This window comes from Drosophila pseudoobscura, chromosome X (assembly GCF_009870125.1).
Source record: "Drosophila pseudoobscura strain MV-25-SWS-2005 chromosome X, UCI_Dpse_MV25, whole genome shotgun sequence".
NCBI lineage: Eukaryota > Metazoa > Arthropoda > Insecta > Diptera > Drosophilidae > Drosophila > Drosophila pseudoobscura.
Genome location: NC_046683.1, coordinates 1,457,785 through 1,520,270, shown reverse-complemented (window position 1 = coordinate 1,520,270; position 62,486 = coordinate 1,457,785). Strand labels below are relative to the sequence as shown.

Below are 62,486 nucleotides of genomic sequence, written 5' to 3'. Positions count from 1 at the left end.
GCAGAAGATCCTCGCGCCTCCAACGATTGCCATTGCCTCGAAAGATACACCCCCCCTTCTCTTAGCGATACGAATATGTCCTTCAAACCGAACGATATTTTCCTCTGCCGAAGGCCAGGGCATCCCCTAGTCGTGCTTCCTTCGTTTCTTTCTCGGGCTTTGCTTTGCTTTGGGCATTTCCTTAGCCGGATTTGTTGCGGTCTGTGTGTTTTTTCGGGGCCCTGGCCTGGCTCTTATCCCAGTACGTATACGTATTGTTGAGGCTGCCACACGTTCCTGTGCTCCCCCCCCACCACCCATCCATCCCCTCCTGCCCTACGATGCGAGTATTGTATGTACATGAACCCAGTACGTTTTATTATTGCTTAAAATTTACGCTAAGAGCAATAAAATATTTTAATGGCCGCATAAAATGCTGCAGCATTTGTAAATAAAATCAGACCCGTGGGGCCACTGGGGTTCGAAATCTGGGCTCATGTCTTGTCTTGTCTTTGGAGCTCACCATTCCTCACCACCCCTCCGCCTGCCCCCTTTCACAGCGATTTTTATGGCTAGCCGAAGCAATTTTCCAAATGAGAATCGCCTGTAAAACGCGAGCGCGTCTCCAGGGCGTTTATAGACGCTTCAAATCGCATTTACTGCCGCTGCCGCTATTGCTGTTGCTGTTGCTGTATTTGATTGTTTGCTTTGTGTTGCAGCAACAATGGGATGTAATTAAAAAGTTTTCTCAAGAAATTCAATCAGGCAAACGCCTCATGCACCACCATTCCTGCTCCTGCTCCTGTTCCTCCTCCTGTTCCTCCTCCACGTCCTCCTCCGGGACACACCCACAATGTAAACAATGAAGCCAATTAAACGCTCATTAAGTGAGCAGCAAGCAGTCCCCTCACCCCTCACCAAGGAGCCTCTGCTCCAAGTATACAGAACAGCCGGCTTCGAGGAGCAGGGAGCCGCCTCCCCATCCCCATCCGCATCAGCATCAACGTCTCAAGTTAATTTTTAAAGCACGGTTCTGGGGCGCTCAGGTGGATAAAACAACAGGAGCAGCCGAGAAGAAGGATAAACGAGAAGCAAAAAAACTAAAAGAAAAGGTTCTACTTTCACAGAGTCGCAGCTCTTGATACCCTTGCATGCCCTTGCGTTCAGTACGAAGCGAATTTCGGTGGGTAATATACTATGCATAATCTCGTATGAAATCGATGGAAGATTTCACTGTATCCAGCCTACGAGCTGAAAGGGCGCCCGAGAGCCGTGTGGATCGTGAAATCGCTAACATTGAGCTGTTAACGGAAAGCAGCCACAGGCCGCCAACGAGGAGCCGTTGGCTGTTAACATACTGTTAAACTGGGTTGATTACAGAGCTGGTGCCCTGTTAGAACTGCTGCTGCTGCCTTAAAGAGATCCCTTGATATTCGGATGGATATATGTATCTGGGAAATACATGAGAAAGTGCATTGCAAGCTTCCAATACAAATCGTAGTAGCTCGTCTGGAAAGGGTGCTCAAAAAGGCAGCGAGCAGTAGAAGAAAAGGAAGTAACTAAAGGAGTAAAGGAGTAAAGGAAGATGGCAGTGCAGTGCAGTCACGAGTAAAACTTTCGGAGAAAAAGTTACTTTACTGGCATTCCTCCTCGTCGCGCAGAAGGCCTTCTCCTGCACAGGTCTCCCGTCGCCGTCCTCCCCGTTGCAAGATGCCGTTTTGCTGCTTAAACACAAATGAAGTTAATAAACAGCAAACACACACACACACACCGACACACACACAGACGCAGGCAGGACCCCAAAGAACCCCAAGAGACCCTTTGAGCCTAACCTAAGCCCCGATAGGGCACCGGAATCCACTAATTTGATTGGTTTGATTTGGATTCGATTTCAACAGCTTTGGGGTTCTTTTTCCATTTAAAATTTAAACCCAATATTTGTCCAAATTTCATGAAAGGTGAACGCGAAACTTGCCCATCAAGATGACACGTGATGGCCATATACTCGATAGTTGCACACATCGATAGACTATTAGATTATTCTAATTGATTCTAAATATGAAACACTCTTCAATATTAACCATATTCTTCAATGAACCATCTTTTAAAGGGAATCTGTGGGCATAGATTCGATTATTGATGTACCTTAAGCTCTCATAAGTCCTCCCATTTCCCTCGCATCCATCTTTGACAGATGTAGAGCCCAGCAAGCAGGCAAGCCATCAATATGTCAATCTTCCACTCGCACAGCAAATCCTCTTTCGAGCCTAAACGTGGGAGTACCCATCTCCCACCTACGAGCCCCCTCTTTGAGTGCGAGAGTATACAATATTTGATATTCCACCCGTTGTTCCACCCATTTCCCATTCCCCATTTGTTGTGCAGTGTGTCTGCCATTGGGGTTGCCATAAGCTTACTTACTTATCATAAGGAACAGTTGCAGTTAAATTTAAGTGACTCTACCCCTACATCGACATCGACATCCACATCCACATCGACTGACTCCCTCTGACAGACAGATTGACAGAGACAGAGACAGAAACAGAAAGAAAGACTGAAAGAAGTCAACGGCAACGCGTCGCGTCGTCTTAGCCACTTCCATGCGATTTTGTCAATTTCGTTTTACGCGCTGCGACTTTTAAATAAAAAGGATGCTTCCGTTCCGTTCTGTTCCGTTCTGTTCCGTCTGCTCGTCGCTCCTTATGCGCATTGATGCCAGAAATCCGTGCGATGTCTCCGCTCCGTCAAAATGTATCCTGGCACACACTGCCACACACACGCATTTGCCTGCCACGCCTGCCACATGTCATCGTCGCAAACGCCTTTTTGCACTTTTGTCAAAGCCCAGCCCTGGAAGGGAAGCTGGCGATGATGACGACTATCGCGATGATGATGAACAAGTCCTAGACAAAAGAAATGGCGGAAAATGCAACTTCGATTTCAATTGAGGCAAAGCCAAATGCTGCAACGTGTATGTGTGTGTGAGCGTACATCAAAGTCATCGACAAGTCGTCCTGGATGGGGTTCCTGCCACTGGATGCTTGCCACTTAGCTGCTTTACCTTTAACGGGCAAACAGCATTGGAGGAGACACCAGTGCAAATGGTTGCCGAATCGGGGAGGGAGGGGGAATGCTGATGGATGTACTATATGGATACTGTGTATGCTAATCACAGTGCTGGAAGGCAATGGCAATGGCAATGGCAGACAGTCGTTTCCCAGCGACACAAATGATCAAAGTAATGCTCTCTCCTTTTGAAAGGAGATCCCTTCAGGATGGAAGCCTTAAACTAAAAACAGATGATTTATATCTCCATTTGAAAGGTTCATTCTCTTTAGCTGGAGAATCGTCCATTATGTTTTGCTGATTGCTCTGAGTGCGCACTCAACAGGCGAATGCCCATTTTGTATCTCTTGAGACACACCTTCAGCTCTGCCTCTCTGCCTCTGCCCTGCCTCTGCCCTGCCTCTGTCTCCGCCTCTGTCTCTGTCTTCCCTCTTGGATAACTTTTTGGGTAAGTCTAGGGTAAAGTCTCCCGCTGAATGATTGCCATTTAGTTTGCCACTTGCGACTAATTCGAGAGAGAGATCGCTGAGAGCTGCAGACAGATTTCATTATTTATGCACTTGTGTGTTTGTGCCTCGCGAATCCGTTTGCCGTGGCGCCCCCTGGAGTGGAGGCTGGCTCCTCCCTCCTCCCTCCTGGGCTCCTTGCCTCCCTGCCTCCCGACAATTAACTTTGTTTTTCGCTTACATTTTCACGCCATTTTTCGGGGCAAATTTCTCATGCAATTTTCCTCCTGCTGAGCACTTTTTACGCTTTTATTTATTTCCGACTGCAGTCCGAAGTTGCAGTTGAAGCTGGGCTGAGGCGGAGGATGAGGCGGAGGAGGAGTCGAGTAAAGGCTGAATTGAGTTTGCTTTTTGTTTGTTGTTTGTTAGTCCTGTTCCTCGTCCAGGTCCACGTCCAGGTCTGGACTGCTGCTGGAGGCCGTCGCCTCGCACCTTTATGGACTTCTTCATCAACGCGCTTGAAACTTTTTGGCTCAAGAAACGAAGTTAGCGCCAAGTGAAAATGGCCAACATTTGATGGAAGCTCCGGAAGCGGAGCAGCGGCAGGAAACAGGAAACAGGAGAAGCAGGAGGCCAGTGGCAGGTGGCAGGTGGCACGGCCAGTGAGGTTTAATTGAGTTATTTGTGCAGTCTTTTGCCTCGAGACGGTAGGCAGCAATTAACCCTGGCACAGAGGACCTTCCACCGATCAAGAAACGCGAGTACAACAATTACTTCAATATATATTTACTGTTTTCATATACACCTTTATATATAGCACATATGTATGCGTAATCCCTTCGTAAGTGCAGCATTCGAAAGCGATCAACTGGCTCTTGGCCTAAAAGAAGACGCAAAAAATGCCATTATTCCCATTACTAGAATATCGAATCAGTGAGGAACTGCAGTACTGGGGCATCCACTGGGGCAGGAGCCTCAATGGAGGAGGTCTCAGTGCTGATTTGGCCACAATTCTGCCACAATTATCCGCGATAAGCATTTGCAATTATCGCGTGCCTCCCCCCAGGCTCATTAACGGGAGAGTATGAGGGGCATTCATTCGCCTGACCCGACCTTGACCCGCCATGCAGCCGCCCACTCAGACCGCAGCCCACAGCACACTGCAGCTCTGCAGCTCTGCAGCTGGACACTCGCTGGACCCCACTTCCCACCCGCTGTGCTGGCGTTGCATTTTCATTTTTCATTTTCATAAATCCCTCAACGACTGCCCCCCATTCACAGCTTGTTGCCGTGCTCCCTGCTCCCTGCTCCCTGCTCCCTGTCCCTGCCCCCTGGCCCCATTACCAATTAGTCCAAATGCCATCGCGCTGCCAAGGTCAATGGCCCATGGACTTGATGGTCAGGAGGACGGAGAATGGATGCTGACTGCTGAATGCTGGATGGGAAAATGGAAAAATGGAAAAATGGGAGTGGAAACGATACTACTTCATGGCCATTAGGCGTGCGCTGCGGCCCTAATTAATCATTGGCTGAGTGAGAGTTCTGGCCCCAAACAAAGCCAACAAAAAAAACTATTAGACACAAATGTGATTTTTTTCGTTGCTTTTCGCTTATCGCTTTCCCTTCGTTTCCGTTTCGCTTGCCCGCTTTCTCCTTGTCCCTTTTGCCCGCCGATGGCACAATGTCCGCTTCCGGCTAGCCAGGACCCGGAAAAGAGGACAGAAGACAGGAGACGGGCGACAGTAGACGGGAGACGGGAGACAAGAGACAGGAGACAGGAGAGAACAGCGCACACAAATTACTTAAAGATAGATAGAGAGTCCAGTCCGTCCGTCTGTCCGTCCGTAGGTCTGTCCGGATGAGGTGTGGGATGCGTGTGGTACCTTTCCTAAGAGCAGTGCCAGGGGTGGCCGGATAGGACTGTTCAACGACGCGTTATTTCCGTTTCCGCATTGAGTGATGAAGTTCCAGGGGTCCTGCCCTTCTGTCCTCCTGCCCTGCTGGCCCTTGGCCCTTGGCCCATGCCCCTCCCTCCATCCAATATTATTTTTTGTCTCCTCCCACGGATACCCTTTGCAGCGGGTACTAAGGTACATGGGCTCTACCCATGCGGAGGAGCAGCGCTAGGGTATCCTGAAGCTTCGGTGGTCCTGGAAGTGCGGCTGTTTCCTTGCTGTTCTCCTCTTCGCTTTGTTTCGCTTCGGTTGGGGTCTGGGGGCAAGTGATAAAATGTTTTATGTGCCCCAGTGTCTGATAACAATAAATAACGCCATCAGGACGAGAAGGACCCCAGAAGAGGGCAAGGCGGGGCAGGGCAGGGCAGGGCGCTCGATGGCGGGGCGCTGGCATGTAAACAAATTGGTGTTGAAGGCATTTAGCCCTTTGTTGCTGTCAAATGAAATTTGCGGCCCGTTTCGTTTGTTTAGGCCCTCTCGAAGATTTTTCCACGCTTCTCGTGGCCTTCCCTTTTGGGGCTTTGTCCTCCTCGGTTTTGATGAATTGTAATCAGCATCAAATAGGCCAGACAGAGGCAAGGAGATGCAGCCGGGGCCTGCTGATAGAAGGGTTTGTCATATTAATCATCTCGATGTTAAATCCTTGTCCAAGTTTATTTGTGTGCTTTTGGGTACACTCGATTCGATTCGATTCGATTAATTGGCAAAAATAAGTCGAAGCAACAAGCAACAGTTTGGATGGAAAAACGTCTGAGGATCATGATAAATGAGAATATTTGCCACGAATCACCTTGCCATGGATCGGAATGCTGAATATGCCTGCTCCTTGGATTCGATAGAATCGAGTTATTATATTATATTAGTTATATTAGTTAATAGAATACATCCAACTGCGTTTCTCTGCAGGATAATGCATTCTAGACCATCAATAATTTTAAAGAAAATCGTTTTAAATATGAATGGAGTTTATGTTTTATAAATATCGGATTATTCTATGTACATACATATATGTATGTACTATAAGTATATGTGGGTATTTATACCACATCCTTTCGATGCCATATCCTGTGCATAATTTACGCGGAAGAACAAACAAACAAATAATTGCATATTAATTTATTAGCATTCTCATTAGGGTCGCAATTAAATTGGTAGCTTTTTTGTTCTACTTTCAACTTAATAAACGCATAATTGAATAATTATAAACAGCAAAAAATGTTAATGTAAATTCCTGAATAATTCATAGAACTCTCCATCTCCCCTTATCTCTCCCTCTCTCCCTCTCTCTCTCTCTCTCTCTCTCTCTCTGCGCCACTCTCTGGAAGGGGTGCTCTGTAGCGAATTTAAATGTAAAATTATCTTCGAAAAAGTCGACCATCCATAATGCAATGCCATTCCTTGGTTCCATGGTTACGCCAATTGCCACACAGTATATAGATGTGCCAGCTCATACACCGAACATGTCGCAAACGAACTTCCGGATTAAGTCTCAGGGTCTTCGGCTCTGGCGTTTGACTACCGCCTCATAATCATGAGCCAGATAGCGCGTGCCCTCCTTTTGAACCGGGGTCCTCGGCATCGTCTTTTCTCCTGCATTTCAACGGCTTTGACCGGGTAAGTTTTCCTTCCCCCCCCTTCCCCTTTTCCATTGACTATTTATTCTTGGTTCTTCCTCTTTTATTTTTGTATTCCCTCCAGCTCTATTGGCCGAGACCCTTTTGGCCACAAGCTGCGATCGCCTCCTCTTACCACGAAAGGTAATGTTATTAAGCTATAATTTATTCATTTACTTTATCTAATTTTTCTTTTCATTTTAGCAACCATCATCGTTTACCAGCGGCATCACGCTTGTGGTCTTATGGTCTTTGGTTCATATAAAATACTGGGTTTTTCTGCGCGCTATATCTCTGCAATTGGGCTGCCGATCGGTTCGTGGCATGCCATTTCGTGATCAGAATTGTCCAGCAAATCAACTGCCATCAGAAAAAAGGAACAGAAAAGGATCCCTGCGATCTTGGGACAGTTGGTCCTTCACCGATCTGGCCCTAATTATCTGAGATATAGCCTACCGAAGATTGGCGTATAATTGAAATACTGGTTTCTTCTGAACGCTATATCTCTGCAATTGGGCGGCCGATCTGGGCGAGGCATGTCTTTCCGTGATCGGGAGAGTCCTGCCAAATGACTGAAGTCGGAATGAAGGACATCCATTTTTTCACGATTTTCGCAAAAAATCATGATGGTTACATCATTAAATTTGCCAAAAATCGGCCTCATTTTCGAAGTCGAGATTTTGACGCCGCTCGACAGTATGGAGCCTCACGATCCTGGGACAGTTGATCCTTCACCGATCTGGCCCTAATTGTCTGAGATATAGCTCTGCGAAGATTTGCATATCTTTGAAATACTGGTATTTTCTATACGCTATATCTCTTGCAGCCACTGGCTATCCTGCTGCGGGCCACAGCCACCATTCCACTGCTGTGTCGCTGAGTCGTCAAGGTGGCGTCCCGTCCGCTGCAGCAGCGACCAGAGATCGACATCAGCATCGATAAGCAATCAAAAGCTGGCCTACAGCTTTAAGACGCGTAAGTAAATCATTATATATGTAATTGTGGATACATTTTAAAATATATGTATGTATGTATGTATCTTCCTTCACAGAGGACGTATGTACCCTACGCTTTGCCACAAACCGAGGCGAATCCGATTTCCCCCCGCCAGACGAAGTCCTAGCAAAGTATCCCAGCCAGACAGAATCGTGTCCTGGTAGGACCGAGGAGCACCCTTTGCAAGATCGAACATAAGAAGCATCGTCATCCCTCGCCCTGGCCATCGACAACAAGGGCTTTGACCATACTACCATATAGATATATCTCGTTGTTGTTAGGTTTAAGGATATACGCGTCCCATATATTTAAACAGTAGACACAAATGTTTTCCACTTGTTTATCTATTTATACTAAGCTAAGTTATGATGAATAAAACTATTGAAAAATCATCCTTGCTCTTCTTTGAATGGGGGTAAGTATCCCGATTTCAAAAAGGCGTGGCACGCACAGATCGGTTCACAGTTAGCGGAGAAGACTAAATATTTTTGATTGCGAAAATGTCCTTGATCCTTGATAAGGACTCCATCAAATCAGGGACATTTTGTCGATCACAGGAAGCCGTCGCACGCCCAGATCGGTCCACAAATAACGGAGAAGACAGAACTGGCTTTAAAAATGTAGTTTAAGAAATAACAAAAAAAAGAGTCGCGTCAAATGGCTGGGATACCAGGCGAACAGAAATCAGCAGAAGGTAACTGCATTTTTTTTTTAATTTTCCTCCAAAAGTATGCAACTGTAGCAAATGCAAAAAAAGTGTTGCATACTTATGGGAATCCATAAATTAAAAAAATTCAGTTACCTTCTACTGATTTCTGTTCGCCTGGTATCCCAGCCATTTGACGCGACTCTTCTTTTTTTGTACGGTGGCGACCCCATCGGTGATTTCTTAAACTACATTTTCAAAGCCAGTTTTGTTTCTCCGTTATTTGAGGCCCGATCGGGACATGCGACGGCTTCCTGTGATTAGAAAAATGTCCTTGAACCTTTGCCAAGGACTCTAACAATCCCAACCATACATACATAGTTTTCTCGTCTATTTATAGGACGATCTGGGCGTGCAATGGCTTCCTGTAATCGACAAAATGTCCCTGATTTTATGGAGTCCTTACCTAGGAACAAGGATAAAGGATATCTGGTCAAGACATAAATATCTTGTTTTCTCTCTTATTTGGGGCCCGATCGAGGCGTGCCATGGCCCGCCGTGATTAGAAAAATCTCCTTGATCCTTTAGTAAGGACTCCAACAACCCCAACCATGCATATATAGTTTTCTCGGCTATTTGTGGCCCGATCTGGGCGTGCGACGGCTTCCTGTGATTAGGAAAATGTCCCTGATTTGATGGAGTCCTTATCAAGGATCAAGGACATTTTCCCAATCAAAAATATTTATTCCTCTCCGCTTACTGTGAACCGATCTGCGCGTGCCACGCCTTTCTGAAATCGGGATACTTTCCCCCATTCAAAGAAGAGCAAGGATGATTTTTCAATAGTTTTATTCATCATAACTTAGCTTAGTATAAATAGATAAACAAGTGGAAAACATTTGTGTCTACTGTTTAAATATATGGGACGCGTATATCCTTAAACCTAACAACAACGAGATATATCTATATGGTAGTAGCCCGCTTAGCTCTTCCCTTGGTCGTTATGGTCAAAGTCCTTGTTGTCGATGGCCAGGGCGTGGGATGACGATGGCTTCTTATGTTCGATCTTGCAAGGGGTGCTCCTCGGTCCTACCAGGACACGATTCTGTCTGGCTGGGATACTTTGCTAGGACTTCGTCTGGCGGGGGGAAATCGGATTCGCCTCGGTTTGTGGCAAAGCGTAGGGTACATACGTCCTCTGTGAAGGAAGATACATACATACATACATATATTTTAAAATGTATCCACAATTACATATATAATGATTTACTTACGCGTCTTAAAGCTGTAGGCCAGCATTTGATTGCTGATCGATGCTGATGTCGATCTCTGGTCGCTGCTGCAGCGGACGGGACGCCACCTTGACGACTCAGCGACACAGCAGTCGAATCGTGGCTGTGGCCCGCAGCAGGACAGCCAGTGGCTGCAAGAGAAATAGCGTATAGAAAAAACCAGTATTTCAAAGAAATGCAAATCTTCGCCTAGCTATATCTCAGACAATTAGAGCCAGATCGGTGAAGGGCCAACTCTTCTAGGATCGCGAGAATCCACACTGTCGATCGGTGCCTCGCCCAGATCGGCCGCCTAATTGCAGAGATATAGCGTGCAGAAGAAACCAGTATTTCAATTATACGCCAATCTTCGGTGGGCTATATCTCAGACAATTAGGGCCAGATCGGTGAAGGATCAACTGTCCCAGGATCGCGAGGATCCACACTGTCGATCGGTGCCTCGCCCAGATCGGCCGCCCTATTGCAGAGATATAGCTTGCAGAAGAAACCAGTATTTCAATTATACGCCAATCTTCGGTAGGCTATATCTCAGACAATTAGGGCCAGATCGGTGAAGGATCAACTGTCCCAGGATCGTGAGGCTCCATACTGTCGAGCGGCGTCAAAATCTCGACTTCGAAAATGAGGCCGATTTTTGGCTAATTTAATGATGGAACCATCATGATTTTTTGCGAAAATCGTGAAAAAATGGATATCCTTCATTCCGACTTCAGTCGATTGGCAGGACTCTCCCGATCACGGAAAGACATGCCTAGCCCAGATCGGCCGCCCAATTGCAGAGATATAGCGTGCAGAAGAAACCAGTATTTCAATTATACGCCAATCTTCGGTAGGGTATATCTCAGACAATTAGGGCCAGATCGGTGAAGGATCAACTGTCCCAGGATCGCAAGGATCCACACTGTCGATCGGTGCCTCGCCCAGATCGGCCGCCCTATTGCAGAGATATAGCTTGCAGAAGAAACCAGTATTTCAATTATACGCCAATCTTCGGTAGGCTATATCTCAGACAATTAGGGCCAGATCGGTGAAGGATCAACTGTCCCAGGATCGCGAGGATCCACACTATCGATCGGTGCCTCGCCCAGATCGGCCGCCTTATTGCAGAGATATAGCGTGCAGAAGAAACCAGTATTTCAATTATACGCCAATCTTCGGTAGGGTATATCTCAGACAATTAGGGCCAGATCGGTGAAGGATCAACTGTCCCAGGATCGCGAGGATCCACACTGTCGATCGGTGCCTCGCCCAGATCGGCCGCCCTATTGCACAGATATAGCGTGCAGAAGAAACCAGAATTTCAATTATACGCCAATCTTCGGTAGGGTATATCTCAGACAATTAGGGCCAGATCGGTGAAGGATCAACTGTCCCAGGATCGCGAGGATCCACACTGTCGATCGGTGCCTCGCCCAGATCGGCCGCCTTATTGCAGAGATATAGCGTGCAGAAGAAACCAGTATTTCAATTATACGCCAATCTTCGGTAGGCTATATCTCAGACAATTAGGGCCAGATCGGTGAAGGATCAACTGTCCCAGGATCGCGAGGATCCACACTGTCGATCGGTGCCTCGCCCAGATCGGCCGCCTTATTGCAGAGATATAGCGTGCAGAAGAAACCAGTATTTCAATTATACGCCAATCTTCGGTAGGGTATATCTCAGACAATTAGGGCCAGATCGGTGAAGGATCAACTGTCCCAGGATCGCGAGGATCCACACTGTCGATCGGTGCCTCGCCCAGATCGGCCGCCCTATTGCACAGATATAGCGTGCAGAAGAAACCAGTATTTCAATTATACGCCAATCTTCGGTAGGGTATATCTCAGACAATTAGGGCCAGATCGGTGAAGGATCAACTGTCCCAGGATCGCAAGGATCCACACTGTCGATCGGTGCCTCGCCCAGATCGGCCGCCATATTGCAGAGATATAGGGTGCAGAAGAAACCAGTATTTCAATTATACGCCAATCTTCGGTAGGGTATATCTCAGACAATTAATGCCAGATCGGTGAAGGATCAACTGTCCCAGGATCGCGAGGATCCACACTGTCGATCGGTGCCTCGCCCAGATCGGCCGCCCAATTGCAGAGATATAGCGTGCAGAAGAAACCAGTATTTCAATTATACGCCAATCTTCGGTGGGCTATATCTCAGACAATTAGGGCCAGATCGGTGAAGGATCAACTGTCCCAGGATCGCGAGGATCCACACTGTCGATCGGTGCCTCGCCCAGATCGGCCGCCTTATTGCAGAGATATAGCGTGCAGAAGAAACCAGTATTTCAATTATACGCCAATCTTCGGTGGGCTATATCTCAGACAATTAGGGCCAGATCGGTGAAGGATCAACTGTCCCAGGATCGTGAGGCTCCATACTGTCGAGCGGCGTCAAAATCTCGACTTCGAAAATGAGGCCGATTTTTGGCAAATTTAATGATGCAACCATCATGATTTTTTGCGAAAATCGTGAAAAAATGGATATCCTTCATTCCGACTTCAGTCGATTGGCAGGACTCTCCCGATCACGGAAAGACATGCCTAGCCCAGATCGGCCGCCCAATTGCAGAGATATAGCGTGCAGAAGAAACCAGTATTTCAATTATACGCCAATCTTCGGTAGGCTATATCTCAGACAATTAGGGCCAGATCGGTGAAGGATCAACTGTCCCAGGATCGTGAGGCTCCATACTGTCGAGCGGCGTCAAAATCTCGACTTCGAAAATGAGGCCGATTTTTGGCAAATTTAATGATGTAACCATCATGATTTTTTGCGAAAATCGTGAAAAAATGGATATCCTTCATTCCGACTTCAGTCGATTGGCAGGACTCTCCCGATCACGGAAAGACATGCCTCGCCCAGATCGGCCGCCCAATTGCAGAGATATAGCGTGCAGAAGAAACCAGTATTTCAATTATACGCCAATCTTCGGTAGGGTATATCTCAGACAATTAGGGCCAGATCGGTGAAGGATCAACTGTCCCAGGATCGCGAGGATCCACACTGTCGATCGGTGCCTCGCCCAGATCGGCCGCCTTATTGCAGAGATATAGCGTGCAGAAGAAACCAGTATTTCAATTATACGCCAATCTTCGGTGGGCTATATCTCAGACAATTAGGGCCAGATCGGTGAAGGATCAACTGTCCCAGGATCGTGAGGCTCCATACTGTCGAGCGGCGTCAAAATCTCGACTTCGAAAATGAGGCCGATTTTTGGCAAATTTAATGATGTAACCATCATGATTTTTTGCGAAAATCGTGAAAAAATGGATATCCTTCATTCCGACTTCAGTCGATTGGCAGGACTCTCCCGATCACGGAAAGACATGCCTCGCCCAGATCGGCCGCCCAATTGCAGAGATATAGCGTGCAGAAGAAACCAGTATTTCAATTATACGCCAATCTTCGGTAGGCTATATCTCAGACAATTAGGGCCAGATCGGTGAAGGATCAACTGTCCCAGGATCGCGAGGATCCACACTGTCGATCGGTGCCTCGCCCAGATCGGCCGCCTTATTGCAGAGATATAGCGTGCAGAAGAAACCAGTATTTCAATTATACGCCAATCTTCGGTGGGCTATATCTCAGACAATTAGGGCCAGATCGGTGAAGGATCAACTGTCCCAGGATCGCGAGGATCCACACTGTCGGCCAACTCTTCTAGAAGCGCGAGGATTGCAGAGATATAGCGTGCAGAAGAAACCAGTATTTCAATTATACGCCAATCTTCGGTGGGCTATATCTCAGACAATTAGGGCCAGATCGGTGAAGGATCAACTGTCCCAGGATCGTGAGGCTCCATACTGTCGAGCGGCGTCAAAATCTCGACTTCGAAAATGAGGCCGATTTTTGGCAAATTTAATGATGTAACCATCATGATTTTTTGCGAAAATCGTGAAAAAATGGATATCCTTCATTCCGACTTCAGTCGATTGGCAGGACTCTCCCGATCACGGAAAGACATGCCTAGCCCAGATCGGCCGCCCAATTGCAGAGATATAGCGTGCAGAAGAAACCAGTATTTCAATTATACGCCAATCTTCGGTAGGCTATATCTCAGACAATTAGGGCCAGATCGGTGAAGGATCAACTGTCCCAGGATCGCGAGGATCCACACTGTCGATCGGTGCCTCGCCCAGATCGGCCGCCTTATTGCAGAGATATAGCGTGCAGAAGAAACCAGTATTTCAATTATACGCCAATCTTCGGTGGGCTATATCTCAGACAATTAGGGCCAGATCGGTGAAGGATCAACTGTCCCAGGATCGCGAGGATCCACACTGTCGGCCAACTCTTCTAGAAGCGCGAGGATTGCAGAGATATAGCGTGCAGAAGAAACCAGTATTTCAATTATACGCCAATCTTCGGTGGGCTATATCTCAGACAATTAGGGCCAGATCGGTGAAGGATCAACTGTCCCAGGATCGTGAGGCTCCATACTGTCGAGCGGCGTCAAAATCTCGACTTCGAAAATGAGGCCGATTTTTGGCAAATTTAATGATGTAACCATCATGATTTTTTGCGAAAATCGTGAAAAAATGGATATCCTTCATTCCGACTTCAGTCGATTGGCAGGACTCTCCCGATCACGGAAAGACATGCCTCGCCCAGATCGGCCGCCCAATTGCAGAGATATAGCGTGCAGAAGAAACCAGTATTTCAATTATACGCCAATCTTCGGTAGGCTATATCTCAGACAATTAGGGCCAGATCGGTGAAGGATCAACTGTCCCAGGATCGCGAGGATCCACACTGTCGATCGGTGCCTCGCCCAGATCGGCCGCCTTATTGCAGAGATATAGCGTGCAGAAGAAACCAGTATTTCAATTATACGCCAATCTTCGGTGGGCTATATCTCAGACAATTAGGGCCAGATCGGTGAAGGATCAACTGTCCCAGGATCGTGAGGCTCCATACTGTCGAGCGGCGTCAAAATCTCGACTTCGAAAATGAGGCCGATTTTTGGCAAATTTAATGATGTAACCATCATGATTTTTTGCGAAAATCGTGAAAAAATGGATATCCTTCATTCCGACTTCAGTCGATTGGCAGGACTCTCCCGATCACGGAAAGACATGCCTCGCCCAGATCGGCCGCCCAATTGCAGAGATATAGCGTGCAGAAGAAACCAGTATTTCAATTATACGCCAATCTTCGGTAGGCTATATCTCAGACAATTAGGGCCAGATCGGTGAAGGATCAACTGTCCCAGGATCGCGAGGATCCACACTATCGATCGGTGCCTCGCCCAGATCGGCCGCCTTATTGCAGAGATATAGCGTGCAGAAGAAACCAGTATTTCAATTATACGCCAATCTTCGGTGGGCTATATCTCAGACAATTAGGGCCAGATCGGTGAAGGATCAACTGTCCCAGGATCGTGAGGCTCCATACTGTCGAGCGGCGTCAAAATCTCGACTTCGAAAATGAGGCCGATTTTTGGCAAATTTAATGATGTAACCATCATGATTTTTTGCGAAAATCGTGAAAAAATGGATATCCTTCATTCCGACTTCAGTCGATTGGCAGGACTCTCCCGATCACGGAAAGACATGCCTCGCCCAGATCGGCCGCCCAATTGCAGAGATATAGCGTGCAGAAGAAACCAGTATTTCAATTATACGCCAATCTTCGGTAGGCTATATCTCAGACAATTAGGGCCAGATCGGTGAAGGATCAACTGTCCCAGGATCGCGAGGATCCACACTGTCGATCGGTGCCTCGCCCAGATCGGCCGCCTTATTGCAGAGATATAGCGTGCAGAAGAAACCAGTATTTCAATTATACGCCAATCTTCGGTGGGCTATATCTCAGACAATTAGGGCCAGATCGGTGAAGGATCAACTGTCCCAGGATCGCGAGGATCCACACTGTCGGCCAACTCTTCTAGAAGCGCGAGGATTGCAGAGATATAGCGTGCAGAAGAAACCAGTATTTCAATTATACGCCAATCTTCGGTGGGCTATATCTCAGACAATTAGGGCCAGATCGGTGAAGGATCAACTGTCCCAGGATCGCGAGGATCCACACTGTCGATCGGTGCCTCGCCCAGATCGGCCGCCTTATTGCAGAGATATAGCGTGCAGAAGAAACCAGTATTTCAATTATACGCCAATCTTCGGTGGGCTATATCTCAGACAATTAGGGCCAGATCGGTGAAGGATCAACTGTCCCAGGATCGTGAGGCTCCATACTGTCGAGCGGCGTCAAAATCTCGACTTCGAAAATGAGGCCGATTTTTGGCAAATTTAATGATGTAACCATCATGATTTTTTGCGAAAATCGTGAAAAAATGGATATCCTTCATTCCGACTTCAGTCGATTGGCAGGACTCTCCCGATCACGGAAAGACATGCCTAGCCCAGATCGGCCGCCCAATTGCAGAGATATAGCGTGCAGAAGAAACCAGTATTTCAATTATACGCCAATCTTCGGTAGGCTATATCTCAGACAATTAGGGCCAGATCGGTGAAGGATCAACTGTCCCAGGATCGTGAGGCTCCATACTGTCGAGCGGCGTCAAAATCTCGACTTCGAAAATGAGGCCGATTTTTGGCAAATTTAATGATGTAACCATCATGATTTTTTGCGAAAATCGTGAAAAAATGGATATCCTTCATTCCGACTTCAGTCGATTGGCAGGACTCTCCCGATCACGGAAAGACATGCCTCGCCCAGATCGGCCGCCCAATTGCAGAGATATAGCGTGCAGAAGAAACCAGTATTTCAATTATACGCCAATCTTCGGTAGGGTATATCTCAGACAATTAGGGCCAGATCGGTGAAGGATCAACTGTCCCAGGATCGCGAGGATCCACACTGTCGATCGGTGCCTCGCCCAGATCGGCCGCCTTATTGCAGAGATATAGCGTGCAGAAGAAACCAGTATTTCAATTATACGCCAATCTTCGGTAGGGTATATCTCAGACAATTAGGGCCAGATCGGTGAAGGATCAACTGTCCCAGGATCGCGAGGATCCACACTGTCGATCGGTGCCTCGCCCAGATCGGCCGCCTTATTGCAGAGATATAGCGTGCAGAAGAAACCAGTATTTCAATTATACGCCAATCTTCGGTGGGCTATATCTCAGACAATTAGGGCCAGATCGGTGAAGGATCAACTGTCCCAGGATCGTGAGGCTCCATACTGTCGAGCGGCGTCAAAATCTCGACTTCGAAAATGAGGCCGATTTTTGGCAAATTTAATGATGTAACCATCATGATTTTTTGCGAAAATCGTGAAAAAATGGATATCCTTCATTCCGACTTCAGTCGATTGGCAGGACTCTCCCGATCACGGAAAGACATGCCTCGCCCAGATCGGCCGCCCAATTGCAGAGATATAGCGTGCAGAAGAAACCAGTATTTCAATTATACGCCAATCTTCGGTAGGCTATATCTCAGACAATTAGGGCCAGATCGGTGAAGGATCAACTGTCCCAGGATCGCGAGGATCCACACTGTCGATCGGTGCCTCGCCCAGATCGGCCGCCTTATTGCAGAGATATAGCTTGCAGAAGAAACCAGTATTTCAATTATACGCCAATCTTCGGTAGGGTATATCTCAGACAATTAGGGCCAGATCGGTGAAGGATCAACTGTCCCAGGATCGCGAGGATCCACACTGTCGATCGGTGCCTCGCCCAGATCGGCCGCCTTATTGCAGAGATATAGCGTGCAGAAGAAACCAGTATTTCAATTATACGCCAATCTTCGGTGGGCTATATCTCAGACAATTAGGGCCAGATCGGTGAAGGATCAACTGTCCCAGGATCGTGAGGCTCCATACTGTCGAGCGGCGTCAAAATCTCGACTTCGAAAATGAGGCCGATTTTTGGCAAATTTAATGATGTAACCATCATGATTTTTTGCGAAAATCGTGAAAAAATGGATATCCTTCATTCCGACTTCAGTCGATTGGCAGGACTCTCCCGATCACGGAAAGACATGCCTCGCCCAGATCGGCCGCCCAATTGCAGAGATATAGCGTGCAGAAGAAACCAGTATTTCAATTATACGCCAATCTTCGGTAGGGTATATCTCAGACAATTAGGGCCAGATCGGTGAAGGATCAACTGTCCCAGGATCGCGAGGATCCACACTGTCGATCGGTGCCTCGCCCAGATCGGCCGCCTTATTGCAGAGATATAGCGTGCAGAAGAAACCAGTATTTCAATTATACGCCAATCTTCGGTGGGCTATATCTCAGACAATTAGGGCCAGATCGGTGAAGGATCAACTGTCCCAGGATCGCGAGGATCCACACTGTCGGCCAACTCTTCTAGAAGCGCGAGGATTGCAGAGATATAGCGTGCAGAAGAAACCAGTATTTCAATTATACGCCAATCTTCGGTGGGCTATATCTCAGACAATTAGGGCCAGATCGGTGAAGGATCAACTGTCCCAGGATCGTGAGGCTCCATACTGTCGAGCGGCGTCAAAATCTCGACTTCGAAAATGAGCCCGATTTTTGGCAAATTTAATGATGTAACCATCATGATTTTTTGCGAAAATCGTGAAAAAATGGATATCCTTCATTCCGACTTCAGTCGATTGGCAGGACTCTCCCGATCACGGAAAGACATGCCTCGCCCAGATCGGCCGCCCAATTGCAGAGATATAGCGTGCAGAAGAAACCAGTATTTCAATTATACGCCAATCTTCGGTAGGGTATATCTCAGACAATTAGGGCCAGATCGGTGAAGGATCAACTGTCCCAGGATCGCGAGGATCCACACTGTCGATCGGTGCCTCGCCCAGATCGGCCGCCTTATTGCAGAGATATAGCGTGCAGAAGAAACCAGTATTTCAATTATACGCCAATCTTCGGTGGGCTATATCTCAGACAATTAGGGCCAGATCGGTGAAGGATCAACTGTCCCAGGATCGCGAGGATCCACACTGTCGATCGGTGCCTCGCCCAGATCGGCCGCCCTATTGCAGAGATATAGCTTGCAGAAGAAACCAGTATTTCAATTATACGCCAATCTTCGGTAGGCTATATCTCAGACAATTAGGGCCAGATCGGTGAAGGATCAACTGTCCCAGGATCGCGAGGATCCACACTGTCGATCGGTGCCTCGCCCAGATCGGCCGCCCTATTGCAGAGATATAGCGTGCAGAAGAAACCAGTATTTCAATTATACGCCAATCTTCGGTGGGCTATATCTCAGACAATTAGGGCCAGATCGGTGAAGGATCAACTGTCCCAGGATCGCGAGGATCCACACTGTCGGCCAACACTTCTAGAAGCGCGAGGATTGCAGAGATATAGCGTGCAGAAGAAACCAGTATTTCAATTATACGCCAATCTTCGGTAGGCTATATCTCAGACAATTAGGGCCAGATCGGTGAAGGGCCAACTCTTCTAGAAGCGCGAGGATCCACACTGTCGATCGGTGCCTCGCCCAGAGCGGCCGCCCTATTGCAGAGATATAGCTTGCAGAAGAAACCAGTATTTCAATTATACGCCAATCTTCGGTGGGCTATATCTCAGACAATTAGGGCCAGATCGGTGAAGGATCAACTGTCCCAGGATCGTGAGGCTCCATACTGTCGAGCGGCGTCAAAATCTCGACTTCGAAAATGAGGCCGATTTTTGGCAAATTTAATGATGTAACCATCATGATTTTTTGCGAAAATCGTGAAAAAATGGATATCCTTCATTCCGACTTCAGTCGATTGGCAGGACTCTCCCGATCACGGAAAGACATGCCTCGCCCAGATCGGCCGCCCAATTGCAGAGATATAGCGTGCAGAAGAAACCAGTATTTCAATTATACGCCAATCTTCGGTGGGCTATATCTCAGACAATTAGGGCCAGATCGGTGAAGGATCAACTGTCCCAGGATCGCGAGGATCCACACTGTCGGCCAACTCTTTTAGAAGCGCGAGGATTGCAGAGATATAGCGTGCAGAAGAAACCAGTATTTCAATTATACGCCAATCTTCGGTAGGCTATATCTCAGACAATTAGGGCCAGATCGGTGAAGGGCCAACTCTTCTAGAAGCGTGAGGATCCACACTGTCGATCGGTGCCTCGCCCAGAGCGGCCGCCCTATTGCAGAGATATAGCTTGCAGAAGAAACCAGTATTTCAATTATACGCCAATCTTCGGTGGGCTATATCTCAGACAATTAGGGCCAGATCGGTGAAGGATCAACTGTCCCAGGATCGTGAGGCTCCATACTGTCGAGCGGCGTCAAAATCTCGACTTCGAAAATGAGGCCGATTTTTGGCAAATTTAATGATGTAACCATCATGATTTTTTGCGAAAATCGTGAAAAAATGGATATCCTTCATTCCGACTTCAGTCGATTGGCAGGACTCTCCCGATCACGGAAAGACATGCCTCGCCCAGATCGGCCGCCCAATTGCAGAGATATAGCGTGCAGAAGAAACCAGTATTTCAATTATACGCCAATCTTCGGTAGGCTATATCTCAGACAATTAGGGCCAGATCGGTGAAGGATCAACTGTCCCAGGATCGCGAGGATCCACACTGTCGATCGGTGCCTCGCCCAGATCGGCCGCCTTATTGCAGAGATATAGCGTGCAGAAGAAACCAGTATTTCAATTATACGCCAATCTTCGGTGGGCTATATCTCAGACAATTAGGGCCAGATCGGTGAAGGATCAACTGTCCCAGGATCGCGAGGATCCACACTGTCGATCGGTGCCTCGCCCAGATCGGCCGCCCTATTGCAGAGATATAGCTTGCAGAAGAAACCAGTATTTCAATTATACGCCAATCTTCGGTGGGCTATATCTCAGACAATTAGGGCCAGATCGGTGAAGGATCAACTGTCCCAGGATCGTGAGGCTCCATACTGTCGAGCGGCGTCAAAATCTCGACTTCGAAAATGAGGCCGATTTTTGGCAAATTTAATGATGTAACCATCATGATTTTTTGCGAAAATCGTGAAAAAATGGATATCCTTCATTCCGACTTCAGTCGATTGGCAGGACTCTCCCGATCACGGAAAGACATGCCTAGCCCAGATCGGCCGCCATATTGCAGAGATATAGGGTGCAGAAGAAACCAGTATTTCAATTATACGCCAATCTTCGGTAGGCTATATCTCAGACAATTAGGGCCAGATCGGTGAAGGATCAACTGTCCCAGGATCGCGAGGATCCACACTGTCGATCGGTGCCTCGCCCAGATCGGCCGCCCTATTGCAGAGATATAGCGTGCAGAAGAAACCAGTATTTCAATTATACGCCAATCTTCGGTAGGCTATATCTCAGACAATTAGGGCCAGATCGGTGAAGGATCAACTGTCCCAGGATCGCGAGGATCCACACTGTCGATCGGTGCCTCGCCCAGATCGGCCGCCCTATTGCAGAGATATAGCGTGCAGAAGAAACCAGTATTTCAATTATACGCCAATCTTCGGTGGGCTATATCTCAGACAATTAGGGCCAGATCGGTGAAGGGCCAACTCTTCTAGAAGCGCGAGGATTGCAGAGATATAGCGTGCAGAAGAAACCAGTATTTCAATTATACGCCAATCTTCGGTAGGCTATATCTCAGACAATTAGGGCCAGATCGGTGAAGGGCCAACTCTTCTAGAAGCGCGAGGATCCACACTGTCGATCGGTGCCTCGCCCAGAGCGGCCGCCCTATTGCAGAGATATAGCTTGCAGATGAAACCAGTATTTCAATTATACGCCAATCTTCGGTGGGCTATATCTCAGACAATTAGGGCCAGATCGGTGAAGGATCAACTGTCCCAGGATCGTGAGGCTCCATACTGTCGAGCGGCGTCAAAATCTCGACTTCGAAAATGAGGCCGATTTTTGGCAAATTTAATGATGTAACCATCATGATTTTTTGCGAAAATCGTGAAAAAATGGATATCCTTCATTCCGACTTCAGTCGATTGGCAGGACTCTCCCGATCACGGAAAGACATGCCTCGCCCAGATCGGCCGCCCAATTGCAGAGATATAGCGTGCAGAAGAAACCAGTATTTCAATTATACGCCAATCTTCGGTAGGCTATATCTCAGACAATTAGGGCCAGATCGGTGAAGGATCAACTGTCCCAGGATCGTGAGGCTCCATACTGTCGAGCGGCGTCAAAATCTCGACTTCGAAAATGAGGCCGATTTTTGGCAAATTTAATGATGTAACCATCATGATTTTTTGCGAAAATCGTGAAAAAATGGATATCCTTCATTCCGACTTCAGTCGATTGGCAGGACTCTCCCGATCACGGAAAGACATGCCTCGCCCAGATCGGCCGCCCAATTGCAGAGATATAGCGTGCAGAAGAAACCAGTATTTCAATTATACGCCAATCTTCGGTAGGCTATATCTCAGACAATTAGGGCCAGATCGGTGAAGGATCAACTGTCCCAGGATCGCGAGGATCCACACTGTCGATCGGTGCCTCGCCCAGATCGGCCGCCTTATTGCAGAGATATAGCGTGCAGAAGAAACCAGTATTTCAATTATACGCCAATCTTCGGTGGGCTATATCTCAGACAATTAGGGCCAGATCGGTGAAGGATCAACTGTCCCAGGATCGCGAGGATCCACACTGTCGATCGGTGCCTCGCCCAGATCGGCCGCCCTATTGCAGAGATATAGCTTGCAGAAGAAACCAGTATTTAAATTATACGCCAATCTTCGGTAGGCTATATCTCAGACAATTAGGGCCAGATCGGTGAAGGATCAACTGTCCCAGGATCGCGAGGATCCACACTGTCGATCGGTGCCTCGCCCAGATCGGCCGCCTTTTTGCAGAGATATAGCGTGCAGAAGAAACCAGTATTTCAATTATACGCCAATCTTCGGTGGGCTATATCTCAGACAATTAGGGCCAGATCGGTGAAGGATCAACTGTCCCAGGATCGCGAGGATCCACACTGTCGATCGGTGCCTCGCCCAGATCGGCCGCCCTATTGCAGAGATATAGCTTGCAGAAGAAACCAGTATTTCAATTATACGCCAATCTTCGGTAGGCTATATCTCAGACAATTAGGGCCAGATCGGTGAAGGATCAACTGTCCCAGGATAGCGAGGATCCACACTGTCGATCGGTGCCTCGCCCAGATCGGCCGCCTTATTGCAGAGATATAGCGTGCAGAAGAAACCAGTATTTCAATTATACGCCAATCTTCGGTGGGCTATATCTCAGACAATTAGGGCCAGATCGGTGAAGGATCAACTGTCCCAGGATCGCGAGGATCCACACTGTCGGCCAACTCTTCTAGAAGCGCGAGGATTGCAGAGATATAGCGTGCAGAAGAAACCAGTATTTCAATTATACGCCAATCTTCGGTAGGCTATATCTCAGACAATTAGGGCCAGATCGGTGAAGGGCCAACTCTTCTAGAAGCGCGAGGATCCACACTGTCGATCGGTGCCTCGCCCAGAGCGGCCGCCCTATTGCAGAGATATAGCTTGCAGAAGAAACCAGTATTTCAATTATACGCCAATCTTCGGTGGGCTATATCTCAGACAATTAGGGCCAGATCGGTGAAGGATCAACTGTCCCAGGATCGTGAGGCTCCATACTGTCGAGCGGCGTCAAAATCTCGACTTCGAAAATGAGGCCGATTTTTGGCAAATTTAATGATGTAACCATCATGATTTTTTGCGAAAATCGTGAAAAAATGGATATCCTTCATTCCGACTTCAGTCGATTGGCAGGACTCTCCCGATCACGGAAAGACATGCCTCGCCCAGATCGGCCGCCCAATTGCAGAGATATAGCGTGCAGAAGAAACCAGTATTTCAATTATACGCCAATCTTCGGTAGGGTATATCTCAGACAATTAGGGCCAGATCGGTGAAGGATCAACTGTCCCAGGATCGCGAGGATCCACACTGTCGATCGGTGCCTCGCCCAGATCGGCCGCCTTATTGCAGAGATATAGCGTGCAGAAGAAACCAGTATTTCAATTATACGCCAATCTTCGGTGGGCTATATCTCAGACAATTAGGGCCAGATCGGTGAAGGATCAACTGTCCCAGGATCGTGAGGCTCCATACTGTCGAGCGGCGTCAAAATCTCGACTTCGAAAATGAGGCCGATTTTTGGCAAATTTAATGATGTAACCATCATGATTTTTTGCGAAAATCGTGAAAAAATGGATATCCTTCATTCCGACTTCAGTCGATTGGCAGGACTCTCCCGATCACGGAAAGACATGCCTCGCCCAGATCGGCCGCCCAATTGCAGAGATATAGCGTGCAGAAGAAACCAGTATTTCAATTATACGCCAATCTTCGGTAGGGTATATCTCAGACAATTAGGGCCAGATCGGTGAAGGATCAACTGTCCCAGGATCGCGAGGATCCACACTGTCGATCGGTGCCTCGCCCAGATCGGCCGCCTTATTGCAGAGATATAGCGTGCAGAAGAAACCAGTATTTCAATTATACGCCAATCTTCGGTGGGCTATATCTCAGACAATTAGGGCCAGATCGGTGAAGGATCAACTGTCCCAGGATCGTGAGGCTCCATACTGTCGAGCGGCGTCAAAATCTCGACTTCGAAAATGAGGCCGATTTTTGGCAAATTTAATGATGTAACCATCATGATTTTTTGCGAAAATCGTGAAAAAATGGATATCCTTCATTCCGACTTCAGTCGATTGGCAGGACTCTCCCGATCACGGAAAGACATGCCTCGCCCAGATCGGCCGCCCAATTGCAGAGATATAGCGTGCAGAAGAAACCAGTATTTCAATTATACGCCAATCTTCGGTAGGCTATATCTCAGACAATTAGGGCCAGATCGGTGAAGGATCAACTGTCCCAGGATCGCGAGGATCCACACTATCGATCGGTGCCTCGCCCAGATCGGCCGCCTTATTGCAGAGATATAGCGTGCAGAAGAAACCAGTATTTCAATTATACGCCAATCTTCGGTGGGCTATATCTCAGACAATTAGGGCCAGATCGGTGAAGGATCAACTGTCCCAGGATCGCGAGGATCCACACTGTCGATCGGTGCCTCGCCCAGATCGGCCGCCTTATTGCAGAGATATAGCGTGCAGAAGAAACCAGTATTTCAATTATACGCCAATCTTCGGTAGGCTATATCTCAGACAATTAGGGCCAGATCGGTGAAGGATCAACTGTCCCAGGATCGCGAGGATCCACACTGTCGATCGGTGCCTCGCCCAGATCGGCCGCCTTATTGCAGAGATATAGCGTGCAGAAGAAACCAGTATTTCAATTATACGCCAATCTTCGGTAGGCTATATCTCAGACAATTAGGGCCAGATCGGTGAAGGATCAACTGTCCCAGGATCGCGAGGATCCACACTGTCGATCGGTGCCTCGCCCAGATCGGCCGCCCTATTGCAGAGATATAGCTTGCAGAAGAAACCAGTATTTCAATTATACGCCAATCTTCGGTAGGCTATATCTCAGACAATTAGGGCCAGATCGGTGAAGGATCAACTGTCCCAGGATCGCGAGGATCCACACTGTCGATCGGTGCCTCGCCCAGATCGGCCGCCTTATTGCAGAGATATAGCTTGCAGAAGAAACCAGTATTTCAATTATACGCCAATCTTCGGTAGGCTATATCTCAGACAATTAGGGCCAGATCGGTGAAGGATCAACTGTCCCAGGATCGCGAGGATCCACACTGTCGATCGGTGCCTCGCCCAGATCGGCCGCCTTATTGCAGAGATATAGCGTGCAGAAGAAACCAGTATTTCAATTATACGCCAATCTTCGGTAGGCTATATCTCAGACAATTAGGGCCAGATCGGTGAAGGATCAACTGTCCCAGGATCGCGAGGATCCACACTGTCGATCGGTGCCTCGCCCAGATCGGCCGCCCTATTGCAGAGATATAGCTTGCAGAAGAAACCAGTATTTCAATTATACGCCAATCTTCGGTGGGCTATATCTCAGACAATTAGGGCCAGATCGGTGAAGGATCAACTGTCCCAGGATCGCGAGGATCCACACTGTCGATCGGTGCCTCGCCCAGATCGGCCGCCCTTTTGCAGAGATATAGCTTGCAGAAGAAACCAGTATTTCAATTATACGCCAATCTTCGGTGGGCTATATCTCAGACAATTAGGGCCAGATCGGTGAAGAATCAACTGTCCCAGGATCGTGAGGCTTCATACTGTCGAGCGGCGTCAAAATCTCGACTTCGAAAATGAGGCCGATTTTTGGCAAATTTAATGATGTAACCATCATGATTTTTTGCGAAAATCGTGAAAAAATGGATGTCCTTTTTTCTGATGGCAGTCGATTTGCAGGACAATCCTGATCACGAAAAGACATGCCACGCCCAGATCGACCGCTGCTTAGCCGAGATATAGCGTATAGAAAAAGCCAGTATTTCGAAGAACTTGTGGCCAATAAGGTCTCGGCCAGAACCAAAACCAGATACCGAAAGACGGTATCGGTAATGTATGCACCTGCGAAGCACATACGTCGCACGTCGTAAAAAGTGCAAATGAATAATGTACCGACTGCTGGATGGATCGTGGATGTAGTATGCAACCGGTTCAGGAAGAGGGGGTCTGTATTGGTATGTGCAAAAGTTCTCCCTGGGCGTACTTTCATGGAGACATCTGATTGTAGGAGGGTGGATAAACTTGTAAGAGTAATCCAAACATACCGCAAGAAAATTCGAAGTTCTATGTACATACATATATATATATATATACATATATATGGAATGTGGAAGATTTTTGCCAGCTACACACACATATAACTTGAAACACACCAGAAAATTACACACTCCTGCACAAAAATTGTTAATTATAAGCCACAATCCCACGTCAGCCCCGTCGCCTTCTTTATGGCTTCGATATGCGGCTGTATTCGGATCAGCAGTACCTGCATGTTTTTCTTATTTAAGGCAAATAAATATTTTCCTGTCTCTCCGCCATCCAAAAGAGGTAGCGTCATTCCACGAATAATTCGGTTATGCAAGGCCCCACATGCAGACGCCTTTTTGGCAATGTGAGAAATGTGAGAAGTGGGCAAATGTGGAAGACGAGCGGGAAACGGGCAACGGGAAACGGGAAACCAGAAACGGGGGAGTGGCGAGTCCTGAACGCTGAACGCAGAACGCTGAACGAACCCTTTTAATTATGTTGATTTTTCGCTGATTTAATTTTTACCTGCGTTCGTTAAGTTCCCAGCAGCAGCAGCACAAACCAAATGGAATTTAATTTAATCCTTTGCCCGAAAGCCCCTTTTGGAAAAACATTTCACTTTTTTGTTCAAATTGACCAGGAAAAGCGCGGCGGCAAAGGCAACAAAAAATACATCGAAAGGAGAACGGAGGGGAACGCAGAGAAAAGGCAAATTATAAAAGCGCTTTGGCAAACGAATTTTCACCAAAATCCCTACCGTTCCGTTCTGCTGCGGAATAGAAGAGGGGAAAAAATACTTCAAAAGCGTCTATTGAAAGGCATAGACAGAGGGGGACAGGGAGGGGTGCAGCCAGACTCTTTTGGGGCACGTTTTGGTTAATGTTACAGCAGTTTTTGGTTTAATTACTTTTTGGCTTTCGACCCCATCCCCGCCTTTCGACTGCACTTTTGCCGCGTAACGCCACTTTCCCCGAACAGCTTAATTAAATATCCGTTCGCTTGCAAGGCAACCCTCTCGGTTTTTTTCAGGGTTCCCTCAGAAGCAGTTCAATAATTGCATCAGGGCTCCATCAGAAGCGCTAATTCGGTGGCATTATGTGGCTTTCAAAGGATTCGGGGGTAATTATCCGATTAACAGGAGGTGGCTACCGGAATGGGCTGCAGCTTCTATTGATGGAAGGAAGCATTTATGGCTATAAATAGCTGGATGACGGGTCTGCTAACAGCCCACGTTAACAGCCTGTTACAGCTCCCGGTGCTGTTAACAGCAACAGTTCTGTACTTATTGTATGTAGTATTTGTGGGTGCATGCTTATTGCATCCCGCATCCTTGAGCTTGAGATCTTCTCTCACATTTACTACTTTCACTTTATTCATAGGTACACACTCCTTCATAATATTAGAGGTATTGCACAATATACATACTCGTACTCGTAAAACTTGCGCCTGGCTAACAGAATCCTGTTTGAGGGTCGTTCGACGGCGGCATTGGCATAGCTGCATATTATCGTATTAAGTATCGAAATAAATAGGTCTTTTGCTGGTCCGAACTCTTATGGTCTAACAGAATACCCGAACAGAAACGGAAACAGAAATGTAGAACAACTATCACTGGATCCGCGTCCGATCTTATCACAAATAAAATTAAAAACACATCTCTAACTAAGCAAAAAAAAAAACACTACTCGTATTAAACACATAATTGCAGTGCAGTGCGGAAGAGTAAAATCAATCAAGTGGTTGTTTCCTCGTAGCCGCAGTGGATGTAGCCGGTGGCCAGGGAGCCGCCGACAGCCGGCGATTTGCTGGGCAGGCCATCGTCCTCCTGCAGCCCGTTCGAGGACGTTTTCTCGCTGCTGTCGAGGACTTTCTCGAACACCGTCTCAAAGCGGCAGCGGTTGACGGAGAAGCGGCTGATGCCCACGGACATGTCCCGCAGGGCGGCGAACAGCTCGGAGAGCAGCGGCAGTGGCAGTCCACTGGCCGCACTGCTGGAGGTGTCCCCGCCCGAACGGACCTTCACCAGGAAGCGCAGGCTGTGGGCGTAGTGCTGCAGGTCGCAGGCACCCGGTAGCCGCTCCGGCAGCATCTTGGCCAGCAGTGCCTGCTGGGCGGGTGGGCAGAAGCAGCTGATGCCGTAGTAGCCCCCATGCTCGGCCTTGAGCCGCGCGGGACTGCTGCTGGCCACGACCTGGCCCGCCTTGAGCACCGCCACGCGCTGGCACAGATGCTCGATCTCGGAGACCGAGTGGGAGGTCAGGACGATGGCGCGGCGGGCGGCCAGCAGCTGCTCGATGGTCGAGTAGACGAACTCCCGCGTCACCGGATCCAAGTCGCTGGTGGGCTCGTCCATGAGGACGGTGGGCGTGTGGCCGCAGCAGGTGGCGGCCACCGTCAGCTTCCGCCGATTGCCGCCGCTCAGGTTCCGCACCTGGACATCCCGGTACGAGCGCAGCTCGTAGGTGTTCAGGACCCTCGCGAGCAAAAGATCCAGATGGCGGATGCCCCGCAGGCGGCCGTAGAAGAGGATGCATTCGCGTACGGTTAGCAGGGGATCCAGCGGATTGCTCTGCGGGCAGTAGGAGATCCCCGGCTGATCGAAGTGGATGTGCCCCACATTGGGCTCCAGCTGTCCGGTAAGCACCTTGAAGATGGTCGACTTGCCGGCCCCGTTCTTGCCCAGGAGCCCGAAGCACTCGCCCCGCTTCACCCCGAAGTTCACCTGACGGACGGCGTAGCGTCCACGGTTGTACGCCACCCAAAGATTCTCGGCGCGCAAGGCCTCGCCGGCTTCCACGCAGCTCTTGAAGATGCTCTGCAGGCTAACGATCTTCAGCTGCTGGAGCTTCTGCAGTTCGCGGCGGTAGTGCCAGTCGAGGAGGCGCTCCAGGCGCTTCCACAGCCGCTGCAGCAGATGGCACTCGATGAGGACGTTCAGCACGAGTCCCGAGAGGCCCACCAGGGCCAGGGCGATGAAGTGGCGCTGCAGCAGGTCGCTGGCCAGCGGATGCTTGTACGAGTCGATGTCGTACCGCCTGAAGATCAGGGCAACCATGTAGTTCTTGCACAGCTCCAGGAGACCATCGCCCAAGGCGTGCTGGGGAAAGACGAGGAAGGCCTCATTCAGGCCATGCCGCCAGCTGTCCCACGCAGAGCCCTCTCCCACGACGCCCAGGATGAGGATGATCCCCATGGTGATCAATGGGATGATGATGTTCGCACAGAAGATCGATACAATGGCAATGCTCGAGTCGCTGAAGAGCTTCTCGGCCACATGGACAGCGGGAATGCATGCAAAACTAGAGACAAGATAAAGATTAGATACGATGTAGTTGGTAGATGGTAGACGACCTACCTAAACATCAATGAGAGTCCAATGATGCCAATCAGCTGCTGTCTGGCCACAAACACGGGCATGCTGAAGACCAGAACGATGCCCAGGCAAACCACCAGGGCCAGCACCATGATGAAGTAGTCCCAGATGAAGGCCACCAGCCAGTAGGTAACCGCCGAGACGCCGCACAGACGCTGCTGCAGCTTCTCGCCGCTGATGCGCTCGTTCACGAGATAGACGGCATTGGCGGCCACCACCAGGCCAAAGGCGATCAGCAGAATGAACACCATGCAGGAGTCGCCCGCCTGCCGCAGCAGGGAGCTGGTGCTTAGCTCTGCGAAGCCCAGCTTCCACGGCTCGTTGCGGGTGAGTATCCCGTACTCCGAGTCGTTTAGGCTGGTGCGCAGCAGCTCAGAGTTCAGGTCGTTCAGCCAGGCCATCATCGCGTGGTAGCCCTTGTTGTTGTACCACACAGTGGCCCCCGACCCGTTCACGGCGTAGCCGCCATAGCGTCGCTCCCGGTACTCATCGAGGGTTGTCAGCACCCAGTCGTAGGCCAGCGAGGAGTCGCTGAACTCCCGGCACTCGGAGAAGTTTCCGTTCCCATCATTGACATCGCAGGAGGATCTCAGACCCGGATAGAGCTGCTCGGTGAATGGCGTGAGCCTCTCGCCGCTGAGCAGCTGTACGCTGTGCGGATACAGGGCCCTGGTGAGCGGCAGGACCGTGTCGAAGTCATCCTCCAGACGATAGCTGACGAACCACATGGCGCACAGCTCGAACACCGCAGGCAGCAGGAGCACGTACAGCAGCAGTCGGTAGTTGCGGGCCAGATGCCGCAGTCGCTTGCCAAACAGCAGCCGCATCTGGACACATGACGAGGGCGGATCCTCGGACACATCCGCTGGGCCAGCCACAATGCCTCCTCCGCCTCCGCCTCCTTCCGCAGCTGCTGCTGCTGATGCTCCTCCCCGTGGCTGCTCCTCGCTGCGATTGAGCTGCTCGAACTCCTGCTCCAGACTGCTGCTCGACGATAGCTCCAGTTCGGCGATGGCCCCCAGCGACTCCTGCTGCTGCAGCAGCTCCAGAAACTGCACGGCTGCGGGGGTGAGATTCTCCGCATAGCTGGCGCTGATGGTCAGGCTGTGGGGCTCATTCTCGGTGGCAGGCAGCACCTGGCTGTTGGTCAGCAGCTGCTTGCCCCTGGCCGCAATGTGAGCGGCCACTGGGGCATCGGCGCAGCGCATCTTCACGCTGTAGTTGGCAGTGCAGAGATGTTGCAATGAGTCGCGACTGTGCTGGGCAATGATGCGACCCTGTAGGCACCAGGAGGAGGAGGAGGAAAAGGATTAGAGGGTTGGGTGGGTCTCATTGGGAGATTGGGTGGGATCACACTCACATTCCGCATAATGACCAGCGAATCACTCAGGTACTTGGCTTCGTCCAGGAAGTGGGTGGCAAAGATCACCGCACGGCCCTGGCGCAGCTGTTCGATCAGATTCCAGATGTCCTTGCGCGCCTTGGCATCGACCCCGTTGCAGGGTTCGTCCAGGATGACGACACTGGGCGAGGCAATGAACGCAATGGCCACACAGAGACGCCGCCTATAGCCACCCGACAGCTGCCACGAGGGATAGTCCTCGTGCTGGCCAAAGTTGAGGCTCTTCAGAGTGCGACTTACCTCCGTCTCCAACTCCACCTCGGCAGAGCCATCAGAGGGCATCTTTATGTGGGCGTACAACTGCAGATGCTCGCGGGCCGTCAGCTTGGGTATGAGGATGTTGTCCTGCCAGCAGACGCCCACATTGTGCTCGCCGGCACGGAGCAGCACCTTGCCGCCCGTCGGTCGGATCTGGCCGGTGAGCAGCTTGATGAGAGTGCTCTTGCCAGCCCCATTGCGGCCGAGCAGGCAGCTCACTTGGTTGCGGGCGAAATCCAGATTCAGATTGGACACGGCGCACTGGCTGCCATAGAGCTTGGTGACATTCAGCAGCGAGGCACCCAGCTTGTCGTCCAAATGGGAGCTCATTGCCCGCACGAAGCTGTACTCAGCTGAAAAAGGAATATTCCGAGAATAAAATAGAAGCCGATCCGATCCTCTACTGTAACTTACTTTTCTTCCACCTCTGATAGGCATAGCCAATGGCGGCATAGAGCATAAAGTCGAGCAGAAACATCAGCAGAGCCATTGCGCACTCGCTCCTCGCTGGACCCAGGTGGATCAAGTGGCCCCACGTGAGGCCCTGCTGCTGGAGCTCCATGCGCATCAGTTCGCCCCAGCCCTTGGCGAAGGCCGTCGTGAAGGAGAGGTCCACCAGGAAGCTCTCGAATAGACTTAGCTTCGCATCGAACATCAGCACAATGATGAAGGGGCACAGGCTGATGAAGAACAGCAGGGATGTGGCCACGGCACCAATGTTGGCCGAGGTGAAGAAGTTCGAGCACATGTAACAGAAGGAGACGAGACAGGCGCCAAAGCTCAGACAGTAGAACATCATGAAGAACCAGTTGGTGTACGACAGGATGCCACCACTGTAGAGCACCAGGCTGACGATTGCAAAGATCAGGCACAGCTCCATGAGGCTCATCAAGGCCCAGGCGACCAGCTCCGAATGGGCCCTGAGACCCATCGAACGCATCAACTAATAAAAAGAAGAGAGTGTGTCAGCATAAGAATACCAGAGTATATAAGGCAGAGTCCCTCACCATACTATTCCTGCTCTCTCGCATCCAAATCCGCTCCCTTACACAGATCGCCACGGCCACTACCAAGCCCAGGCAGTAGGCCAGCTGCACGGCCTGGGACAGGTAGAGGCCTCGCTTGAACTCGTCATTCACGAACGAAGGATAGGGGAACTGTTTCGTGTAGAACTGCATGTTGTCCACCTCGAATTTGGGCTTCTTGCTGCCCCCGCCGGCGCCCCCGAGGCCGCTCAGGAGATCCAGCAGGCCTTGACGCTTGGATCGGGTAAGAACATCACCATCCCCACTTCCATCGCCATCCCCATCTCCCCCTTGTACATCATCCAGGGAGAGGAGAAACTCTGGGTTAAATGTTGTGGTTTCCAGGTCCATTCTAGAGGGTGCTGCGGTGGTGGTCTCAGGGTCCTGGATCGGTGCAGTGTTGGCCTCAGTGGAGGTGTTCTCGATACTCAGGTCAAAGTCAACATCATCATCGTCGTCGTCGTCGTCGTCGTTCACAGCCTTGATGCTGAACAAACTGCCCGGCGACCTGGTTGCCGGCTCCTCCTCCATGAATCCCGCCTCGTCACGCTTGTGCTTGACGATGCCCAGGTCCACCATTTGCTTGAGCTGCACGAACCCCCGATGGTACTTCATGTCGATGACCATGCTGTCGGCGGGCCCGGGAAACCAGAAGCGGTTCCTATTCTCGAACGTCGGCTGGGTGTTGTCCGTGTCCATGTGGAGGCGGTAGACCACCTCCTTGGTGCCGACGCTCTCGAAATTGAGGGCTGCCAGGAACATGCGCTTCTGGTTGAGTTCGTAGGCCTGCTGCTGCAGCTCCTCCACGCTATCCACAGCCACAAAGCGGTCCGCAGACACGCACTCCATCAGATCCGAGACGGTGGTGATGATGTCGTAGATGAGCTGATTCGTGCGAATGAACTGGAACACCCGCTCGATCGCCACGATGTCAAAGTCATCGCCCACCACGCTCTTCACCAGCGGGGAGCGAGCCAGCTTTAGGAGATTATCGAAGGCCAGCTGGAAGGTGGCATTCGTGTGGAGTTTGGTGAGGATCGTACCGGCGGCCTGCGAGAGCTGTTTCAGTTTGTCCAGCTCCTCGAAGGTGGCGTTGCTCTGGAGGGAGGGAACACACAAATTGGGAACATGCCATGTGGATGGACTCGCTGTGTTTACTCACAAACTTCACTACACTCTCCGTGAGGGTATTCGATGGGGTGTACAGTATCTTTCCCTGGATGATCGGCTTGATGGTGTTCCACGTGAGCTTGCCCTGGTTCGTGGAGGTCACGTCGAGGTAGAGGCGCTTGCAGTATTTGGCTGTAAGTCAGAAGAAGAAACCAAAAAATATAATCTCAAGGGAATAGAGTCTTCCCGCCGCTCACTTGGCTTCCAGTCTGTTCCACTGCTCTGCCTTCTGCTTTTGCTTCTGTCTCTGCTCCTCCTCCTCCTCCTCCCTTGATACTCACTTGGCATGGCATCCAGCTCCACATCGTTGACCTCGCTAAAGTCCTCCGAATAGAGGATGTCGTTGACCAAAGGAATGCTCTCCGTGCTGGGAAATGGATGCCCGCACAGCAGCGTCCCAAGCTTCACAAAAGTCTCGCGATCTGCAACGAAATAGCAGTTTGGATTCCTGGATTAAGGATTCGAGGATTCAGGGGTTCATTCCTTGCCACATACTAGAAAACAAATGCTTTACGTCAAAGCTGTAGTTCATCATGCGCTCGATCTCCGGCACCAAGGATATGATTTCTGTGATATTCGCTAAAAGAAGAAAGTAAATCAATAAACTAGCAAGAGATCAGGCCCACTCCACTCCACTCACTGCGTATAATTTCAAGATGATCGCTGGTGATCAGTGCCGTCACCGCGGATACAAAATTCGCCTTCTCCGCCAGCTCCACGACGGCCGTGTGCAGCTTGTCATCCGTCACAAAGGCATTCACCACATCGATCACAGAGTGGAGTCTACAAAGATCAGGATAGGAGAATGGAGCACATGAATCATGGCGCTGACTTACGGCGCTCCCTTCCATCTGGAGTACTCCTCGTAGGGCTCCGATGGCAGGCACTTATTCTCGATGCTGCATATGTAGGAGAAGGCACTGGGCACCATCTGGTTCTTGGTGGGCAGCAGTCTGGTCGGATATTGGCAGGCGGCTATCTCCTCGGAGCCATATTTCATGCGGATCAAATACAGCAGCATGAAGATCAGCACGGGCCAGAGGAGGAGCGTCAGGGAGAGGACCTTCTGGCGCCATCGCACCAGGAGATCCTTGCGCAGCAGCGCTCGGATCTCCCGCGTGTTAAAATACATCCTCATTACCGCCTAGTGCTCTCGCTCTCGCTCTCCAAATCTCTTTGCGCTTCTCACTACTGTTGTGGTCTCTCTGGGTGCTCAGAAACCGTCCAATCATCGATGCATTTTTGCCTGCAGGGAAGGAGAAGTTGATTAAAGGGTTGCTAATGGATTTACCAAAAGGTGTGAAGTGTGCGAATTGCGGGGGAGATGTATGTGGTTTTTTGGTATGCCCTGGCCCAGCAGGGAGGGTAGTACCAAAGACTATGCACAACTGCCAAGATTTTGCATCTCCTTCTGTGCTTCGTCTCTTCGTCAATGCTTTGAGCAGCCTAGTCGGTCCCCAGAATCCAACCACCCAGTCGGTGGCAAGAAACTAGAAACGGTATACATTGCTTGGGCATGATGGAGTTACATGATACAGCCCAAAAGACAATTGAAGTACCGGTACCCTGAAATGGAATTTGTTCCGTTCCTGATATCCAATATCTCTTGGTATTCTAAGGTTTGGTCTGGTAATACCTGTTCATCTGTCAGTCTAAAGGTGGATAGGAAAGCATTTACGCTGATTCTGTTAAGCTGTGGAAAGGGCATTCGAAGCATCGATCGACTCCCAGCCACTTCCTCTGCCTGCAACTCTGACTGGCATATGCCATGATGTACGAGTATGCACACACTTCCTATCGCATAATTAGCTGGTGTTTGCCTACCGCGTTTGCTCGTTGGTTTCCTTTGTGTGGTATACTCTCCGATTGTATCTCCGAAACGGTTTTAGTTTCGATTTGCACATTGCTAATTCAGGCAGGCCGTTAATTCCGCTGTGGTTCGCCTTCGAATTGCACTTCCCCCTCCATCCATCCAATCCACCCAAAGAGCGATGGTGGAAGCGATGACAATTATTTTAAAGCGCACGCTTTCTGTAATTTAAATTAAATTATTGCCTGAGTCACTGACCGATCGATCAGCTGCCAATGCACAATTATATAGATAACCACAGAGTTGAATCTTTGCAGGTATCTCTTGGCCTTCCATGTCTTGCACTCCCCATACCCACAGAGCTATCACAGAGCTGAAGCTATCCATTAGATTTAACAGCCGCCCTCTCAGAGGGGGAGCCAGAGGAGGAGAAGCCACACAGAGATGAGCCGCATCTACATATTACCCAGACAGCCAGACAGACATTCGGCGGCGCGATTTATGGCTGGAACCTCGCGAAACCAGTTACAAATCAAATAATGCTCGTCTATAACGTATACTATACACCATACTGGATATATAAAATAATAATAAAGAAGCAAAACCCACCCAAACTCTTGTTCTGTTCTCTGGGTTGCATATTTCGTATGCAAAGCTTGTGACTTGTGACTTTTGCGTACCCCCAATGTGGCATCTATTGGGTTGGGGTTTGGGGTTTGGGACTGACTGGCGGCTGCAGGTTCATGTTCAGGTTCAGCTTCAGGTAGTACTCGTCATCCACCTGTACGGACAGACGGGTTCGATTAGGTCTACGATCGAAAGTGAGAAAATCCCAGGCGACTGGCACAACACACACAAAAGAACATTAGGCCACAGCCAATGCTCGACAGAGTGAACCATTTGTAGATCCTTCTCGGGTATGATGTAGGCATACATCGGATCATGCCAGTCGGTCGATTAATCACTAGGAAAAAGGTTGATCACTTTTTACACTTATATAAAAATGTACGTATGTATGCCTGAAGGATGGCAGTGCCAGCAGCATTGCAAGCTCGAACCGAAGAAGGGTCGCAATGTGATACATTTCATGAGATAAAAACTAATGAGGAATCAGTTTAAAGATTTAGGCAAATTTGAAATCTAGAACTGGGGGTCTATAATGGCTCATTTACTGCCTCGAATTTGCGCTATCGATTGATCACTGTAGAATCCACTGCCCCAGAAACCATTGTCTCTGTTTGGATGTGGGAATGGGGGTTCGGGTTCTCTGTTTCCGAAACAATACGAGTATTTCCCATAAGAGCAAAAACCCAAAAACACCGAAACATCGAAACACCAACCAAGTTGTTTGCTATTGGAACCAGTTCCCCATACCCATTTCCAGTCCCAGTTTTAGTTTTAGTTTCAGTTTTAGTTTTGAGATTTCTATTCCAGTTTCAATTGCAGTTGCAGTTGCAATTGCAATTGCAGTTGCAGTTGCAGCTTTGCTGATTAGCCAACGAGCAGCATAATGTTGCACTCTCGAGAGCCAATGTCACCATCGATCGACCGATGGGGGGGGGATGGGACCGATGGGATTATCTAACCGATTGACCGGTCTGCCGGCTAATGCTCTACTTTTCCACTGGCTCTGATCTCTGGCGATCTCTGACTGCGGGAGATCTACGCTGCGATTATTACAAGGTAATTATATATGCAACGTAGTACAACTACAGCCGAGAGTTTATGAATTACAGTGCCCCACCCCCACACACTACCTATAATACGTGTGTACTAAGTATTTACTACGACTAACTAGCCGTTGGTGGGGATGTAGCTAAGAGCTTTCGATCTTATTCTAATTGGAAGCAGTTTTGGGGACACGAGTCGAACATTAACCCGCCGCCCCCTCGTCGTACCCCGAAGTCGTATTTGAAACCAGACTTTGGACCACTTCCAACGCTTTAGACTAATTAAAATCACAGCGAAAATCAGCAGCAGAAAGTGTGCTGTGATGCAGTCAGTCGCTAAACAGGATTTTGATGGTGATTTGAAAGTAATCTTCTCTGCTGTACCCCTGCTGTACCCCTGCTGTACCCTGTGTGTGGTGTGTGCTGTGCGCTGTGTGCTGTGCGGTGTGTGTGTTGTGCAACCAAAACTTGTTTAAATCACGTTTAGAGCTGAAATTCCCAGAACCCAAACGCATCTAATCGAAAGGGAAGACGCTGCTCAACGTAGAGATCAGATCCCTTGCTTTCGAGTCGTCTGATTAGAGCCCCTCAAGCTGCACTGACAGGCTGCACTCATAAATAGATGGAGAGGCCACCATGGACGCCACCTTCTGTCAGTCGCATTCCCAGACAATCAGAATCAACCTCACTAAATCATCTACTAGCTACTAATACTCGTTGAGGTAGTATTATCTACTGGAGCAGCAGTAAGATATCTCATAAGCATATGTCGGCGGAGGGGACTTTGCTTCTGACAGTTATACGATGTGGATGTGGATGTGAGCCAGACGCCATTTATCATCTAATCGAATGAGCGACCTTGACCATGAGAGTCTCTTCTGAAGAGCGAAATCCAAAGCCAGCAATTCTAGCAAAACAATTTAAATATTAAATAAAAACCAGAAACTAGTTTGTGCCTGTCTATCCATCAGACGGATGGATGGCGGATGGCGGAATGCCTATCCCTGGAACTCCATTCCACTCCTCTCCGCCATAATCGTGGTGTCGTGTAATGAATTTTGTTTTGATGATTATCCCAATTATCCCAATTTACAGAGCTCTCTCCCGCTCTCCTGTCTTCTATCTATCTATCTATCAATCTATCTATCTATCTATCTATAGAAATTGTAATCAATTGTATTGTAGTAGTACCGAGTATCGCTCGACAAAAGTCGCGTGTGGCTTCAGTGACGCGTTTAGAAACGCACGCGTTTTTTCCCGCTTCTTCTGGTTGTTTGGTCTTGTCATTGGCGTACGATTATTCCCAGTGCTACCCATGTACATATGTACATATATCCCAGCATATACGAGGAGTATGTCTATTCGGTGGTGGTGCCACAATTCTTAAGTTATGGTAATCGCAACTCGGTGGAGTAGGATAGGTTTTGAGCTAGAATACGATACATCCTTGGCCAGATCTCAGGATCAATTGAAATGTCATATTAATGGTAAAAATTTAAGTGAAAACACCTCTTCCTCTCTCGGTGCTTAACGGCATATATGTATGTACAAATATTTAAATCGAAGTGCAACTATTTACAGGGTTCTTCTTCTCTAGTTCTCTAGTTCTCTAGTTCCCTGGTTCCCTAGTTTCCTAGCTTCTGCTGGTAGTGTGTCTGGGTTGGCCATGGATCGATCGCACGATCAGCGTGAGTTGGCAAGAACCGCAGAGCGTAGAGTTGGCTATAACGTATTTATACACGTACATACTCGTACGTATGTCGCATATATTTTATTTATACACTTTCAAGCTCTAGAGCAGCCGGTGGCGGCGACGGCGGCGGTTGTTGGCTGCATAGGAAATGCTTCTGACTCTTATTTATTTTGTATTATTTTATTTTTTTTTTACTTTTTGCTGCTGCTGGAGAAGGCTTTAAAAGCAGCGCCAGCAGCTATCAAGGTCATTGCTTACATGTGCACAAACTGGCGATGCAATTAAAGTCTGGATACGCCGTCGTTTAGTGTCTGACTAAGTGAGTGTCTCTCCGTCGCTCCGTCTGTCTGGCTGTCTGTCAGTCTGACTGTGATAACCAGTCTCTGATTATTGCTGCTGCTGTTACTGCTGCTGCTTCTCAAGGGCCTTTGAAGTCGTCCGACTATGCAAAAAGAATATGTTAATGTGGCAAGAATATTGCCAAACCAGAAGCGATGGAATAGCAGTACGTGTGATAAAAGATACACACAGTATTTGAAGATCCCTAACAAAGTAAGATCTCTAAGATCTTCGTTGCAAATATTAGTAGCTTTTGTAAGTTTTAAACTTTAGATTCAATGTCGGAAACCTTCTAGTTTTGCCGGATTTCTGACTCGGAATAACACTTCGAACGTGTTAATTACTTGGATATGCACGTTAGCGATTTCTCATGCGTTTGATGGGTGGCGAGGGGAGCCAATACACTGCCAGACAACGGGGTACAACAGCAGCAGAAGCACTCCGTCTCAAGGTAAATATTTAGTGTACTTGACATCATCAAAGACAAGTGGGTGGACGTCGAAAGGACCTTTTGATCACCAACAACAAATATACTAAAGTAGACCCTTTTCAGCAAACTCTGAGCTCGGCTCTCGGATCCCTGATCAGGGTATCCACAATTCGTGCTTCGCACGTGGTGTTTTGTGTTTTCACTTTCGTTGGTTTATTGCCGATTTTGCCACCTTCTTTTGCTCGTTTGGCGATTGGCTTGGCTTGGCTTGGTTTGGCTTGGCGGTGCTTTACGAGCGCGCACTACACCACATATTTTCTTTGGCTTGCTTTGTTTTGTTTTGTTTTCTGGTGTGGGGGGCGGCGGCCCAAAAGGCAGATGAGCAACAGCAACGTGCCAAGAAAACCCGATCCAGAAACAGGCACAGAAAACCAAAAGAAACGACGATGGACGGGGGACGGGGGACGGTGGACCGTGGACCCCGGACAAGAAATCAAACTGAATAACAAGTTGAAAGCAATAGCGATTGAAAACAGCTGTCGGCTGTCGGTACCGAACGGTTTGGGTTTGGGTTTGGGCCTCAATCTCTCTCGCTCGCGCTCTCGCTCTCGCTCTTAAAGACCAAAAGTTTTCAAACCAGGCCTCAGCGCATTTGTGTACTCTTTTTCCACGCAGACAGATGGGAAGGGTAGTGTGACTAAACTGAGGACTACACACACATATGTATGTCCGTCCATATATGTATACACAGGGAAGCCCATGAGCCACTCGAGGGATTAAGCAATGGGCAGTGGGTCCTTATGTCCAGCTAGATCGAGGGACTGCATACGTGCTTCGCGTCCTGCGGCAGCGCACCTCGGTCACCATGTCAAGCTCTTGACAAGCCTTCTGAAGTATAACTTCTTCTGAATCAGATTGCAAGGGACAAAAGGGATCGATCCCTTGCAATTCGAAGGGCATACACATTTCGCCCATGGCTAAGCAGAATCTCTATGCACTTTTCTGTTTTCTGTTGTTTTTCTTGGAGTATTTTTTTGTTTTTGGGTTTTGGGAGCTGATGTTGCAACCCATTGAATGAATGGGAAATACAGACGTGAAAAATACTTACTATGCGGCAGTTGAAGCTCGAAATTGGTGGACTACCTTCCCACTGGATGTTGTTATTGGTTCTTGGTTGCCACAGATGCCACAGGTGCAACACAAGCAAAACACACACGAAACACACACACACAAAGAAACACACACACTTTTGTTGCCACACACTCCACTGCACTCCACTACACTCTAGGTTTTCTTCGAGTTTTCTTCTGAGTTTTGGTTCTGAGATCAGTAATTCTTCTTCTGTGGCTGCGACTGTGGCTCTGGCTGGGGCTGGGGCTGGGGCTGCGGCTGGGGGAGGGAGTGCAAGGGCATCTCCCTTTGGATTCGCTACGCACTTGCAGGAACACAAAAAAATAGAAACAGAAATATTGTTTGTAAAGCTACTACCAATACTCAATCAATCGCTTCAATCTAAAGCTCGACCGTCCGCCTCCAGTTCAGTTCAACAATTGAGCTTGACGAAACGCGCGTACCGGGAATTATTTAATTCCGCAGCAGCGGGCCCGACGCTCGTCGTTCGAAGCTCTCCGATCGACGCGTCGCGACGGTGGGGCTGCTGCTGCTGCTGCTGCTGCTTCGTCTCTCCAAAACTTTAAACTTCGGCTGTGTGTAGGTGTGGGTGTGTGTTGTTTTTGTTTTTGTTGTGCTCTCAACAACAGACAGAGCAACAGGCTGCCCACAGGTCGCTCCCTTCTGCTGCTGCTCTTAACTGTTCTTTCTCCGATCTGCGATTGCGTGACGGAAGCGAGACTCGGATTTCGATATGTACATATGTACATACATATATGTATGTATTTCTATAATTAATATCTCTATAGATTTTGGGGGCTGCTTTAATTGCTAGTTCTGATCGGCTGCTGCAGATCCCTGTACTTATTTCCAATGAAATGCCGAAAAATGTGAACCCTTTTTCCGACCCAAAATGCGGGAGAGAGAGTGAGAGAGAGAGAGAGAGGTCTCCAATGAAGGCTAATTTCGGTGGCCAGTGGGCCGTGTAATATCTGTACTTTGTACCTGGGGATCGGACTGGAGCTAATTTCCATTTACATATGCCAATATGCTAATGGATTCGGCCAGTCGGGGGGAGCTGCTGACTGTACAGATTTTGCGGAAATCTGCAAGGAATCTGCATTATAGTACATGGATAATGGGGCCACCATTTGTTGGAGCTTTGAAGAAAGAAAAAAATCACCTTAAAACATAAAAATTAGCCAAAGCCGTTTCCAACTGTTTTCTCAGGAAGAACTCCCTTGGAATGCGTCAAGTACTTCGGTTATCAGATACGGGGGCACGTGTACTATGGCAAAACAGATCTCCATCTCTAATCGAATCCACTGTTTAGGCAATCGATTCTACCGAATGATATATATTTCCCCTGCAAACAGCTGTATGCTAATTGTGCTAGAGCCAGCCAGCCAGGCAACCCTATGATTCCCAATAATTTCTGCAATTGTCGAGTGCAGTGGCACCCGAAGAAAAACCAAAACCATTTCCCATTTCCCATTTGCTTAGGCAGAACATCGACGTGGGCCAGGCCTTAAGCATCCATCGCACCCCCCAAGAACCCCTTGGCGGACTATACGAACCAAAACCAGAACCAGAACCAGAACCGTTCTCACATCCCCATTCGAAAACGAAAAACCAAATACAAAATACAAAATAATAAAAATAAAAATGTCCAAAAGTTGCGCTTGGTTGCGTATCAGTTGGGCATAATGGCCAAAGTCATTATTGCCAGGCCGTCGCTACCGCTGCCGCTGCCGCCGTGGATCGTAAAAAACTAAATGCTCAAAAATAGTAAAAATTAAAATTAAAAAACCAAATTATGAAATTGTTTATCAGAACAAAGAGCAGCACACACATATCAACCACGAGTAGAGATGGCAATCGCTTAAGTACGAGCCCCAACTAAAGGCAATTAAACAAAAAAAGAACATGAATCACCGCCGAAACAAAGAACTTCTATCAGAACCAATTCAGAGGTACATAGAAATATTTATATACGTCTCTTTTTCAACCTATCTTAAAGATATCTTAAGAAGAGGAAGGACACAGGCCAGGACATATGGGCATTTCCGCCAAAAGGTCTCCTATGAGAAAAAACATTAAGCTGTGTATCTGAGATAAATCCCAGAAAAAATCCCGGCTAATGGTAGATTTGTTTACTTTTTTTAACACGGAATGAGGCAACGTATGTCAAATGCCATAAGTCAGCGGACTTAAACGAAACAAGCAGAAAGGTTTTTGTATTTAATAGCATGGATAATTAACGCTCAATACTTAATATATTATCACAAAAAATTGAATATCCGATTCGCGTGGGGTCATTTTTAGCTTAAATCTTTAAAACCGTTCAAACATTTCGTCGTACGAATAACGCATCGCCATAATGGAAAAGCCCACATTGCCTATGCTCTCAGCATCGTCCTTAAAGCTCGTTGGTTCCTTACTTTTAAGCTTAATCCCCGCTATGTTACTTATACATACATACTATATGCATGCCAGATATCTGTTTTATAATCCTTGGTTCTATGCACTCTTTTCATGATATATATAAAGACTTGTTTATAAATCTCCCGAAATCATTCCGGGTTCATCTGTGGGGGCGACCCCATCATTCGGACTCCAATAAAATTGAATCTTTTTATTATAGGCTACTCTGGAATGAATATACACTTAAACAGGAAATCGTATAATGCTTCCCTTTGGAACAGAGTCTCAGCTCAGACGCGGGACGGGACACCACCCACTCGAGACACGCACATCGATCGAGAACTTTATTTGCCTTAAAAAGGGGCAAAAGTCGCTTTCAGAAATTGACACAACAATAGTCATCATATATGTATGTACGAGTAATTATTTCCCTACTCCCTATTTTCTCCATCTAGAATATACATATATGTACATATAAGTGCAGATCTATAAGCATAGACTGCGCCGAAAATAATTCTTATAGAATTAGAATACTAATACTATAAATAAACCGTCCTCCATCCTTAGTCAATCGTCAAGAGGGGTCACGTAGATAGCCCAGGTTTGTTTGTTGTTTGTTGGAGACGCATAAACTCCATAAACAATTCCTATTAGATCCACTAGAATCCACTGTTCCTTCCATGAACCATTGAGGGTCCTATGCTCGGAGTATAGTTCCCTCTACCATGTTATACCTACCACTAATTCCCTTCCTCTTCTCAGATTACATTAATTATGCCTACATACCTTTTTCGTAATTAGTAATTGTTTTTGCGTTAAGATCCAATTTTCCTTTTTTCTAAGATAGATATATTTCCTGCATGACTTCGTGATCGGTTCGATTAGCACGTCGCGCGTCATGCGGCAGCGCATCGTATTGAACAAACGAAAGTTAACCAATCTCAAGGGTTAAAGTTGGCTTAGTGAGCATTAGGACTCTGCACATATACACATATGTCACCAAAGGATTTATCATAGATTGGTTCTTCACTTGCTTAGAATTTATCATCTTAATCCATCTATGATTCATTTCCTACATTTCCTATCACTATATGTGTTGCACCTTTAACTTCAAGAATAGCCACACGTTCCAGAGACCTTTCCAAAGGTCAATCGTTTTCTTGGCTTGTATTCTGTGTTCTTTATTCATTGAATTGTAAGGCAACCGACCTATCACAGGAATATAACTAAATATGGCCGTATATCCAGTCTCATTTGTCGGGGAGGGATGGAGAGTGGGCTTGGTGCTGGTGCTGGTGCTGGTTCGCTGTTAGCCACGTTTCTGGAAGCTGCTTGGAGCTGGGATCGAAAGTCAGGAGACAACAAAATGTTCAATAAGTAATTGCAAAAGACGTTAACAGGTTCGCGATAGAACGGAACGGAACGGCCTGGACCGGAGGGGAACGGGCTGCAGGCAGCAGCGTAATCACATTGTCGCAGCTGTCAATAGAATATATACTATATCTATACATTTTATATACATATATCTCGTTGTAAGTCTTTATATTGTTAGTATTTGCCAAGTTATTCAAACACAAACATACACATACAGTCCACAGTCGGCACACGGTGGGTAACGGGTAACGGGTAGCGGGAGGGAGGGCTGAGTGGATGAGTGCCACTTAAGTGGCATTTATAAGACGACGATTTGCAATAGACAAGTCATGATTACAGTTATCGCCACAACCGGTTCTCCATCGAAATTCTAATCATTTTATAGCCGCTCCAGCCGTTTACAATTGTTTTCGCTTGCGCAGCTTATTGCTCGAGCAGGCGACGATACTCGCCCAGGAGCTGCTCCTCATGGATCAGCGGCAGATCGAGATAGTCCTGGTCGCTCTGGCTAATATCCGAATGGAAGCGTTCGTAGGCCTTGAGCGACTCCAGCTCGCGCGCCTTCGCCATCACCAAGGCAATGATCGACGAGTTCTGGGCCTGCGAAGAGGTTGACGGTCCGTCGTTACCGTCGCTCGCCAGCTGTTTGACCCCCTCGAGAAACTCTTTCAGCTTCGCCTCGCTCTGGAGGGTCATCAGCAGGAACTCAATGGTCCCCTCAACGCTGTTCCCAGTGCTCTCGAGGGCGGCGCGAATCGTCGCCTCGTCAAAGCCCAGCAGCTGGAGGGCTGCCATCTGGTTCTCATCCGCACGGATGTCGGTACAGGTCTCGGACAAGGCGGCATGCAGCGCAGCAGAGTTCTTCTCCAGCATATCCAGCTGCAAATTGGAAAGAGTGAAACTTTTTAGAGGCTTTTCTTAAGGATCAGACTCAGACTAGTATCGGGGACGGGAACTCACGGCTCTTGCTATGTCGTTCTCGGTGTGCCGCAGGGCCAGGGTTGCCAACTTTGTGTCGAAGCCCATCTCGACTAGGGTGCAAACACTGCGTGGATTAACCCAGCCTTCATCTTTGGCATTCTCTCTGTTGGCATCGCCATGCACCTTGCGCTCCTTCTTGGACTGCTTACGGGCATCGCTCAGCTTTTTCTTGCGCTCTTGAATGAACTGCACGGCCTGGTCAATGTTGCCGCCACTGCCCGAGCAGGAGCGCAGAGCGAGCCTGGCCTCGCCCATACCGAAGCCCATCTCCATCAGTAGCAGCAGCTTGTCCTCGTCGACCTTCAGTTCCTTGAGCAGCGTGGAGGCAGCCTCAAACCTCTCGAAGGCCTCGTCGCGGCGATTCTGGTGGAAGAGAACGATTCCCTGCAGCAGCTTGAGGCGCATAAAGAGAGCCCGCTCTGGGCAGTCGCGCCCCTTGAGGGCGTACAGACGCTCAAAGTTGTCACCGTAGCTGCGGCGGAAGCTGCGCTCACAGATCGCCAATCGCGCCTCCGCGTCGGGCAGCTGGGAGACGTTCTTGAGGCACATGTAGCACCAGACAATGTCCAGATTGAGCAGCGCAAAGTTGTCCACCGACTCGAGGAAGCTCGATTTGCAGGTGGCAAACTTTTCGTCGCCCTCGAGCAGCAGGAGCAGCGATTCCTCGTAATCCTCCCGCTGCATGGCCGCCTTGGCCTTCTCACAAAAGCCGAGGGCCAACAACAAAGCGCGGTTCTCCTCGGGTGGTAGAAAAACTGGATTTCCATCCTGATCCTCCATCTCCATCAGGCGGTTCTGCGACGCTACCACCGCCTCCACATCAGACTTGATTTTGTTCAGCCTCTCGTAGAGGCCAGCATTCTTGTTATCGCCCTGGCCAATGATCACAATTACAGCCTGGTTATTCTTCAGACTCTGTGCTCCTAGCGTGACGTTTGGCGCTACCATTTTCCCGGATGCGATGCACTTGACGTGCTGGGGATTGCTCAGCTGCAGCTTGGCAGCTATGGCCGCCTGCAGCTCGGAGCCCAGCGAATTCAGGTCACACTTGATCTCCAGCATAGTGGTGGTGCCGCTGCGGTTATCGATGCGACGCACCTTGAAGGTGGCCATTCCCGTCTCGCTAAATTCACGACGGGCGGCCAACTTTCGCAGGGCATGGTCCTGCAGCTCGCTGAGGGCGCTCATGCAGTTTGAGACCTCGATCCCAAGGAACTGGGCGTAGCGCTTAGCCAGCTCCTGTGGAAAGAATCAGATGTCAAGACCAAAGATATACAGCAATTCATGGCACTCTTACCTCCATCACAATTTCAATGCTGCCGACGCCTTCCATGTAGTACGGCTCCTCCCACAGTTTCACCTTCTCTGCCTGGAGGCGGGCCCGCACCAGATTAAACACATTTTCAATGTGTGACATGACTTTAACTGCAATGGAAGGATGCGCAAGCATTAAGAACCACGTCAGAGCGAGCAGAACAGAGCAAAATATAGGACAATATTTACCAAAATGTACGGTAAATTTTGTATAGAAATTCTCTCTGCCGCACACACAGCAATGGTGATTGGGGTTATTTTAGCTGTAGACAAAAGGGTCGTATCAATGGAAAGCAGAAATATTTTTGATACGAAAATTACATTTTATGCACTGTCACCAAAAAAAAATTATTTTTTTTTGGGTTTAAGTTACCATGCTGCCCGTGAGTAGCGTGGAATTATTTGGCCGCCCGCTTTTTGAAGGTGGAAATTGCCAAGTCAAAGAATAGAAGACGGATCACGACCACGACAGTTGAGGCAAAATTCTACTGCATTATTATATATTTTAAGTTTTTTGCGAGACGCAGACCTTTGTTGATTCCAATGTGTTTCCAGTGTGACCGATACCGTCCCACTCTCAAAAATGTATACCAAAATATACCGGCTCACTAAAAAAATATACCGTAAATATACTGACGAATTCAAGCTATATTTTACATATTCCTCTTTTTTGATATTCCGTCGAATATTACTAGCTATACAGAACATTAAGTCATGCCCACAAATTTTTATCCGATTAATAAATCAATTTTCTACTTAACTGGCTTATTTTGAATACTTGCTTCTATTGGATTTTGCTTAAAAAAAAGTTTTAGCGAAAAAGGTCAAACAAATGAAACGTAAGGGAAATATCGTTCCAATTGTTCAATTTCTTTATTCCGTTGAATAATGCAGCCTAACTAAAACCATTAGCTCTGCCCACATAATTTTAGGCCATTAATGAATACATTTTCTTTAAGATCGGCTAGTTTTTGGTCCTTGCTTTTATTGTATTTTGGCTAAAACAAGGCTTAAACAAAATAGTTCAACAAAAAATACAGTCGCAATGTTGCTGGTATTATCGGATACTGTTGAAATATCGATACATTCCCAGATGCCGGAAATTATTTGAATTTCAACTGCTTTCCCGATTTTGAGTTGTTTTTTTTTTTTAATATGTGCATAAGTGACTTTTTTGGGCGGAATTCCGGGTGAACTAATGTGGTTTTTTGCCTTTTTAGTGCCGTGTAATGTTATGCTTTGGCTTTCTTTAGCTTTTTGTGCTTGTTTTAAAGCAATTGTTCAGCCATACATTTAATACGGACATACAGCTTATTTCGTACAGCAGGGATATGGTTTTATTTACGTTGTCGATTGGGCTGTTTCTCGTGACCTCGTGTGCTTCAGGACTGTGGCATTTGCCGGATGACTGCACACGGCGATCCTGCCACCACCTGCCACCTGCCGCCACATTCTCAACTAGCAACGAGGGTGAGTTCTGTCACAATTTTCACAAATAACCGAAATTGTATGTACGTTTCTATATATTCGTTGTGTCAAAGGGGAAACTCATTCCGAAAATTCATTTGCTAACAGGCAAGCACCACAGGCACACATTAGAGTCAGGGACCAGAAAATATCTAACCAATAATCCAAGCGGATCCTGTAGGAGGATTGCGAGGGGGGAAGAATGAAGACCCGCTATGTTTCACACAGCACAGCGTCCTCCATGCAATCCACAACGGCCTCCTATCGGGCCAAGCGGCGCAGCCGCAGCGAAGACGACTGCCGGGCACCCTGCGAGCGCGAAAAGAAGCACGAGGCCCACATCCGCGAGCGGCAGGAGCAGTTGAAGCGCAATAGAGCAGCATCGTCGGCGGCATTGAGGTCGCGCCAGCAGCAGCAGCAGTCGTCGCGTAGCAGCCAACGCTGGCCGGAGGACAGCCCCAGAAGGATAGAGAGTGGACCAGCGGCGCTGCCGGAGAATCCTACGATCAAGAAAAAACCAGTGGCCCCAGGGAGTCTGGCAAACAAAGGAAAGCTTAAAGCTAAGGGAAAACCAGACATTAAAAGAAAGCCTTTAGCGGCGGCGGCAGCAGCGACGGCTGCGGCAGTGAAAGAGAGAGAGCCGGAAACAGAGAGAGATCAGCTGTGGAGCGAGGAGCTGTTGTTGGATGATCGTACGATCTTCGAGGAGGACGAGCCAAGAAGGACTGAGGAGCATCAGCAGGAACAAACGATGCCCTTAAACCGCAGCATCAACAGCACAACGCTGGGTAAGTGCCGGACAACTGAAGGATGATCCCACCGTCTAATTCTCAACCCCATTCTCCAGGTCAACTCCTGAAGGCGTCCCAACAGGGGACGAATTCCCCTCTGCTCTGCCCGCTGGCCGTGGCCCTGCACAGCCTGGTGGCGGAGTTCTTGCACGCGGAGAACTATCCGTTGACCCTCACTATGTTCTGCAGCGAGATTCCGCACCGGAGTCGCACACCAGCGACACCCCACATCGAGTTCCGCTTCAGCCAGGACGACGTGAGGGACGTTCTCAGCGTTCTACTTGGTGGACGGGACACGTTCAGGGCAGCGGTGCAGCGCAGCTACTACCAGGAGCCGTCTCAATCGCCCAGCGAGGGTCAGAGCCTGCTAGGAGCCTTGCTTCGTGTCCTGATGGGGGGGAATTTACCTCCAACGGAGGAGATGCCAAGGCAGACGGAGAAGAACATACAAACTGTACCCGTGATAGAGTACGACGCTTCCCGAAAGGTCTTCGTGGGCCCACGCCTCTGCCAAACGATTCACTCAATAGAGCGGCGACTGAGCGATCTGATTCAGCAAATGAGCACGCTCTCGGCGTCTTGTGGCCCTCCCGTAGAGATCATCACCCAGCCGGTTCTCGAGGCCATGCTCCAGGTCGAGCTGAAGGAGCGAGAGCGCCTGCGCAAGGCCGGAAAGGTGCTGGCACCGGAAGAGACAGCCGTACCGATACCAGAGCCTGAGCTGCCGACAGCCCAAGAGCAGGACGACTCGTTGGTCGACACGGGAGTGGGGGTGATCAAGCTGCCGGTGATGCAGGTGAAAATGCCGGATGTGCCACGACTCTTCCCGGAGCAAGTAGCCTACATGGCCATTATCCGCCAGAGTCTGGTGGGACTGGTGCGCAGGGCGAAGCATGCACATCCGACTACAATTGTCCAGACCTTCGAGCAGATAGAAATGTCCGTGGCGGAGCTGTGCCTGAATGTCAGTCTGCTGATCAACGTGGTCCACATATCCATGGAGCAGGAGTATGCGGTGGGCAGGCACAGCGGCTTCAGGGCCGGCTACCACGAGGGATTCGCGCATGGCCACTACATAGGCGTCCAGGAAGCCAAGCATCCCCATCCCAGTACATCCCGGGATGTGGGTGTCCAGGCGGAACCAATCCATAGCCAACATGCATCCACTCAAACCAAGAAGGAGAACGTCCAGCTGCAGAGGGACGTTGCATGCCAAACAATGATGAACCAGAACGAACCTCTGACCCAGGTGGCTGCTGTGGCATGCCAAACGATGATGCAGAGGGAAACTGCCGACCACGTCTCAGTGGCATGCCAAACGATCCAGATCCAGAAGCGTCTGGCCACAGTGGCTGTGGGATCCCAGACGGTGAAGGAGAAGCCTCTCGCCAAGGACCAAGTGGCAAAGGGCACCCAAACGAAGGTGACTCCAGCCACAAAGACGTACGAAATGTGGATACATGAGATGCTGCACAGTGCCAGTGGTAAGATCTTCCTAGAGCGCGTGGAGCTGTCGCTGAAAAAGGCCTACGAGCTGCAGAAGAAGCTACTGGAAGATATCTACCAAGTGAGATATCGTCACCAGTACGAGCTGTTGCATCTCAACCACCGACACAGCTCCTGGCGGGTGAGTAAGCGGCCTCCTTCTCCTTTGATCTTCCACTAATCCGCCTGGAACTCCCTCCCCCCCCAAAACAGGCACTCTGCCGCCGCGTGCAAAGGGACTCTCATTGCTCGGTCGAGGCACGGGAACTGGTGCAGAAGATCTTCAACCTGCTGGAACACTACGAGGAAAATCAGAAGTTCCTCGCCGCCAAGATCCGTGAAACAGAGCTGGCCGTCGAGAAGCCGGTTCGCTTTATGCCCCCAGATTTGAGTTCTGGCCAGGAACCAGAGGTTCCCAACTGGACCTCGGCCGCATCCCACTCCGTGACAACGGGTACGAGTAATTCCTCCCCAACAGCGGTGCCTCCTGCAGCTCCCATGGAAGACATACCAACGGAAGGTTCGGCGCCCTATTCCTGTCAGCAGATGATTCCACCTCCGCCGGCAATTGTTGTGGTGCCACCTTCTCAGAAGCCCAGCAGACATACTTTGACCCCAAATACGAATTCATCCTCTCTGCCTCAAACAACGGCTTCTCTGCCTCAAGTCGCGGCTTTTCCATCTAAACTCACGTCATCTGTGCCTCTAGCGATGCCCTTTTTACCGCCTCAACCAATGTCTTTCTTTTATCAAGCACCAGCACCAGCACCAAAACCAGCAGCACCTACAAAAGCCTCGAGCTTCGAGGACGACCTGGTCAGTGTCAAGAACCGCATGCAGCAGCTGGAGCAGGAGAGCGATCTGCTGGAGCAGAACTTCCTCGACTATCTGGAGCGGGCACGTCAGAGACCGCCGGAGCCCAGTGTATCTAAGAAGCAGACGACGAGCCCAAGAAGGAGGTTCGAGGATGCGGCAGCTGTGGCCAAAATGGAGGAGCTCATAGAGCAGAGGACGCTGACGCCGGAGCCAGACAGCTATCACTTCACCAATACGTTATCTGTGGCCAGGAGAAAGCTGCTGGGAAGTGACTTTGAGCCAAGGACGACGACGAGCCCCGCGAGCGTCAGTGGGAAGGTGGCGCAGGTGGAGGAGGAGACACAGCAGATACTCTGCCGTGTGAGGTCGGAGTTCACGCGCACCAACCACCTACTGCCGGAGATCACATCTGCCACAAACAGCAGCAGCCAAGAGGATCTGGATGTCCTCATGCGTCGGGCTAAGCAGGCGATGCGATTGAATGAGCGGCCGCCTGCACGACGTCCGAGTCTCCTGGACTGCAGCATCAGTAGCACCCTCACCAGCAGCAGCAGAAGCAGCGCCAGCGATATATTCCAGCCATATAATAACATTCCAGGCATGGAGATGGACAGAGCAGCTCCACCGAGCACGCGGCTTCAGCAATCCATGGCCAAGATGCATCAGCTATTTGGAGGCGGAGCCAGGAAACCACCAGATCAGAGATTGCCACAACCACAACCACAACCACAGCCGCCGCCCAGATCCACAATTCGGCCCGTCAGTGCACCCACTTGTAGAGGGACTGCGGGAGGAGTAAGAGCAGCAGATGGAGGCATAATTCGCGCCCACACGGCACCCACACCACAACAGCAACAGCCACGCCAAGAGCAGCACCAGTACTTCCATTCATCCGAAGACGTTGTCTTCTTGAGCTCCTCCAACTGCAGCAGCTCCGCCGCCAGCAGCCATAGTCATTACCGAACTACAGATATCTACGAGGGAGTGACGCTAGACGATACGACTCATGCGAATCATCCCGTCAGTCCGGAGATTATCCACAGCCGCAACTTCTGGAAGCGCCTGAACCTATGAGTAGACTATGCGAACAGCTCCATCGAGAGAGGCAATCTGTAACCGAAGAAGCCCTAAGGTAGATCCTAATAAATGCGCCAATCAACTCCAAGCCAAAGTCTTGAAGGGGGACTTTATTCAGTTCATATTTTACGTAGTTTTTGGTAGATAAATGACAGATTGATAGGTGGATAGGGGGATAGCTCTGGTAACTCTCTCTCTCTCTTTAGGGATTCTTCGGCATCTACACTGCCGTTCCGTTGATCAGATCGTAGGGATCGAGATTCTGGCCAAAGAGACTCGCATGGGAGCGTCGCCGCTCTCGCTCGATCTCGTCCAGATCGAAGGCGGCATCGTTGACGGCGAAGCTCGCCCGCCTTTGGGCATCGTCGAAGGCATAGCCCCGCTGGAATTTCGGTGGATGAGCCCCAGCGGCAGAACCCGCACTTGCACTTGCACTCGAACTTGTGGCGGGATACAGTGGCTGCGGATGCTGCTGGTATCCCCCGTGGCCGTAGTTGGAGGGCGACGATGGAATGGCTGCTGGCCATTGGACCACTTGGGTCTTGGGGGGCAACTGCTGCTGCGGCTGCGGCTGCTGCTCCTCCGCTGGCCTGGGCAGCGTCAAGGTGGAGAGGTAGCGGTTCTGATGCTGCAACTGCTGTTGGTGCTGCATCATCAGGTGGTTGAATCGCTGCTGACTGGCACTGAAACTGATGCCGCTTTGCAGGGAGCCGAGGCTGTCCTGGCTGCCGGCCGCCGCCGACTGTCGCAGGAAGCATCGTGGCAGGGTGCGACTCTGGGCCTGCTCTGGAGGCGCCAGTCTCAGCTGGCCCGAGGCGAAGGCGGCGCCGGGCCAGACCGCCTCGTTGTGCAGCGAGAGATTGGAGTTGAGCTTACGCAGCGGATGGCCGAGAGGAGCGTCCAGGGGGCACATCGAGGCACGTCTGGGGCCCACCAGCTGGGCGTGATCTGTTCAGAAGATGGATTACCCAATGGATATTCATGAATTCGACGACTTCTCACCTCCGATAACGTAGAGCTGGTCCTCCTCCATGCCACCGCGGAACTGACGGAAACCGTGATCATCTCCGTCCGCATCGTCGTCATCCTGCCGGACACCCGCATCCTGGTCGATCTCCTGCTCATGCTGCTGCTGCTGCTGTTCCTCCTCCTCGCCGCCACTGATGTAGTAGATGTTCTTCGGTTTGGCCCGCCCCAAAACCCCAGCCCTTCGGCAGAACTCCTGGAAGAGCTCATCCTTGGTCTTGCGGAGGCCGCGCTTGAGCCCGCACAGACGCGACTGATCCTCCTGGTGCTGCGACTGCGGCTGGATGTGGTGCGTGTTGGTAGCCATGTTGCGGTGCTGCTTCCGCTTCAGCTGGCCAGTGCTTGGAGCAGCAGCACCTGTCGGCGGTGTGCTGTAGATATCTGTGGTGGTCGACACCGAGCGGGTGAGCGGAAACTCCTGTGGCAGATCGGCGAACAGGGCAGGAGCCGGCAGCGTAAGCGGCACTGGTGTCGGGCCGGACAGCTCGTTGAGGGACTTGGCAAAGCTGCGCGAATGAAGATTGCACTTCGACACCGCCGGTTTCTCAAAATAAAAGCTGCCAGAGGGATCAAGGATACGACGTATACATACTTACACTTCTAGATGACTCTTTCTACTCACCGACGCTCCAGATCGTTGTGCAGATAGAGATTGGAGGCGACATTCGGATGCTTGCGGCAGGCATAGCCCCCTGGAAGGGTCTGTGTCTGGCTGGGAGTCCGTCCTGCGTCGTGCACCTGATGCTGCCTGGAACTGGTGGTGCCCCTGAGGGTTCTTTGCACATGCGGCTGATGCGATTCATGCGACTGCTGCGGCTGCTGCTGCTGCTGATGCTGATGCTGCTGCTGATGGATGGCTGGAGGATGGCCTTGGTTCAATGTGTCCTGACTGCCTGTCTGCTGCTGGGCTCCGGGCTGCTTGTATCGCTTGTAGGAGTGACTCAGTGGATGCTGCTGGCCCTCCTTGATCTTGGCATGGATGTTGGCCACACTGAAGCAGGGCAGGCGCTGCAACGAACGGCGAAACGAAGAGTCTCAGGAAACCGAAACCGTTGAAGGTATGACATGAATTTCAAGAGAATACCCACACCGTAGTAGCTGATCTCCTGCAGGTTGATGAACAAGAAGATGTTGAGGACTCCCACGAACTCTGTGACGATGAAACCAAACACAAACAGGAAGAAGCTCTGGCCGTAGGTGACCTTAAAGAGGGCTGGCTGGAGGGTGGAGCGCGGCCGCAGCTTGGAGCCAATCTCCGCCTTCAGTATGGATATATACGCAATCAGTCCGATGAGCATCACCAGGCCTGCAAGTGGACAATTGTCTCTGTTATTCACAGAAAATCACGAGCGGGCCCACGAATGGGCCTCGAGAGCCTCGGTCGGGGTCTCCTCCGATCGTACCGCTGACAATGAAGAGTATCCCGGCACTGAAGTAGAAGAGATTGTTCTGGTGCGAGCATGTCGGGATCAGGAACACAATGAAGCTGATGACCAGAAAGACGCCAGCGGCCAGGAAGATGGGGCACGATTTGGTCACCGTATCTGTAAAGGAACAAGAGAGTATAGACCCTTCTTTCGTACTATATATTGTAGGCACATATATACTATATATCTCTAGACATTGATATTGATCTCATTAGATTTCCACTGTTCCTTATACCAAAAACCACTTAACCTAAGTTAGCTTTTAGAGGTAAATGAGTAAGAGTACTAGAGTATTAAAGTACGCGTCAAAAGGCAGCTTTTCCGGCCCCAACGACCATCAGCATCCATGTGCTGAATCAAGCCCAAGCTAAGTAGTTGCTTTTGAAATCTTGCGACCTAGAAGGGCCTCGAGTCTCGATCTTATAGGACCTAGACGAGCTGAGCAGCCGAACCCCAGTAGGTAGGCAGCGCGAGCATCCTCTTTCTACGGGGCGTCATAGAAACCCCGCCACAGACCAACTTTTTGGTTTCGTTCCTGATGCAACATCTGGGTATCGTAAAGTCTCTGACATATATACATTCCAAGTGAGTCGACTCGTACGTACGGTTTTATCCGATATTTAATAGATCTGTAAACCTATTTGTAGATGGAAACCCATTCGCAAGAGAAAAACGGGTAGCAAAGAATGAGGACTTGGCCGAGGAATGCTGGAATACCCAAAGAATGGAACGGTAAGGATTGATCTACACCCATGACTCTAAAGGAAATTGTCGTCTAAAGTGTTCTGCTTGGGGCCACCATTTCAGGTGTTGTGGTGCCCTGTCTTGCGAAAGTCGAACGACTGAGGATACATCCATTGTGTGAATACCGCCGCAAGGCTTCAGAAAATCATCACACCCGGCGAGGCGCCACATCTACCTCCGCACCCTTCACATCCCTTGGAGGTTGTTGTCCGACTAATAGTTTTATTTTTTGCGAAATTGTCACCCGCGGCGAGTTTGAAATTAGTTTTGAGGTATTGCCCCTGTTTTGTTGGCAGGCAGGCAGGCAGTAGGGCAGTTCAGGCCTCGGTGCGAAATTAATGAAAATATTTCAAATCTATGGTTGGTATATTGGCTCTTGGCCAATTGTGCGAAAATTAATGAAATTCCATTCGGTCTATCGCTCTCTCTCTTGGAATTGTCACAAAGGACACACGCACAGGCACACGCGCATATCCTTATTTGACATTTCAAAAGTTTATTTAGCAAATGTGAATGCGAATGCGAATGCGAATGCAGCGGCAGGGCTGAAATGTTCTTTCTTTCCTGTTCGTGCATTAAATGGAACATTTCAGAATGTTCAAACTATTGTCAGGCTCGTGGCAGGCAGCACCCTTTGAACCCTGCGGGCCATACAATCTATGGCAGTCCCTGTCTGTGTATGTGTCTGCTTCTGTGTCTGTGGGGACAGGACACCACAAATCATATGGACAAAACTTTCTGCAGAACAGAGGCCAAAAGTCTTTAATTAAAATTCAGCCAACTAAAGGCACTGTCTCTCCCTCCCTATCGAAAGATTGTGTCCGTTGGCCACAAACAATAAATCAATTCCAATTTGGCCTAGACAGGGGAGGTACACAGTACAATAAATGCAGAGACCAGGCGGACAGTAGAGGAGAGGCGAGCCTTTAAGCCAGTTGCAGCCAGTTGATTGCCAACCGTAACGAAGTGCAGTCGCAGTCGCAATCGCAGCCACACATTAAAAGTCCCCCACATATCATCCACTTACAGGGTATCGCTGGCGTCGAGTCATGCGGATCCGGCTGGTAGCCCTCGTTGGGGAAATAGTCAATTTTGATGCAATTATACGAGTCCACATCGAGACCTGCAAAACACGTAAGGAAAATGCATATGTATTCTATATATTTTAACCAAAATTATATTTTTTTGTTCCTAGAAGAACTGAAGAGCAATTCAAGGAGACTACGAGCCGGAAAGTGTCCTCCTTAGTCTTAGAGTCTTAGAAGAAATGAAAAGTAATGCAGGGTCCATTGAGTCCTAGAGAGGAGTCTCTTTTAACTTGCAACTAGTTGTATTTTTAAAGGGATTGATCAGCGTCCTGGGAGTCTAGAATGTGGTAAGTAGATCTACACGTAATAAACCTTTTGTTTGCACTCTTGTACTTCGAAATTAATTGCAGTTTTCAAGGATTGACGAGGAGTACCACGAGCATCTTAATATCGAACAAATTTATCCTCAAAATGGCAACAAACGGGACATATATGGGGCCTGAAATGAATTACATATTCAAAGGAAATCGGTTTCATATACGATAATATCGTAGATATAAGATCGTTCCTAGTAGATGCCATCTATGAGGACAAATTCCAGCAAATAAGAGAGTTCTCAGACCCCCAGAAATATGACCATATTTACTCATTTGACAAGAAACTCAATGGGAGAGTTCGGTGTAAAGAAAACAAAATTTTGTCAAGAATTTTGAAGACTTTTTGAAAATGTAATCCCAGTATTTTGATTTTACACTCAAGAGCCACACACACAAGCAGACAAACAGACAAAATCGTTTCGTAGACGAAACCGAAAACAGTACACAGAAAAACTGAAAACAGAAACCAGAAACCACACCTTCATCTATATAACTATATTGCAACAGAATGCGTACTGCGAAGCAACCATCAGCGGCCAAGAAGCAGCCGATGGCGGGATCTTCGGTCCAGAAACTACAGCCCACAACTCTGGGACGAAAGCCCATCTCGGCCAGCAGGATCAAGGTGCAGCAGCAGCAGCAGCAGAAGCAGCCGCTGCAGGCCAGGTTCCGGAAAGTAGGTTCAGAAGGAGGGTCCGGCGACGGGCCGGGAAAGGGCGAGAAGGACCGCTTGGTGTCGCTGCACTTCCAGGACATCTCGCTGCTGCACACGGACGTGAAGCTGCTGCAGAACGTGCGAGGCGGTGTGAACGAGCGACTCGTCGCCTTCTACTTTGCCTACCTGCAGAGCAGACGCTACAAGGCGCAGTCGGACGTGTACTTCATGCAGCCGGCGCTGGTGAAGAGCATTCGCCAGATGGACCAGCGTGTCCTGAAGCGCCAGATGCGCGAGAGCGGCCTCCACGAGAAGAAGTTCATCCTGCTGCCGCTGTGCAGCCAGACGGCGGCCTTCCATGTGGACCATGAACACTGGTCCCTGCTGTTCATCGCCCGGCCGGAGGGAAAGATTTTCTACTACGATTCGCTGGACAACAGCCACAAGAACCTGGTGGGGGCCCTGCTCCATGCCCTGCGCATGCCCCTCGCCCTGTCCGAGTACAGCTTAGTGGTGGGCCGCTGCCTGCAGCAGGCGCACGACGAGGAGCACCAGTCCGGCATCCACCTGATGTGCATGGCCGACCATGTGGCCGACTATGTACTGCGCTGTGGCTATGCCTCGAGCAGCCTGCTCATCGCCCGCGACGATGTGCGGGGCATGCGCACAGTCGTCCTTCAGCTCATACAATGTCTGGGCGGCATTCTGCCACCTTCTCCACTACAATCGGGACGTTGCCGAAAGATGACTTCACGCTCCTGATCGCTATATTTCTCTCTGCATATTTTGTTTTATTGTTCGTCGAGTAAATTATTAAATAACAATTAAATTCCACTAATTAATGGATTGACTGTCAGAGGGTGTGGACTGTGCTCTGTGGTCTGGCCCTGGTGGTCTAGCTCTCATTAAGGCCACACGCAATTCGTCTGCGGTGTCCGTCCTGTCTGTCCTGTCTGTCGGGGGTCTGTCACATTCATCTCAATTTGGATGCGACGCTTACCTGGCAATGTGGTGCACAATATCCAGAGGCTGGACTTTGTGTATTTGGTGATGTAGGCGCCGTCGTCCAGAGCGTTGAAGTTGGCCGTTCCATTGTAATTGAGATTCGGCAGCTTCTCCTCGGTGAAGAGCCACTGGGGTCCGGCCAGGGCGGCGATGACAATGGCGACCGATATGCTGGAGATAGTCGAGAGGTACAGCAGTCGAGTTATTGATTCCTGTAATCAACCACCCCATGTCACCTATTTCATTTCAAATTTCGCGTGTGCCTGATTAAAAATACCTCAAAATGGAGCGAAAAGGAACGGAACAAGGCCCCCATTGTATGCATGTTATCTGCTCTGCTCTGCCAGGGATATGCAAATAAATCTCGCAAAAATGCGAATCGTTGGCGTTGGTAAAATGTGCGAAAAATAAAGCACGTGGAATGCCGACAAAGGTCATTGGGTGTGAGTGTGGGTGTGTATGGTACTCGTGTACCTTTCCATATTTGGAGATACTTTTAATCATATGCATGTGTATGTCTAATGATCGACAACGATGCCATTTTCATGTGCACAAAATAGATCGAATTTGTTGGTTTTCCCTGCGAATAAAGTATTCTGGAATCTAAATTATAGTGGACATCGTTTGTTTCTAATAAAATTGAGGCTTGCACAAAATATTCAGGGATATTCCACTAATACCAATGAATATTAGATTGTTTGTGAATAAAGTATTGATATTTATTGCAAATGTATTTTTATACTTTTCAATTTTGGAAGTGGGAGTGGCTTAGCTTATTCGCCTTCGTTATGATATTATATGGCAATGGAATATATCGCTAACCTCAGCAACACAAATACCACAATAATCCTGAAACTCTTAGAAACACACAAAAATCCTGCACAATATCTTTAAAGCTGCAAATCTGTAAATAATCCTACCCAACATCTGTTAACATATTGTTCATCATCTGAATGATTTACCCAGAGCTTAAGCTTAAGGCCTGAGTAGCTACAGCTATTTTTAAGCAGTATATAATAATAATAATAATAATCTTCAGGCAAAGCCTGAAAAGCGAGTAAACGTCCATTGAAAGCTTATATATCGGGGTCACCAAATCGAGGTGGTCTTAATTCTCGACTTTGCGCGTAAATTGAAAAGAATGTGAAGCGATAAAAATGAAATAAGTTGAAGGAAACAAAGGAATAAATGTGTGAAATGATCTCCTCAGATAGTCAAAAATACTTGGATAATACTTGGATTTACCATTAGATAGATAAAATTCTTCTGCGTCAGCAGCTTAAGCGCATATCCAAATACATATTTTTCTCTTCGTTGGGACTAAAACTTGGACTGTGTCTTGGGGGCTGGAGCTTGGGTGTTGGGTGCTGGATGTTAGGCGTTAGGGGTGAAGGCGTGGGGTGGGGTGCGAAATAGTTTGCGAACAAATTAAGCCTCACTTTGCAGTGATTTGTGCCGCTAACACAATTATGTGTCGTCGGAAGGATGGTGGATGGTGGTTGCTGCCGCTTGCCGCCTGACGCCTCACGACTGCTGCCTGTAGTCGTTTATTCAATTTCTTTAAACACAAAACAGAAATGGCGGCAGGCAACATGGTTGCTTGAGTGTGTGTGTGTGCTCCATGCCTCTTAAAGGCATTATAAGAGATTTTGCAAAGGAATTTCAGGCATTTTGCAGGAGAAAAGGAAGAAAGGCAGCTACAAAAAGGTATACGAAATACGAATTTCCTGTTAAAGGAAAGCCCTACATAGATGTGGAGCTGTGGATGTGAATGTGGCACTGACCTGGCGGCAACAGGTGTAAGGAGCCACAGGTAGCTGCCGCTGGCCAGGCTGCTCAGACTGCTGAAGCCGTGTCCCTGCTGCTGTTGTCCACCGGATGCTCCTCCGCCACCGCCTCCGCCCCCACGTGGCTGCTGCTGCTGCTGCTGAAGCCGCGGGCGCTGTTCCATGGGTAGCTGGGGCGGAAGCGGTGGTGGCTGGTAGTGGCCCAACGGAAGTGGTGCCGCCTGTCGCGGGTGCTGGCGTCGACTCCCCGACAAATTGTTCAGCTGCAGATCACTGCCAAAGCCAGTGGCGGGAATGCTGCCCGAAATGGTATTGATCACGCCCGTATTCTGCTGCTGCTGCTGCTGCTGTCTCTGTGGATGATGAGGTGGATAGGCATGAGGTGGAGGCGGATGCTGTGGCATAGCAAATCTCTGGCCACGTGGCAATGTAGCATAGGGCGAGTGGTCCTGCTGCTGCTGCTGTTGCTGCTGATGCTGATGCTGTGACGGATAGCTGTGCTCTATGGATGCACTGGTGGTCAATTGATGTGGCTGCTGCTGCTGGTGGCAAGTGCTGCTGCTGCCTATCTTAGCTGGATTCGGTGGCACATTGTTGTAGGGACTCTCGCTGTTGATGCTGTGCGTGGAGGCCACGCGGAACACACTGGGCACCGATGGATGGTCCCTCATTCTGGCACTCACTTAAACAAACAAAAATCACGCGCCAAAACACAAGAGCACACCCAATCAAGCACACTGTTACTCAAAGAATGGACTCTTCTGCTGCTTCCGGGCACGTCTGTTGCTCTGAAGAACTTTCAGCCGACTAACAGCAGCCCGGCACCCAGCAGGACACGCATTCGGCTGTGGCAACGAGCTCCACGAGGCCCCGCACGAGCATACATCGGGGTTGTGCTGCAGCAACATTGTGGCACGCAGCTCAGGGCAGGCGATTATCAAGGCAGCAGCAGCAGCAACAGCAGCAGCAGCATGGCGAAAATTGGATGCCCTCGTGGATGAGTTTTGTTGGGGTCTGGGATCCCAAGAAATGGCCACCCATAACCAATGCAAAAGAGTATCCCCTGCCAACAGCAGGAGCAGACGTTTGCAGCTTCCGCTGTTGGCCAAAAGCGACTTCCGGCCGCCGAGGGATCTATCTATCTATCCGTGTCCTTACCCGTATCCGTGTCTATACGTGTGCACATTTATTGCCCTGACCAGCGCCTGCTCTTTTGGAAAGTCTCGTTTATTTAATTGAATTCCCACATGTGATTGAGACAACTCCGACCTCCGACCTCCGACTCCGTGCCATGATTGTGCCACATTAAAAGGGTAGCACAATACCTGGGCCTGGGCCTGGGCCTGGGCCTGGGCTACTGCCACACAGCCACACCATGCCACAACATCCTCCACGTGCACGTCCTCATTCTCTCAGAAGCACCTTGTTAAGTGCACTACTGCCGCAGAGCAAAGCAGAGCAGAGCCCTGAGAGCCCTGAGAGCACCCGAATGAAGTGAAAGTGTGCAATTGCTGAGTGGCTCAGGCTCAACCATCGAAAGGAAAAGATTATAGTGGCATCATCGACAACACACCTTCTTGGCAGTACTCCACCTCGTTGAGTGCACACACATTCTCGATTCCAGGGCGACAAATTTCATCAAAAATGGGATTGTGGATTGAGGACTGAGGATTGGGGACTGGAGACTGCAGATTGTAGCATGGAAGAGTGAAACGCACTTTACCACAAATGAATCTGCTGGGCAACTAATCGAAAATCTGTGGGATTTCATGCCTCTTGTCATTAGGCAAATGTGCGTCGGATCACTTCGCCCCGGGAGAGACTTCTGTGGCGGGAACTGGAGCCGA

At 49.2% G+C, this 62,486-nt stretch overlaps 5 protein-coding genes and 1 long non-coding RNA gene across 12 annotated transcripts; 2 read left to right on the top strand and 4 right to left on the bottom strand.

The window, feature by feature from the left end:
* Window positions 1-9,533: 9,533 nt before the first annotated feature.
* On the bottom strand, window positions 9,534-10,093 carry LOC117184949 (uncharacterized). The gene is made up of 2 exons (XR_004470424.1): window positions 9,976-10,093; window positions 9,534-9,899 (listed from the first exon to the last, which is right to left on the bottom strand). It is a non-coding gene; the product is annotated as an uncharacterized lncRNA (long non-coding RNA).
* A 17,832-nt stretch (window positions 10,094-27,925) lies between these two features.
* Window positions 27,926-41,392, bottom strand: ldd (lipid droplet defective). Of its 4 annotated transcripts, none has more exons than XM_015186785.2 (11): window positions 40,860-41,392; window positions 34,646-35,055; window positions 34,450-34,592; window positions 34,305-34,388; window positions 34,007-34,231; window positions 33,802-33,941; window positions 32,622-33,737; window positions 32,029-32,557; window positions 31,315-31,967; window positions 29,937-31,231; window positions 27,926-29,880 (listed from the first exon to the last, which is right to left on the bottom strand). In XM_015186785.2, the coding sequence occupies exons 2-11, from the start codon at window positions 34,945-34,947 to the stop codon at window positions 28,314-28,316; spliced, it is 6,054 nt and encodes a 2,017-aa protein (XP_015042271.2). In that variant the 5' UTR covers window positions 34,948-35,055; window positions 40,860-41,392; the 3' UTR covers window positions 27,926-28,313. The 4 variants fall into 4 exon arrangements, with proteins under 4 accessions (XP_015042271.2, XP_015042272.2, XP_001354430.4 ...); XM_015186786.2 differs by having other exon boundaries at window positions 41,240-41,392; XM_001354394.4 differs by having other exon boundaries at window positions 34,091-34,231; window positions 40,860-41,390.
* Window positions 41,393-44,450: 3,058 nt separating this feature from the next.
* On the bottom strand, window positions 44,451-47,531 carry LOC4814425 (NEDD8 ultimate buster 1). 4 transcript variants are annotated; one of them, XM_001354393.3, is made up of 5 exons: window positions 47,276-47,531; window positions 47,144-47,217; window positions 46,938-47,065; window positions 45,620-46,879; window positions 44,451-45,538 (listed from the first exon to the last, which is right to left on the bottom strand). In XM_001354393.3, the coding sequence occupies exons 3-5, from the start codon at window positions 47,055-47,057 to the stop codon at window positions 45,083-45,085; spliced, it is 1,836 nt and encodes a 611-aa protein (XP_001354429.1). In that variant the 5' UTR covers window positions 47,058-47,065; window positions 47,144-47,217; window positions 47,276-47,531; the 3' UTR covers window positions 44,451-45,082. The 4 variants fall into 4 exon arrangements, with proteins under 4 accessions (XP_001354429.1, XP_033238787.1, XP_033238788.1 ...); XM_033382896.1 differs by having other exon boundaries at window positions 47,328-47,531; XM_033382897.1 differs by having other exon boundaries at window positions 47,484-47,502.
* Window positions 47,532-48,097: 566 nt separating this feature from the next.
* unc (uncoordinated) lies at window positions 48,098-52,678 on the top strand. Its single transcript, XM_015186783.2, has 4 exons — window positions 48,098-48,424; window positions 48,496-49,209; window positions 49,269-50,839; window positions 50,911-52,678. Exons 2-4 carry the CDS (start codon window positions 48,624-48,626, stop codon window positions 52,585-52,587), a joined length of 3,834 nt encoding a protein of 1,277 aa, XP_015042269.2. The 5' UTR covers window positions 48,098-48,424; window positions 48,496-48,623; the 3' UTR covers window positions 52,588-52,678.
* On the bottom strand, window positions 52,674-61,442 carry stg1 (stargazin-like protein). The gene is made up of 8 exons (XM_002134523.3): window positions 60,637-61,442; window positions 58,848-59,023; window positions 56,815-56,910; window positions 55,020-55,160; window positions 54,705-54,922; window positions 54,239-54,624; window positions 53,593-54,173; window positions 52,674-53,538 (listed from the first exon to the last, which is right to left on the bottom strand). The coding sequence occupies exons 1-8, from the start codon at window positions 61,308-61,310 to the stop codon at window positions 52,811-52,813; spliced, it is 3,000 nt and encodes a 999-aa protein (XP_002134559.2). The 5' UTR covers window positions 61,311-61,442; the 3' UTR covers window positions 52,674-52,810.
* LOC4814285 (uncharacterized) lies at window positions 57,489-58,685 on the top strand. The gene has a single exon (XM_001354391.4). It carries the CDS (start codon window positions 57,701-57,703, stop codon window positions 58,607-58,609), a length of 909 nt encoding a protein of 302 aa, XP_001354427.3. The 5' UTR covers window positions 57,489-57,700; the 3' UTR covers window positions 58,610-58,685.
* Window positions 61,443-62,486: the final 1,044 nt, after the last annotated feature.

Coding starts and splice junctions, on each gene's coding strand:
- ldd (XM_015186785.2), bottom strand. CDS start 34,947: ATGAGGATGTATTTTAACACGCGGGAGATCCGAGCGCTGCTGCGCAAG. Junction 34,232..34,304: donor CGTAAAGCATTTGTTTTCTA/GTATGTGGCAAG, acceptor ATTTCGTTGCAG/ATCGCGAGACTTTTGTGAAG. Junction 31,968..32,028: donor CTATCAGAGGTGGAAGAAAA/GTAAGTTACAGT, acceptor TTCCTTTTTCAG/CTGAGTACAGCTTCGTGCGG.
- LOC4814425 (XM_001354393.3), bottom strand. CDS start 47,057: ATGTCACACATTGAAAATGTGTTTAATCTGGTGCGGGCCCGCCTCCAG. Junction 46,880..46,937: donor GCATTGAAATTGTGATGGAG/GTAAGAGTGCCA, acceptor TTCTTTCCACAG/GAGCTGGCTAAGCGCTACGC. Junction 45,539..45,619: donor AGAACGACATAGCAAGAGCC/GTGAGTTCCCGT, acceptor TCCAATTTGCAG/CTGGATATGCTGGAGAAGAA.
- unc (XM_015186783.2), top strand. CDS start 48,624: ATGAAGACCCGCTATGTTTCACACAGCACAGCGTCCTCCATGCAATCC. Junction 49,210..49,268: donor CATCAACAGCACAACGCTGG/GTAAGTGCCGGA, acceptor CCCATTCTCCAG/GTCAACTCCTGAAGGCGTCC. Junction 50,840..50,910: donor ACCGACACAGCTCCTGGCGG/GTGAGTAAGCGG, acceptor CCCCCAAAACAG/GCACTCTGCCGCCGCGTGCA.
- LOC4814285 (XM_001354391.4), top strand. CDS start 57,701: ATGCGTACTGCGAAGCAACCATCAGCGGCCAAGAAGCAGCCGATGGCG.
- stg1 (XM_002134523.3), bottom strand. CDS start 61,310: ATGAGGGACCATCCATCGGTGCCCAGTGTGTTCCGCGTGGCCTCCACG. Junction 59,024..60,636: donor CTTACACCTGTTGCCGCCAG/GTCAGTGCCACA, acceptor GACTATCTCCAG/CATATCGGTCGCCATTGTCA. Junction 55,161..56,814: donor CTCGACGCCAGCGATACCCT/GTAAGTGGATGA, acceptor GTTCCTTTACAG/ATACGGTGACCAAATCGTGC.